This window comes from Oryctolagus cuniculus, chromosome 6 (genome assembly GCF_964237555.1).
Source record: "Oryctolagus cuniculus chromosome 6, mOryCun1.1, whole genome shotgun sequence".
Taxonomy (NCBI): domain Eukaryota; kingdom Metazoa; phylum Chordata; class Mammalia; order Lagomorpha; family Leporidae; genus Oryctolagus; species Oryctolagus cuniculus.
Window position 1 is genome coordinate 107,097,029 of NC_091437.1, and position 64,297 is coordinate 107,161,325.

At 42.3% G+C, this 64,297-nt stretch overlaps 2 protein-coding genes across 4 annotated transcripts; both read right to left on the reverse strand.

Annotated features, from left to right (window-relative positions):
• Positions 1-19,265: 19,265 nt before the first annotated feature.
• Positions 19,266-59,487, reverse strand: IMPA1 (inositol monophosphatase 1). Of its 3 annotated transcripts, XM_002710658.5 has the most exons (10): positions 59,349-59,487; positions 45,414-47,627; positions 43,032-43,097; positions 42,511-42,644; positions 40,802-40,906; positions 39,648-39,693; positions 37,310-37,418; positions 35,012-35,120; positions 22,202-22,353; positions 19,266-20,707 (listed from the first exon to the last, which is right to left on the reverse strand). In XM_002710658.5, the coding sequence occupies exons 3-10, from the start codon at positions 43,092-43,094 to the stop codon at positions 20,592-20,594; spliced, it is 834 nt and encodes a 277-aa protein (XP_002710704.2). In that variant the 5' UTR covers positions 43,095-43,097; positions 45,414-47,627; positions 59,349-59,487; the 3' UTR covers positions 19,266-20,591. The 3 variants fall into 3 exon arrangements, with proteins under 3 accessions (XP_002710704.2, XP_017196905.2, XP_017196904.2); XM_017341416.3 differs by lacking the exon at positions 35,012-35,120; XM_017341415.3 differs by lacking the exon at positions 59,349-59,487 and having other exon boundaries at positions 43,032-43,094; positions 45,414-45,509.
• SLC10A5 (solute carrier family 10 member 5) lies at positions 58,230-59,670 on the reverse strand. Its single transcript, XM_070075260.1, has one exon. It carries the CDS (start codon positions 59,668-59,670, stop codon positions 58,354-58,356), a length of 1,317 nt encoding a protein of 438 aa, XP_069931361.1. The 3' UTR covers positions 58,230-58,353.
• Between the last annotated feature and the right edge of the window lie 4,627 nt (positions 59,671-64,297).

Genomic DNA, 64,297 nt, shown 5'->3' on the forward strand with positions numbered 1-64,297 from the left:
AAGAGATTTGTGCGTGCATGTGTGTGTACACACACATACACATTCAGGATTCAGATGGGATTGAATTAAGCACCTTGAGATGGGGTCCAGGCGGGTGCTAAAGGCCATCATGAGTGTCATTGCAAGAGGGAGGCAGAGGGGGGCTTTCCTATAACAGAGAAGATTATCAGAATGATGGGGAAGGCAAGGAATGCTGACAGAAGCCAACAGACACAGAAAGAGGCAAGAAAGTAGTTTTCTGCTAGAGCCGCTGCAGAGAGTATGCCCCTATTGACATTGCGATTTGGGCCCACTGATGACTGATTTCAAATGTATGACCTAATGAACAGCAAGAGAGTGCATTTCTAATTTTTTTTTTTTTTTGACAGGCAGAGTTAGACAGTGAGAGAGAGACAGAGAGAAAGGTCTTCCTTCACCCCCCAAATGGCCGCTACGACCGGCGCGCTGTGCAGATCCAAAGCCAGGAGCCAGGTGCTTCCTCCTGGTCTCCGATGCGGGTGCAGGGCCCAAGCATTTGGGCCAACCTCCACTGCACTCCCTGGCCACAGCAGAGAGCTGGACTGGAAGAGGAGCAACCGGGACAGAATCCGGTGCCCCAACTGGAACCCAGTGTCGGCGCCGCAGGCGGAGGATTAGCCTAGTGAGCTTCGATGCCGGCCTAGAGAGCGCATTTCTGATAAGCCACCAGTTAGTGGCAATTTTCTATAACAGCTACAAGAAACCAAGATACATCATTGCCTGAGAAGATCTAAATACACATATGCCACCACATACACTCAGAATTTGTAAAGAAACTGAACCAATGCGCCATAGATGGGATTGGTCTAGTACAACTGGCAACAGGTGGATGAGGGTAGTCCTCAGAGTGGCACCTGGAAAACACATCCTTCACTGCCTGCAGTAAAGATGGACGTGGGTAAAGGAAAGAGGGTAAGTTAGCTGTGCCACAGAAGTTTTACCTAACAGCACTCTTACAATGCAGGAAGGCATTTTTGTTTACTGCTACATGATTAATCTTGTTCTTCCCACCCTCCAGAAAAATATCTTTTATATTTCTTACTAATAGTTTCTAAATAATCAGTGTCTAGTACAGCAGTTCAGTTTGTGTGTGCTTTCCATTTTGAATTATTTCTTCTCATGATGTGTACTGTGTTTAAGACTACCGGAAGTTTTGGGAAATGGAAACAAAGTTGAGAGTTTTGCTAAACTTAGCCTATCTGTGTTTACATCCCTGTCACTGGACATATGAGAGCACCTCACATAAGTCACGGGATGGTTCAATCAGAAGAAAAATTTATTTTGGGGCTGGCACCATAGCGCAGTAGGTTAATCCTCCACCTGTGGCGCCAGCATCCCATATGGGCGCCAGTTCTAGTCCCAGATGCTCCTCTTCCGAGCCAGCTCTCTGCTATGGCCTGGGAAAGCTCAAGTGCTTGGGCCCCTGCACCCGCATGGGAGACCAGGAAGAAGCTCCTGGCTCCTGGCTTCAGATCGGTGTAGCTCCGGTCGTTGTGGCATTTGGGGAGTGAACCAATGGAAGGAAGACCTTTCTCTCTGTCTCTTCCTCTCACTGTCTATATAACTCTACCTCTCAAACAAATAAATAAAGTCTTTAGAAAAAGTTTATTTTGGTGCAAAAGAAATTAAATCCATGCATAGTTTTCTTACCATATGCGTATTCCTTGAACTTTTTGAAGATGGCTAAAGTCTAAGTTTCTGAGCTCGGTCTTTTTGTTGTTGTTTTTTTTTTTTGTTTTTGTTTTTTTTTTTTGACAGGCAGAGTGGACAGTGAGAGAGAGAGACAGAGAGAAAGGTCTTCCTTTTGCCGTTGGTTCACCCTCCAATGGCCGCCGCAGCCGGCGCACCGCGCTGATCCGATGGCAGGAGCCAGGAGTCAGGTGCTTTTCCTGGTCTCCCATGGGGTGCAGGGCCCAAGCACCTGGGCCATCCTCCACTGCACTCCCTGGCCACAGCAGAGAGCTGGCCTGGAAGAGGGGCAACCGGGACAGAATCCAGCGCCCCAACCGGGACTAGAACCCGGTGTGCCGGTGCCACTAGGCGGAGGATTAGCCTAGTGAGCCGCGGCGCCGGCCCTGAGCTCGGTCTTTAACCTTAGCCTCTGACCTCTTACCTCATCACTATGCTTCTATCTCTGGTTGATTTGACCTCTGGGAGAGCAGTTTGAGGACGATTTGAGAATGATTGGGAATCCCTGCATTAACACAGACAAAGAAGTTTCTGTTATGCTGTAGGTGTCTTTAGGAGACCCGTACCCTGGAACAGCCCCCCTCTAATGTGAATTTTATCAGTGAAGTGAAGTTCTTCTTGTGTGCCCTGAACCATCCACCTCATTTTGCTCAGCTCCCCAAAATCATAAACTCTTGTTCTCTCCATCCTGAGCCTCCCTGCGTGCTTTCTTTTCTCAGACCCCAAAGGAATCATTTTCAAATGATGAAAGCTCAGGGGATAAAGCACTTTGCAACTGTCACTTAACTGCCTTCCTCCCCCTAACCTTTCTTTCATCCAACTGCATGTCCTGACACTTGCTTGTCTCCCACACCGAATGTTTGCGCGTGTTTCTCATCAGCATCTACTGTATCCTTTACTCTCCCATTTGTTAATTTTTTAGAAAAATACTCCTCCTTGAAGCCTTCCTGATTAGCCTCTCATAGGGCTCTTGAACACAGCAACTTCTGCATCCATTAGTACACAACCGACATGTGTCCTGCTGTAGTGAAAACTGGTCATCAGCACGCACTTGATGTCTACCCACGAGTTCCTATGGTGTACTGCCGTCTTCTTTTGCTCTCACAATAGTCTAACAGTCTAAAGAAGTTGCCAGTGATAATCAGACAAAAGCATAATCGATAACCAGCATTTGGGAACATGCAGTATGATGCTAGTATCGCCAAACATTATGGAAAACACAACAAAAATGCAAAAGGAGTATAAGTTGAAGCCTATGCCCTGAGGGGAATATCAGAAATAATGAAATATTGAATAATGAAAATAATGAAATATCAAGAAAACTTGAAATATTGTACTGGGGCCAGCACTGTGGCGTAGTGGATAAAGCCACTGCTTGCAGTACTGGCATACCATATGGGTGCCAGTTCCAGTCCCAGCTGCTCCACTTCTGATCCAGCTCCCTGCTAATGTGCCTGAGAAAGCAGTAGAAGATGGCCCAAGTCCTTGGGCCTTGTATCCACGAAGGAGATCCAGCAGAACTTTCTGGCTCCTAGCTTCAGAGTGGCCCAGCCCGGGCTCTTACAGCCATCTGGGAAGTGTACCAGTGGATGGAACATCTCTTTCTCTCTCTCTCCGACTCTGCTTTTCAAATAAATAAATAAATACATCTTTTAAAAATATATTGTACTTACTGGAGAGGGAAGTGATGTGATACAACCACATGGTGGCAAGAGAAACCCAAAGAGAGCTCAATTGTGGGCTAATCAGAGCACCTCACCATGCAAGAGCTGGGCCTGGAAAACCAGGAAAGCAGTCCCCCAGCCACACAGAAAAAGAGCAGCCACTGTTTTATTGGTGCTCTCGGCTTCCACTGACATAAGCCAGTTGGGGCTTTTTGGTCTTTTTTTAGGCACGTATCTCAAATGCAATCTCACATTTATGATTACGGAAAATATCTTCCTTGGTCCCAAATCCTTATGTCAGTTCTCAGTGGAGCCCGTTCTGTTCCACTTCGCTCCGGTAGCTAAGCAGTTCCCTAGGTGTACCGGCGCAGGCTCTCTTTGGGGGTGGAAAGGCTTATCAAAGTCGGCAGCTGCTGGGCAGGAAGCTGTGCAGGAGAGATGGCTCGAGGGAGGGGTTTCGACCCTAGCACATCTCAGCCTGCAATGCGAGTCTGTTCTGTTCTGTTCTCGGTTCTTCCCGTGGAAGATTCTCTATCTGCCCGATTGCCGCTTCCTCTCCTGCTCAGCTTCTCCCTCTCCCTTCCTAAGCCCCACCCCATCTAGTCCCCAGTGAGGAGGGAAGGCTCTGTCCTTTCTGTTTTACGTGGGGACCCGCATTTTCTTTGACTCTTGGCTTTGCCTCTGAGGTGAGCGGAGGTGAGCTCACTTCCGCGGCCGGTCCGCAGCTGGCACACTGACACGGCTTGTGCCTGGGCACTCTGCTTCCCCTGCTGTGGCGATCCCATAGTTCTGGATCCCAGCTCTCTCAGCGGCAGAGTCACCAGCTGGCAAGGACGCCTGGCACCCAGCAGTCTCACCTCTGGAAACCACAAAGAGCCCTGACCCCTCCTCACATGGCAGCCCTTGAGACGGCGGTTGAGCCAATTAGCTTTCCCCTGATGAAGGAGAAGGGGGCAGATCCACTACCCCTGCCCCAGCAGCCACCTCGGGGGAAAGGTCCCATTTCCCTTTCTTTCAGGCAGCACCAAACCATATAAGAATCCTCTTGGCGCCAGCTCTTTGGGCTGCTGAGTGCAAAGCACGTCTTTGTCCTTGCGACCTGCTGTCTCGGGTGCTTCCCTCCTCTCCGCAGGCAGACCTGTGGCCCCAGAGGAGAGCCAGCTGGGACTACCTTCGCTGGTTAGCTTTTCAGGGGCCGCTGGCCTGCAACCCAGGCGCCTTCTCCAATTTGCCACTTGAACCACAGCTCTGCGCCTCTGAAATGCCGGCCAACATGAAAAATTTCATATGGCATTTTCCTGTTTTCTACATATTGAATACATTTGGAAGGCATTTCTAAAATTATTTTCATATGATGCAGTAATCTGCATCGGAGCCATAGTCTGTCGTACCTGCGAATCCCAGGACGTCACGTGATAGTCGCCTGAGAAAGGAACCCGAGACTTTCAGCAGCACGCTTTCTGCAGAGGCAGCACTAACCGGCCAATCCCCGAGGCCAGAGGATTTGCAGCTCTGCCGGGGGATTACGGCTCTATTTATGCTTCCTGTCTCAGCATTTCAACATCTGTTCAACGCCGCCTGTGTAGTGATCATCTATTCTTTACAAACTGCGTTCAAGAATATGAGATAGAAAGAAAGAGGTTTTAATGGAAAGCAAAATATTATTATCACACATTATCTGGAACAAGCATGCAAGAAAATGCGAAAAAAAAATTAGTGTTGCCAAACTTTGATTTCTAAAATAATTATCACCTGAGGATACTTACAGCTTCATAGTTTGAGTGTCCAAAGATTTAAAAATGAGAAGATATTCACCTTTTATAGAAGAATATGTTCTTTCTGATGTTGATGAAATGAAATAATTTAATTCCATTAATTTTTATTATTCTGTTACAATGTTTGAAAGACTATAGAAATCATATTTTGATCATTATTTTTGGCTCCCACTTGATTGGATTTATTGATTTGAGAGGTACAATTACAGACAGTGACAAGGAGACAGAGAGAAAGGTCTTCCATCTGCTGGCTCACTCCCTAAATGGTTGCAACAGCTGTAGCTGGACCAGTCTGAAGCCAAGGGCCAGGAGCTTCTTCTGGATCTCCCACATGGGTGCAGGGGCCCATGCACTTGGGCCGTCTTCTACTGCTTTCCCAAGCCACAGCAGAGAGCTGGATCAGAAGAAGAACAGCCGGGACTAGAACCAGCATCTGTCTGGGATGCCTGTGCCCCAGTTGGAAAATTAACCTACTGTGCCACAACCGTGGCCCCTGTTTTAATTGTTTTTAAAGCATCTGCTTAGATCCACAGAGACAGGCCAGGTCACTACCTCCACTTGCTGTTGCAGTAACTCACTATCATCTCACAGGACTTCAGAGTCAGAAGTGCTTGGGAGAGGCTGACTTGTGTTAAGGGAGATACTCCCTCTGTTGGATAATAAACACGGAGAAGAAAGCGCTCGATTCCTTCATCGAGGATTAATCATAATTTCCTTTTTTTTTTTTTTTGACAGTCAGAATGGACAGTGAGAGAGAGAGAGAGACAGAGAGAAAGGTCTTCCTTTTGCTGTTGGTTCACCCCCAATGGCCGCTGAAGCTGGCACGCTGGGGCCGGCGCACCACACCAATCCGAAGCCAGGAGCCAGCTGCTTCTCCTGGTCTCCCAAGCAGGTGCAGGGCCCAAGCACTTGGGCCATCCTCCACTGCACTCCTGGGCCACAGCAGAGAGCTGGCCTGGAAGAGGGGCAACCAGGACAGAATCTGGCGCCCCGACCGGGACTAGAACCCAGTGTGCCAGCGCCTCAGGAGGAGGATTAGCCAAGTGAGCCGCGGCGCCAGCCCATAATTTCCTTTTCTGACCATTGTTGTTGTTTGTTTTTGTTTTGTGGTTTTTTTTTTTTTTTTTTTTTTTTTTTTTCTGCTTGGATACCCCATAAAAAGCTACACTTCCTGGGACAGGCATTTGACCTAGCAGTTAAGCTTGGACCCTTACATCTCATATTGGAATGCCTGGGTTTGAATTCTGACTCCTCTTGATTCAGCTTCCTGTGTATGCAGACCTAGGAGGCTGCAGGTGACAGCTCAAGTAGCTGGGCTCCCGCCCCCCACGTAGGAGTGCCCAGCCTCTCGCTTCAGCCTGGCCCTGACCCGGCTGCTGTGGGCATTTCGGGAGTGAACTAGTAGATGGGAGATTGGTCTCTCTCCCTTCCTCTCTCCTCCAGCTCAATGGGATCATTCTTACAGCTATGTGTCCTCTCCTCTTCCGAAAGAGCAAGTGAAGAAAAATGAGTCTAAAATGAACCAGTTATGCTTTTAAAAGATTCAAAATCTTCAAACAGCTTCTCATTTGCCACGCCTCCTAAATTTCACCACTAGGGGGCAGGAGGGCACAGTCTCAGCTGAAGGGACTCCCCTTAAAAGCTCCTTCATGCCTGCATCCATGGAGGTGACCCTCTATTTCCTGTACTTCTGACACGGTGGTGAGCCGAATCTAAGGCCAGTACCAAGGGACCAGTTTCCATGGCTTTCGCTTGTTATTTATTTTCTTGTAGTTATTTCCCCGATCTTTGAATGCCCTAGACCATTATTTTCATTAGCAAAGTAGCTTGAAAGCATGAGCGTTATCATTCAAATCTGTTAACCTTTCCTGTGAGTTTGGTAAACACTGCGAGAGTACTCCTGCCACTTACAGTGCTTCTGGCTGGAGCGAATGTTTCTTCAGGGGGAAGCACTGCCCCGGTAATTACTAGGGAATGAAGGTGGATCACCTTGCAGTGCTGGGACGAGCAGGAAAAATTACTGGGTACAGGAACAGCTTTTACAGGGGATCTCTCTCAACCTCCCCTTTAGATGTGTGCTTCAGAGGGGGATTGCCAGGGCGCTCCTATTAAGCAAGACTTAGGAAATCAAACCAAAAGGAGAAAACCGAAGAGGAAGTTATTCAGGCTAACAATTATTAAACACAATGCACACACACGCATGCATACAAATGCACACACATTCATACACATACACACAAATACCAGTGCACACATACAAATATTCATATACATGCACACATACACAGACATGCACACATGTGTATACACAACAGGGAGAGCCTGAGAACCACAGGCTAAGAGGGCTAACCTGTCATCCAAGCTTGACTGAACTCACAGAGGCAGTTCTCCCCTCCTTGTTAAGTCTTTCACATAGGAGTCCTGTAAGATGAGGTTGCCAATGGATTCTGCACAGTTCTTCATTTCAGCCCAGCTTTTTCTCTCCACCATCTGCTTGTGATTACAACCTTTCATCGATATCTTATTTTGAGAGGTTAAGATACCTGTCTCTGATGGAGTTAAAATGTTCTTGGACACTGTTTTCATTTTGTTCACTCTGACTCCCTTGATAAACCTAGCTCCAAGAGTATAAATACATTTTTATTTATTATTTCTATCTGATAGAGAGCTCTCACTTGCTGGTCCACTCCCCACCTCTGCAATGGTTGTGGCTGAGCATGGCAAAATTTGGGAGCCAGATACTCAACCACATGGGTGATAGGAACCTAATCACTTGACCCCTTGCCTATAAGGGTCTACAGAAAATACTCAGAATTCCAATTGATCTGAAAGAGCTTGTCTTTAGGTGGCCACCTTTGCTTAGCACACATCTCAGAACTCATTAGAAGTTGCACAAGCACTGGGTTGATGCACGGAGCACTGTAGACCATTTCCAGATAAGATTCACCAGGATTTTTGGCTGGACCCTCATGGCCTGGCTCCCACCCAGCTGTTACAGAGCTGCTCTAGGTATGGTGAAGCCTAGTGGTTACGTACATATCATATGGGTCCCTATGACAAACAGGCATCCCTAAAGCGAAAACCCAGAGTGCAGTGCTACCAGCAGCCTCCATCCTGCTTTCCTAGCCAGAAAGTAGTCTCAGGCTGTATTTCCCTAATGGCTCCCTGGGGTCCTTTAGCTGAGAAATTGCAAACTGTGGTCTCTGTAGAGTTCTTCATGGGAATGACTGGGGAGAGTAAAATAAGATGAGAAAAGCTGGTTCTCCCAGCTGCAGCACATGGCCAGTCTGCAGATGAAGTAAACAGTCACCACGTGGTATAATTCCCAGGCTTAAACCCATTTGTAGTGATTCTCATGGGCAGCGTGGTGTGGTATTGACCAAGGAGCAGAGAGTGAATTTCTCCCCATGAACAATGTAGGTGTCTGCTTTACTCCCCGTGGTTCTGAGAATCACTCTCAAAAGCTCTATAAATTAGTGCCTGCATGGGGATAAGCCAGCAAGTAACAGAAGACAAGAGGGATTAAGGTGGAAATGTTGGGTGCTGGCGCTGTGGTGTACTAAGTTAAACCTTTGGTTGCAGCACAGGCATCCCTTGTGGGTGCTGGTTCCAATCCCGGCTGCTCCTCTTCTGATCCAGCTCTCTGCTATGGCCTGGGAATGCAGTAGAAGGTGGCCCAAGACCTTGGCCCCCTGCACCCACATGGGAGACCCTAAAGAACTCCTGGCTCCTGGCTTCGGATTGCCCCAGCTCCGGCTATTGAGGTCATTTGGGGAGTGATCAGCAGATGAAAGACCTCTCTGAATCTCCCTCTCTCTGTCTGTAACTCTGCCTCTCAAATAAATACATAAATTGTTAAAAAAAAAAAAAGATGGAAATGTTTAGGGCCAAGCAAGAAAGAGCCAAAGGAGAGAACCGAGTATCCCATCAAATTCCCACGTCACTGAGTTTTCCAGCTCGTACGTGTGCTACGAGTATAATGAAGATAATGAAGAGCAACAGGAAGTACACCAGCATGTGGACAGAAGCAAAGTGATTCCCTGATAAATCAGTACAGTGATTCTAATTCACACGCACAAGAGCAAGAGCGAGTAAGTGCACGTGTGCGCGCACACACAGTAACACTGGCCTTCTCCAGGTCAGCCAAGGCTGCTTACTCACACCGGTTGCCAATAATGTTTTCCTCTGAGTAAATAGTTATTTACATAGTTGTCTGATTATGTGCCTGTTTTTTATTATATTGCAAAAAAAATTAAGATGGCTTCTGTGGATACGTAATATGGCAAGAATGTGTATCAGAACTGAGATTACAAACAAACCAAGGATGAAAGCACAAGAGACAGGAAGAGCAATAAGAGTGTGATGTTCTGCATATCTGCTACCCGTAAACTGCAAACTTGCCTCCAAGCTTTCTCATGGTTAAGTTTGAAGAGAAGCCCAGTTTATGGGTAATTCCCTTGTCTATGAGGGATTCCTGTCGGGGTGGGCAACATCCAACCCGTGGGCCACATCATGCCTGCACTCATTTGGTCCGGCCCTGTAGCAAATGAATCAGTAGCAGGTGAATTTTTTTGAGTGCTTTTTAAAAAAGATTTATTTATTTATTTATTTATTTGAAAAGCAGAGTTACAGGATGGTAGAGTCAGGAAGAGAAAGAGAGAGATAGGAAGAGAGAGAGAAGTCTTCCTTTCGCTGGTTCACTCCCCAAGTAGCTCCAATGACAGGAGCTGAGCTGATCTGAAGCTAGGAGCAAAGAGCTTGCCCTGGGTCTCCCATGTAGGTGCAGGGGCCCAAAGACTTGGGCCATCTTCTGCTGCTTTCCCAGGCACATTAGCAGGGAGCTGGATCTGTAGTGGAGCAGCTGGGACTCAAATCAGCACCAATACGGGCTGCTGACACCACAGGTGGCGGCTTTACCTGCAATACTGCAGCGCTGGCCTCTGTAGCAGGAACTTTTAAGTTGATTATTTTGTATGACCCGCGAGTGACGTTATAAATACCCAAATGGCCCTTGGCAGAAAAAAGGCCCCACTCCCGAATCATCTGAAGACCTCATAAAACTGGAGTCATTCATGCCTCATCTACCGAATTTCAAATTCCGTGATCTGAAATCTATCACGTTTAGAAGTTTCCCCTGGAGCTCTCAGATAAAGGCAGCAGAAGTAATGAGCACAAGACCCATTCTTTTTTATATTACAATCACAGAGGACTTTCCTCTAGAATGTGAGCAAAGAGAGCCTGGTTTAAACGTCCTTATAGACCCGCCAGTTGAGCTGCGCGGGTGGCTCCGGAGGTTGCTTGGGCATCCTTCACAGCTGACCACTACGGAGGCTCCTTGAAGTGATGACATGGAACATTTGGTCAAGGTGAGGGCAGGACCAAACACCGAAATACGTTCTCCAGGAGTTTGATTTAACCTAGGCTGGGAACTAAAAACGTCTTTATGTCTGCTCAATCTCATTGTTTTTGGACCAAGGCCAAAATTAAAAAACCCTGAGTAAATAGGCCAGCAAGACACACAAGCTGCCAGCCAGGCCTGGTCAGCGCTGGGATTTATCTACACACCCTGATGTGGCTTTGCAGGAATGTGATCTGGTTCATCTTATCTTTAAAGTGTCTTCCCCCTCTGGACCGGAACTGGTGTGGGGGAGGAGGCAGAGGGAGCTGTGGCGGAAGCAAGTTCATCCTCCCGGTGCAGATTGCTCTTTGTGAAGACCTAATTTGAAAGGGCCCCGATCTCAATATACAGGTGAGGTCTCAATATACAGGAAGTTTGCATGGTCACGTGATGCTTCATTCATCTCTATTGTACAGCAGAAAAGTCTTAAACTGTGTGTTTTTCACGTCTGCTATGTGTTGCTCTGACAAGAATCTGCAAGACTTTGGGTGCTTCATGGGGTTTTGTTGGCTATGACAACACAGTATGGTAGGTGGTCTGAATGCAGAAATGCAGAATATGTGGGAGAGGGAATAAACCCACTCTTGGGTGGTCAAGGAAGGCTTCTTGGAAGAGGTTACGTGTAATCTAAGACCTAACATGTAGGTTACATGTAAGTAGAAGGCAAACATGTAAAGGTAGCTTAAGAGTGAGTTGAGATGGGTTCAGAATGGAAGGTGAGAGTGTTATCAAAAGGAAACAAAAAAACCTCCTGGAGGGTCATTTGACAGATTGCTGAGGCTGAATGAAATCCATGTGTCCTCTAGCTGGTGCACGGGGGGGGGGGGGGGGGGGGGGGGGGGGGGGGGGGGCGGGGCGGCGGGGCTGACTCCTGGGAGACAGCAGAGGGGGACCAGATCTTGGATGGCTTTGTAATGCAATTTAGACTTTATCCCAAGAGAATTGAGGCCCAGCTCAGGTGGCCATCCTTTATTTGCATTTAGAAAGACTACTTGAACGTCTAATTACCTTGAATCAGGGGTTAAAGGTAGGACCTCAGGTTGAAAACCTAAGGAAGTGAAAGAAAAGTAGAGTGGAGGATGCAGGTGCTGCTTTGAAAAGCCCAACAGCTGCAGGTGCACTGCTCCACAGGTGTGCCCACTTGGAGGTGCCTGGACAAACTGCCACTCCGAGGTCAGGGATCTGGAGGGACCCAGCCAGCTTCGAGAGACCAGAACAATGATAATGTCACGGCATACACTGTCCCCATCGTCTCTTACTCAGGTGCTGACACACCCACCTCCATATCTCCAACATCTAAGCACGCAGTTTCTAATAAGGAAAGCAAGCCTGGCATGTAGTAGTGTCCAAGCGCCCCCTGCCGCCTCCTGCTGGGGTAGCACAAACTCCCTAGGAACAGCAAGCCTAGTATTTGTTAATGTTTCCATGAGAGCTCAGTTATCTAATTGAGACAGTGAAAAATACTGGGGAAGACATATGATAATAAAAGACAAATATTTCACTTTGTACGTGTTTGTGACAAATGAAGGCTTTTAAAAGCTAAAGTTGGAGGACAATTAAGGGCGAGGTCTTAGGACATACAGGGTACCCATGGCTCTGCCTAAAAGATTGTGAGTCAATTCAGCACAGAGTTATTCAAATCTATGGAGAAGTCCCTAGATTTCGACACTGTCCATGAAGTTATTTGAAAGGAAAGACTTCATCCATAAAAACGCTGAGCCTAAGATGATTCCCTGTGTGCAGTCTGCCATCTAGTGTTCACTTGTGGGACTAAAACTGTAAATTTTCAAGCAGGTTCATCAGGTGGCAACATTTCAGTTCAGACATCAAATAGTACCATAAACTCGGCTGAGGTTTGTAGAGGTGGGAGAGCAGGTGGGTGGGTTACAAGAAATCGGTTATTTCTAGGAAACACAATGGTTCTCAATTCTGGCCACCTGGTATTATTTGGGAAACTGTTTAAGAATGCAGATAGAAGGCCGGCGTTGCAGCTCAATAGGCTAATACTCCACCTAGCGGTGCCGGCACCCCGGGTTCTAGTCCCAGTCGGGACGCTGGATTCTTTGCTGGTTGCCCCTCTTCCAGGCCAGCTCTCTGCTGTGGCCCGGGAAGGCAATGGAGGATGGCCCAAGTGCTTGGGCCCTGCACCCCATGGGAGACCAGGAGAAGCACTTGGCTCCTGCCTTCGGATCAGCGCGGTGTTCTGGCCACAGCGCGCCAGCCGTGGCGGCCATTGGAGGGTGAACCAATGGCAAAAAGAAGACCTTCCTCTCTGTCTCTCTCTCTCACTATCCACTCTGCCTGTCAAAAAAAAAAAAAAAAAAAAAAAAAAAAAAAAAAAAGAATGCAGATAGAGGGGCACCTGCTGTGGCACAGTGGGTAAAGCCATCACCTGTGGTGCCCACATCCCATTAGGGCATCAGTTTGAGTCTCAGCTGCTCCACTTCTGAGCCAGTTCCCTGTTAATATGCCTGGGAAAGCAGTAGAAGATGGCCCAAGTGCTTAGGTCTCTGTACCCACACAGGAGATCCAAATGAAGCTCCTGGCTCCTGGCTTCAGTCTGACCCAGCCCTGGCTGTAGTGGCCATCTGGGGAGTGAAGCAGCAGATGGAAGATCTCTCTCTCTTTGTCTCTCTCTCAACTCTACCTTCCAAATAAAAATGAAAGAATACAGATGGCTTGGTAAGAAAATCAGATTCACAGGGCAGGGCTGTGGTGTAGCAGGTAAGGCTGCCTCCGGCAGTGCCCGCATCCCATGTGGATGCTGGTTCAAGTCCCAGCTGCTCCTCTTCCAATCCAGCTCTCTGCTATGGCCTGGGAAAGCAGTAGGAGATGGCCCAAGTCCTTGGGCCCCTGCACTCACATGGGAGACCCAGAAGCTCCTGGCTCCTGGCTTTGGATAGGCGCAGCTCTGACCATTGTGGCCAACTGGGGAGTGAACCAATGGATGGAAGTCCTCTCTCTCTCTCTCTGCCTGTCCTTCTCTCTCTGTGTAACTCTTACAAATAAATAAATAAATCTTAAAAAAAAAAGGTTAAGGAAAGAGAATTAAAAAAAGAAAAGAAAATCAGATTCACTCAGGTGGGATGCCCACAATGGCCTGTATAAAAGGCTCCCAGGTGGCTGTTACGTGCTGCCAGGGCAAGGAGCCCTGGCAGAGACTCAGGCCTGTGGACTCCACCTGTGTCGCTACAGGAGCCTCCCCACTCAGGGGTCTCATCTTAAGCAGGGCAATTCGAGGAATATCTAAGTGCCTCAGCAAAATAAGGATAATAATCTCCCCCAAGCTATTCTAAGTGTTAAATGTGGTCACGAATATTAAGTGCTTAGCCTAACACATGAGGCATTGTGCTCAACAAATGCTAAATATATAATACAGGTGAGATTTATCATAGGAAATATTTTACAAGCTACTTAAACAAGTAAATGACCTGTGTAATGTGAACACTTTAGAGACTACAAAATAGAACATTTAACACTTGACTTATTTCTATTTGTTCTGGACAAGCAGACATGTCAGACCAAGGGACTGACTGCTGATGCCCAGCTCAAAGCCAGCGATTTCTGAGAAGCACATTACTTTTTTTTTTTCCTAAGATTTATTTACTTACTTGAGAGGTGTAGTTACAGACCCAGAGAGGGAGAGACAGAGGTCCTTCATCTGCTGGTTCACTCCCCAAATGAGCTGCCATGGCTGGAGCTGTGCCGATCCGCAGCCCGGAGCCAGGAGCTTCTTCTGGGTCTCTTACATGGGTGCCGGGGCCCAAGGACTTGGGTCATCTTCCCCTGTTTCCCAGGCCATCAGTAGAGAGCTGGATTTGAAGTGGAGCAGCTGGGACTTGAACTGGTGCCCATAGAGCATGCCAGTAACACAGGCAGATACTTGATCTACTATGCCACAGCGCCAGTCCCCGCACATTACTTTTTATCCAGTGCTGACATAAAGCCGCTCATAACATGCAAAACTCTCCCTGATCCTTCCCAATCTCTGTCACTGGGTTCAAACTTCCCAGTTCTCTAGAAAACTCCACATGTTGTGCTTGGATCTGACGTCTCTCCTGAATTAAGCAGGAGCAAAGGCACACCATCTGCAGACATGGCGACAGGGGGCACAGCCCTGTGTCTTGGGGGAGAATCACTGTGATGAGAGGGATCTTTACAATCATTAAAGAAAAAAACATGCAAAACTGTTACTGTAGGCTGTTCTGGACAGAAGGACTATCCTCCGAAAGCACTCGGAGGCAGCCAATTTTCTGTTTAGCTGAAGAGTGAGAAGGTCAGGTGGGACCACGTGATAAAGAAAACTCAGCTGTAGGGGCCAGCGCTGTGGCGCAGTGGGTTAAAATCCTGGCCTGAAGTGCCGGCACCCCATATGAGTGCCGGTTCTAGTCCCGGTTTCTTCTCTTGCAGAAGATGGCCCAAGTCCTTGGGCCCCTGCACCCATGTGGGAGCCCAGGAAGAAGCTCCTGGCTCCTGGCTTCGGATTGGCGCAGCTCCAGCCATTGTGGCCAATTGGGGAGTGAACCATCGAATGGAAGACCTCTCTGTCTCTACCTCTCTCTTTAACTCCGTCTTGGAAAAAAAAAAAAAAAAAAAACACCTCAGCTGTTTAGGTTGGCTGGGAGGGCTGAGGGAAAGGTAAACATCAGCTGTACCAGGCTCTCACTTGCTGTGGGAAGATAGTGCACACCACCGAGCAGCAGCAAATTCTGAGCCACAAACTAACCAGTTGGGCTTGGGACACAGAGGACTCATGACGCAGAGGTCATTTAGGTGTGGCCAACCAGAAAGGATGCTGGAGATTCGGGGTGAGGATTCAGAAGGAAAATATGGGGTGTAGATCAAGACTCGGGAGTCATCAGAATGAGTGAAGGTCAAAGTCATGGGCAGGCACCAGTTTTCCTCACGGTGCGGATTGCACTTTGTGAAGACCTTCACAAATCTCGGTTTGGTAAGGTCTCAATGTGCAACAGGAAGTTTGCATGGTCACGTGATGCTTCATTCATCTCTGCTGTACAGCAGAAAAGTCTTAAATTGTGTGTTTCTTCACGTCTGCTATGTGTTGCTTTGACTCTGACAAGAATCTGCAAGACTTTGGGTGCTTCATGGGGTTTTGTTGGCTATGACAACACAGTATGGTAGGTGGTCTGAATGCAGAAATGCAGAATATGCGGGAGAGGGAATAAACCCACTCTTGGGTGGTCAGGGAAGGATCTGGGGGGGACCCAGCCAGACCAGAACAATGATAGTGTCACTGCATGCACTGTCCCAATCCTCTCTTACACACCCACCTCCATATCTCCATCATCTAAGCACGCAGTCTAAGAAGGGAAGCAAGCCTGGCATGTAGTAGTGTCCAAGCGCCCCCTGCCGCCTCCTGCTGAGATAGCACAAACTCCCTAGGAACGGCAAGCCTAGTATCTGTAAATGTTTCTGTTGGTGATGTTAGTTTTTTTTTTTTTAAAGATTTATTTTAATTTGAAAGGAAGAATTAGAGGGATGGAGGGAGAGACAGAGAGCTCTTCCACCAACTGGTTCACTCTCCAAGTGGCTTTAATGGCCGGGGCTGGGCCAGGTTTAAACCAAGAACCAGAGCTTCACTGAGGTCACCCATGTGGACGCAGGGGTCCAAGTACTTGGGCCATCTTCCGCTGCTTTCCTACTCACATTAGCAGAGAGCTGCATCTGAAGTGGAGCAGCCTGGATGGGAACTGGATCCATCTGGGATCCTGGTGCCACAGGGGGCTGTTAACCCGCTGCATCACAATGTGACCTCAGTAATGTTAGTTTTTCTATGAAGAACTCTTGTAATCTTTCATTATATTAATCTCCAGGCATCTGGTGGCTTTTTTCCTTGAAATTCCAGAGTTGTGTTTTTTTGTTTTTGTTTTGGGGAACAGAGAGAGAGCGCCCATCTTCTGTTTGCTCCCCAAATGCCTGCAACACCCAGGAAGACTGAAGCCAGAATCCAGGTATCCCAAGTGGGTGGGTGGGTAACGTGTCCCCAAGGCTTTGAGCTATCACCTGCTGCCTCCCAGGGTGTCCATCAGCAAGAAGCTGGAATCAGGAGAAAGAGCTGAGAGTAGAATGCAGGCACTCTGATATGGGATGTGGGTGCCCCAACTAGTGTCTTAACCACTAGACAAAACATCTATCCCTCTGATTTTGATTCTGCTTTTAAAAATGCTATTGTAGGGGCCAGCGCTGTGGCATAGTGGGCAAAGCTGCCGCTTACAGTGCCAGCATCCCATATGGGTGCTGGTTATAGTCCCAGCTGCTCCACTTCCGATCCAGCTCTCTGCTATGGCCTGGGAAAGCAGTGGAAGATGGCCCAAGTGCTTGGGTCCCTGAACCTGTTTGGGAGACATGGTAGAAGATTCTGGCTTCAGATCGGTGCAGCTCCAGCTGTTGCAACCAATTGGTGAGTGAACCATCGGATAGAAGACCTCTCTCTCTGCCTCTCCTTCACCCTCTGTGTAACACTGACTTTCAAATAATAAATCTTTTTTAAAAATGCTATGGTAAGTAGTTTTCTTATTTAAATGTTATCTTATGTGTTACTAGCTTACAAAAACAGTTGATTTTTGTACATTGATTTTATCCTCAATGATGACACTAAAGATATTATACACTGGGGCCAGTGTTGTGGTGCAGTGGGTTAAAGCCCTGGCCTGAAGTGCCAGCATCCCATATGCGTGCCTGTTCTAGTCCCAGCTGCTCCTCTTCTGATCCAGCTCTCTGCTAATGTGCCTGGTTCCTGGCTTTGGATTGGCTCAGCTCCAGCCATTGCAGCCATTTGGGGAGTGAACCAGAGAATGAACGACCTCTCTCTCTCTGTATCTACCTCTGTCTATAACTCTGTCTTTCAGATAAATAAAAATAAATCTTAAAAAAAGAGGATATTATACACTAATGGTTTGACTGCAGATGCTTAAAGATTTTTCAAGTAGATGATCACAGAATATGAATTAGTTTTAGTTCAGCCAGTCAATCCTTATATTTGTTTCCTTGTTATGCATTTAAGGTTAAATATTTCCATACAAGCATTGTTTTATCTGCACTCCACAAATGTTAATATATGTTAAAAATAAAGGATCCTCACATAGTTCAGGATGTTCAAAACAGTGAAAGAGCACACACACAAAAAAATGAGAAACCTGAAAGAGACAATGCAGGGGATAGAATAACATTTAGAAATCTAAAAATGGGGGCTGCTGTTGTGACACAGTGGCTTAAACCACAGCCTGCAACACTGGCATCCCATAGAGGCATTTGTTTGAGTCCCAGCTGCTCCACTTCTGATCCAGCTCCCTACTGATGGCCTGGGAACGCAGTGGAAGATGGCCCAAGTGTTTGAACCCCTGTACCTACACTGGAGGCCCAGATGAAGCTCCTAGCTCCCAGCTTCAGCCTGGCCCAGCCCCCGGCTATTGTGGCCATTTGGACAGTGAACCATTGAATGTAAGATCTCTCCCTCCCTCTCTCTCTCCCTTCTATATCTATAACTCTGGCTTTCAAATATTAAAAAATAAAAAATTGAAAAGAAACAAAAGGAAGCCCCGGAGGCACAGGCAGCATCGCTGGTGAGCAGCCGGTTGAGACAGAAGGGAAAAGGGCTCCAAAAGATCTACCTCCAGGACAAAAAGCAAATAGTATTAACAGACAAAATGACTGCGGTAAACACACAGAAATTCATAATGTTTTGGACCAATGTTGTGGCATAGCGGGTGAAGCCGCCGGCTGCAATGCTGGCAAGCCAAATGGGCACTGGGTCACGTCCCAGCTGCTCCATTTCTAATCCAGCTCCCTGCTAATAGCTTTGGAAAAGCAGCAGAAGATGGCCCAAGTGCTTGGGGCCCTTACACCACATAAGAGACCTGGAAGAAGCTCCTGGCTTCACCTGGCTCAGCCCTGGGTGTTACAGCCACTTGGGAAGTGAACGGTAGACAGAAGATTGATCTATCTCTCTCTCTCTCTAAGTCTGACTTTCAAATAAATGAACTAATACGTGTTAGTTGCATAATAATAGAAAGTAAGTTTTCTTCTCCTAAATGAGGCAAAGCAAAGATACTGCTATGGACCACAGTGAAAACAATTTTAAGGGATTATTATTTTCTTTCTTGAAACATTTTAGGCTTGAGAGTAAATATTGAAATTCAGGCCAGTAAGTCACAATGACCTATAACACAGGTAAGGTGCTGACCCAGACACTGTAAACCATCTCTCAAAATCAGTAATAAGGCCAAAGGAAGCCAAAGGATTCTTCAGAAAAAAAGGACATAATAGGGAGAGCTTATTTTTGCTTAAAAAAGGGGGAAGGATGTTCAAATGTTTATATTTTATGGTAGGCATCTCTGTGTGTATATACACATATAAAAAGATAACATGCCCGCTGCATAACATATGCTAAGTCTAAGAAGTCTCGTTACTTACAAGAAATACATTCAAGTTATTGTTGGATAATTTACTTTTCAAACAACTTTTTTCAATATCTAAAGAAATTTCAGCCACAAAACACCCAAGTGCATTTAGAATAAAGATGTAAAGCTACCTATAGGAAAAAAAAAATTTAACGCCTTTGGAAAAGTTGGACAAAATACAAGCAAAAAAATCAGAATATATATATGCAATCACAACTGCAAGTTCCAAATGGGTAATTCAACTCAAAACCCCCAACAGAAGTCTGAATTATAAATTTAATCATGTGGATACCAACGACACTTTTTATTTAAACTTTTATTCATGATAGACTTAACTAAAATAAATTTAATTGCAAAAACAACTGGTCTTAGAATACAGTATGAGATGTTTAAAGTAAAAGTGACCAATAGTGTAAGTACAGAAATTATTATAATACCTAAATCTTGGTATCATAAATATTTAGTGTACTAGGCGTACACAACAATAAAATAACCCCCTACCTTGAGTACTATAAAGAAGCATTTTTCATCTTATCAAATGCAAGGCTCATACAACCGTATAACAGAATTTAACAATCTGTTCACAAGCCAAGAGACAAAGCTAAACAATAAATTAATGCTTTAGAAATGTCTATGAACCAGTAAAATTTTCTTCTTGCATTTTCTAGGCCAAAGGCTATTAAGAAATACTTAAAGGCTTCCTACAGTACAGCAGCAGTGAAGTTAACTAAGGAGTTTGGGAAGAAACCAAATGGTTCAGTGTTAACCACACAGTGCATTGCCAGCACCACCGCAGCGGTGTGAGCCTCCTTCAGACAGGGTAGACTGGATCTGATTAGAACAGACACTGAGAAGAGTGCTTTCGGGAAACAGTTTCTCCTCTGGCCCCTGGTTGTGAACACTGAAGGGAAGCACCCTGTGATGAGGTGCTTTGGAAAACATTAATCACAGAAATGTCTACTCTGCAATGCTACCTGGCAGTACGGTGATGTGAAATATAAAAAAGGAAAACTACGTAATGTTAACTTTACAACCTGAAGCAAACACACGAAATGGTGCGTTCCTGACTTCATGTATCATTCTTAAAATGCTCATAATGCATGTTTTTGAACTGTCTACTGTCTGGCAGTCACTGTGCGAAGCACTGTGGGTACACTGATGAATACAAGAAAATGGGGCTCTCTGCAAAGAAAAAAATGTCTGGCTAGGGTGTCCCTGTTATATCCTTACAAACTTAAAGATGGCTTTTAGAACCAAAGAGAAAATTGTTTCCAAAAAGGTAACTTTCTGATTGAGGGTTACACTTCTGAGGGTCGTATATTCCTGAGGACTATATATATTTAGAAACACACACCTTCTAATGGACCGTTTTGGCTGGTGTAATACATATCTCGCGAACAGCTTACTTCCTGTAAAGTACATTCTTACATGCAAATTTTTTACAACAGTGAAACAAACATTATGGCTATTCTTACATACCTAGTCTTAGTCTATGGAACAATTTCCAATTTTTTCATCTAGACATCAAAGACAATTGAAATCAGTATCCTACATCGGAAACAGATGTCCATCAGTGCATCAGTGCATCTGGGGAAAAGTGGCTGTCACTGAAGGTGAGCTGCAGTCATTAATCTTCATCATCCCTCTGAAAAGGTACTATCTGTATTTCTTTGGCAATCCTTTCTGCTAGTGCTCTAGTACTTGCAGCAATTATTCTTCGTGACATCAAATCAAATGGCCCTCCTAAAATCAAATCAAATATGGAAAATGGTTATATACCGCACAAAAATAATCCATATACTAGAATCAATCCTAACATTTTGGGAGGGAGAGGTCATGGTAGGGGAACAGAGAAAAAGAGAGACAGTTTTCCCTCCATTGGTTCATTCCCCAATTGTCAGCAACACTTGGGCTGGGCCATGCTGAAGCCAGGAGCCAAGAACTCAAGTCAGATCTCCCTCTTGGGTGGCAGGGACCCTAGTAATGAGCTTTTACCACCTCACAGGTAAGCATTAGCAGAAAGCTGGTTCAAAAATGGGAGTATCTTGGTCTCAGACCATGCACTCCAATATAGAATGTGGGTGTCCCAAGTGGTGCCTTAACTGTTGCACCCAACCCTCATCCTAACATTTTAATATTTTCAGTTCTCTTATAAAAAAATCTACTCTGTCACATGGTTACAATGTTTAAGCCCTGGCTGTACATACTGAATTTCTAAGCATCTTTTCTTAAAGAATTTGATTTATTTGAGAAGCAGAGAGAAATAGGGACCAAGGCAGTCAGGGATCTCCCATTTGCTGGTTCACTTCCCAAATGCCCACAACAGCCAGGCAGAAGCTAGAAGCCAGGACCTCAATTCAAGTCTCCCACTTGGGTGGCAGGAAGCTAATTACTTGAGCCATCACTGCTGCTTCCCAGAGTGCACATCAGCAAGAAGATGGGGCTGGAGCGAGAAATCAAATCCAGGCACTCCAGTGTAATTTGCAGGCACTATTAGCTGCCAGGTCATGGGACTGGCACTGTGGCATAGCAGGTAAAGTCACTGCCTGCTGTGCCGGCATCCCACATGGGTGCCGGTATGAGTCCCAGCTGCTCCACTTCCGATCCAGCTCTCTGCTATGACCTGGGAAAGGAGCAGAATATGGTCCAAGTCCTTGGGCCCCTGATCCCACGTGGGAGACCTGGAAGAGATTCCTGGCTCCTGGCTTCGGATGGGCACAGCTCTGGCTGTTGCGGCTGATTGGGGATGAACCAGCAGATGGAAGACTTCTCTCTCTCTTTGCCTCTCCTCTCTCTGTGTAACTCTGACTTTCAAATAAATAAATAAATCTTTAAAAAAACAAAAAATGGAGGGGCCAGCGCTGTGGCACAGTAGGTTAATCCTCCGCCTGCAGTGCCAGCATCCTATATGGGTAGCAGTTCTAGTCTTGGCTGCTTCTCTTCTGATCCAGCTCTCTGCTATGGTCTGGGAAGCAGTAGGAGATGCCAAGTGCTTGGGCCCCTGCACCCATGTGGGATACCCAGAGGAGGCTCCCAGCTCCTGGCTCCCGGCTTCAGATCGGCTCAGCTCTGGCCATTGCAGCCATTTGGGGAGTGAATCAGTGGATGAAAGATATTTTTCTCTGTCTGTAACTCTACCTCTCAAATAAATAAATAAATAAAATATTTTAAAAACAAAAGGAAAAGCTCAACAGATGTGGAAACAAAAAACGATGCTTTACTGCCCTGTGATTTTACCTGTTACATCCATTAGCACACCACCAGCTTCGGTGACAATGATGCCGGCTCCTGCCATATCCCAGCAGTGAATTCCCATTTCATAATACGCATCTGCTCCTCCAGTTGCCACGAGGCACATATTAACAGCTGCCGTGCCAACACCTCGGATCCTAACAAATAGAATTCCAAAACAAGATTTAAAAAATAATCCTTTCAAACAAGGCATTCCTTCTCAACTTCAGTTTATGTGAAGTGTTGACTGAGATAACTTCAATGAATCTAAAGAACACGTACAAAAAGGGGTAAGGGGAGTATCTAATCTTAAAATAAAAAATGTGTAAAATCTAATTAACCTGATATATTATACAAATCACAAAATGAATCCTCACAAAGAATGATTTAAAAAGATAAGCACTGAAATAATCGTTTTTGGGAGAAAAAAAAACTGAGGAAAATGCTATAATTTCAGCAAAATGGCATGTATGTATATTTGTATTTGTTTAAACCCAAGCACTAGAGCCCATATTGTTTTATACACACACACACACACAGAACACAGTCATTAGAAGGTGTAACATATCATGCTACTGGTCACTGCCAACTCGGTGTGTACCAGACATGTGCCTGAAAGGACGCCAGCACGCCTGGGCTCTGTATCAATTCAGGCTTGCCATGGCAGATCACTTTAGGTTTGCCTTCTCACGGCACCTCTCTCTTAGAAATAGACCAACTTAAGATAAATATGGATACTACTTGACAGCTACCACAATAATAACTGACTCAGGAAATAATCATCAATAAATGCTAAAATTAGTGGGTGAGAGTTTGACATTCGAGCACCATGAAAGTATCACACTATAACCAATATAATTAAAATGGAAAAATAGCATCTTTGCAATAGTCTACCATTACCAACCATTACCACTATGACAATGCATAGTGGGTTATCTGCCACCTGTAACATGGGCAACCCATATGGATGCCAGTTCAAGTTTCCGCTGCTCCACTTCTGATCCAGCTCCCTGCTAATGCACCTGGAAAAGCAGTGGAAGGTGGCCCAAGTGCATGGGCCCCTGCACCCATGTGGGAGACCTGAACGAAGTTCCTGGCTTTGGCTTTGGCCCAGCCCTGGCCATTTGGGGAGTAAACCAGTGGGTGGAAGATCTTAATCTCTCCCTCTCTCTCTCTCTGTAACTCCTTCAAATAAATAAATAAAATCTTTAAAGCAAAACAAGTAATATCACTCACAATAGGAAAAAAGGGTACCATGTGCTTCCTGTTTGAAACACTGAGGACAGAACCTGTGAAAAATGCATAATCTAGGCATAATCAAGAGGAAATAAAACAAACACAAATGAGGAGACACACTACAAAATAATTGGCCTGTACTTTTCAAGACTGTCAAGTCCTAAAGACAACTGAGGAGAAATGACAGTGAAATGTAGCATGTAATCCTGGAATGGAACTTGGATTATAATTTTTTCAAAATTTGAAAAGTTTGTGCATTCAAATACTTAACAATGTTAATTCCTGGTTTTAAAAATAATGTTTGGAATATTCTGTTAATTAAAGAAAAATTACACTTGGGGCCGGCACTGTGGGTTAAGCTGGTGCCTACAATGCTGACATCCCATATGGGCGCTGCTACTCTACAATCAATCTAGCTCCCTGCTAATGTGCCTCGGAAAGCAGTGGAGGATGGCTTAAGTGCTTAGGCTCCTGCACCCACGTGGGAAACCCAGATGGAGTTCTAGACTCCTGGCTTAAGCCTGGCCCAGCCTTGGCCATTATGGCCACTTGGGGATCGAACCAGTGGATGGAAGATATCTCTCTCTCTCTCTCTCCCCCCCCCCTTCTGTCTGTAACTCTGCCTTTCAAATAAATAAATCTTTTTTTAAAAAAAGACATATATTGGAGTATGTTTAACAGAAAGGGGTCACATGTCTACAAATCACTTTTTTTTTGAAGATTTATTTTATTTATTTGAAAGACAGAGTTACACAGAGAGGTAGAGACAGAGAGAGGTCTTCCATCTGCTGGTTCACTCCTCAGATGGCATAAACAGCTGGAGCTGCACTGATCCAAAGCCAGGAGCCAGGAGCTTCTTCTGGGTCTCCCACGTGGGTTCAGGGGCCCAAGGACTTGGGTCATCTTCTACTGCTTTCCCAGGCCATAGCAGAGAGCTGAATCAGAAGTGGAGCAGCCGGGACTAGAACTGGCACCCATATGGGATGCTGGCACTTCAGGCCAGGGCATTAACCCGCTGCGCCACAGTGCTGGCCCCTGTAAATCACTTTCAAATGGGTTTTACTCATTAGCAGGAAGCTGGATTGGAAGTGGAGCAGCCAGGACACAAAGCTGTGTCCGCCTGGAATGCTGGTGCCGCAGGCAGAGGCTTAACCTACTATGCCAGAGTGTCGGCCCTTCTCTCCCAAAGCAAATTTTAGAAAGGGGGAGGAGAATGGGCATTATGGCACAGGGGGTTAAATCACAGCTTGAGATTCCACATGGTATATCAGAGTGCCTGGTTTAAGTCCCCACTATACGATGCTTCTGATCCAGCTTCCTGCCAACGCACCTGGAAGGCAGCAGATGATGGCCCAAGTACTTGTCTTCCTGCCACTCATGTAGGAGATCCCAATGGAGATCTGGCTTCTGGCTTTAGTCTGGCCCAGCCAAGGGCTTTGCAGGCATTTCAGGAGTGAGCTAGCAAATGGAAGATCTTGAAATCTCTCTCTCTCTCTCTCCAAAAATGATTAAGGGAAAAGAGTTGGCTCAGTGGTTAAGCAGTGCTTGGGACACCAGCATCCTATATTGAAGTGCCTGATTCCAGTACCAGCTCCTCTACTTGCAATCCAGATTCCTGCTCATGTGCACCGTGGGAGGCAGCAGATGATGTCTCAAGTACTTGGGTCCCTGCCCATGTGACAACTGGATGGAGTTTCAGGTTCCTGGCTTTGGCCTGTCCCAGCCGCTGCTGTTGAGGACTGAACCTGTCTTTCTAGAATCCTGGTCTGGAAGGACAACAGTGATAGATACCAGCAGTGCTTCTGCCTCCTTTTAAAAGAAGATTCTATTTTGTTTATTTATTTGAAAGGGAGAGCTGTTTGGGGCGAGGGAGGGCAGACAGAGAGGGAAGGAGGTAGAGGAAGAAAGGAGGAGACCTTCCATCTGTTGGTTTACTCCAAGATGGCCACATCAGATTTGGGCCAGGTCAAAGTCTCCTACATGGGTGGTAGGGCCCCAGGCTCTCAAGCCATCAGCTGGAAGCTGGCTGGGAAGCAGAGTAGCTGGGACTTGAACTGGCGCTCTGATATGGGATTTCTGTGTCACAAGCAACAGCTTAATTCACAGCACAATGCTGGCCCCATGTCTACTACTAATGAATACTGGGCTCTCTGCAAGTGGCCTCACAGTCAGCAAGAACATATTCTTTTATGGATACATGTTACCAAAGAATTACCACACAGCTTACTTAGCAGGTAATTAAGACTGTGGTCTAGATTCTGCACCACATGTTGTGAATTCTACTGTAGTCTGATCCTCCTATAGTGCTAGCATGGGATAGAGAGAAAAGGTCTGTCTTCAGTGTCATGGAGATTTGGGATTCTTCCCCTGTTAAGCTGTTAAAAACCATGACCTTGAAGAAGTTACTTCTTTGGGTTTTAGCTTTCTTGTCATCAAAATGGTACTACCAACTTACCTTAGACCACTTTTGTAATGACTACAAATTATTTATGTAGTACCTAGTAGACTTCCTAGCATATAAAAAGTCCTTAATATTTTTAAAAAAGTTATGATTATGATAGAATTATTCAAAAAGCCATGATGCCAACACACTTGGTATTACAAGGTGAAGTGCATCTAACTGAATACCAAAATTAAACATAGACAATGGATCTACAATAGCTTACTTTGTCTCCTAAATGCTATTTCTTACTTAAGAACTATTAGATGCTTCTTCTTATTTAAGGCATTTATTTTGATCAAGACTCTTTAGTTTCATTTTATTTTTTATAAGTAATTCTGAAGTCACACTGAAAAACTAAAGAATCGGTTGAATGCAAAATATCATAGAAAGAAATCAAACCAACATTACTCCTTGGTAACATTTCCTGGTTATATTTTTGAAAAGAAATCCTAATTAAAAAAAAAACTCGTTTTATGTCAGCCAATGGCAAAATAAAAGGTTAACATTATAAACCCCTTGCCACTCTTTTATGGCTAACATAACCATTTTATTGCCCATGGTTAAAGTCCTTGCTTTAAGACACTCACTGCAGCTGTAGGCTTTTTAAGTTATACTGCTCTTTCATCATGGACATCATCCAGAAACGTTCTACTTCTACATGACACAGACTTGACGCTTTCACCTAACTCAGTGGTACAACAGACCACACATTTACCCCATAATTACAGCTGGGACAACGGTCAGACTAGACTTTGAATGCTGCAACTCCTGGAAGAGAATTCTAATACTGGAGAAAGAAAAATTATGTGGAAGCCAGGACTCTAGTCATATCCCTGTGCAGCTGTGTGAAATTAGCTCTCTGAACTTCAGTCAACTTGTCTGCAAATAGGCCAGATTAATAGCTGATTCTGATCAGTTCCTAAGAGTCTTATAAGTCAGAGAGGAGATTCTCAGAGGGGAGAAGGTTAAAAGAATTGGTGGTGAAATAAAACCATAAAAATGTATTAATATCCCACAGCTGTATAAAAATGCAGTGATTTAAAAGGCTAAAAATAGAAGGGTGTACAAAGATTTATATGGCAATTAGTAACAGCAAGAAAGCAAGGATTACAATTCTGGTGGAAAAGTAGACTTCAAGATCCCAAACAAGAAACAAAAAAAGAATATTTTATTGTGTTAAAATTATACAATGAAGGTGTAATGATTATGAAAAGGTACCTAATAACAGAACTTCAACCTACATGAAATAGAAGCTGTACAAACTGAAAGAAATACAAAGAAACATACTCATTAAAGCAGACTTTGACACATCATTCTCAACATGAGACAGAGCAAGTATACAAAATAAAATAAAACTAAAACTATGAAAAGGTAAGATCTTTTAGCTATGTATTGAACATTATATCCTGAAAGCAGAGAATACATTTTTTCAGTGCATATGAAATTTTCACACAATTGATCACAGTCTAGGGCAAAAAGAAAACATCCAGTAGGTCCCATAAAGTAAAAGTTTTACAATGCAATAAACTGCAGATTAAAAATCAAACAAATAAAAAACCAAAAAGGCCTCTCCATGTGGAAATTTTTAAATATTACTTTTGGGTATATTTTATATAATAAAAACAAGTTATACAATTTATGAAAAATAATTGTAATTATATCAGCACATGTCAGAATCTATGGGATACACTGAAAGCAGTGATCAGATGAAAATGCACAGCCTGGGGTTGGCATCTGGCACAGTAGTTAAGTCACTACTTAGGATGCCTGAAACTCATATCAGAGTGCCTGGGTTCAAGTCCCTGCTACTCTGCTTCTGATATAGCTTTCTGCTAATGGGCACTCTGGGAGGCTGCTGGTGGTGGTTCAAGGGCTTGGGTCCCTGACACCAATGTGGGAAATCCAGATTGAGATCCCAGCTCCTGGCTTCATCCTGGCCTAGCTCAAGCTGTTGTTGGCATCTGGGAAGTGAACCAGTGGACAGAAGACCTCTCTGTCTTTGTCTCTGTCTCTCTGCCTTTTAAAAATAAAAATAAATAAGCTCTAAAAAGAGAATTCATAGCCTAAATAGTTTTATCAATAGAAACCAAAGAATTAAAATAGATTTCCCACTTCAAAAGGAAAGAAAAAAAGAAACAACAAAGTAAACCAAAAGAAACTGTAAGAATGAAAATAATAAAGCAAAAAAGAAAAAAAAAAAAAAAAACAGAAGAAATTAAAAGATTAGCCTGGTTCTTTGAAAAAGTAAAATAATACATTACTAATCTATGTAACAACACAAAACAAAAACAACAAAGGAAAAGGCACAAATACACAAAATAAGAAGTGACAAGAGGGAAATAACTCATGATAAAGCCAGAAATTATTTTTGAGTCTACCTAGCATATCTAGGTTATGGAAATGCTCTACACTAAAGGATGCTAAAGAAACACATGGCAAAACCCCAAGATGGCGGAATACGGAGGGAGCTTACTACTCCAAACTAGGAGGAGATAGTTTAAAAAAGTTGAAAGAGTGCAAACTCAGGGAAGAGTTAGGGAGAAAACTGCAGTGGAAACTCCACGGAAGGAAGAACACTGTGGTTCTATGTGGAGGGTGTGGATACACAGCATGAGCACAGCCACAACACAGGACCCCAGTAGCCGAGAGCCTCAGCACTAGTTTTCGAGAGTGAGGTGAGACCAGACTGCAGTAGCCCAAGCCACTGGAAATGCAATTGTGGAGAGAGCCTGGCATGAGTCCGGCCCGGAGCCCTGTAGGGGACAGGGTAATTGCCAACCTCAAAGAAAAAATGGGGCATATTTCTATCTCTCCCTCAAAAATGGTTCCCTGCAACTAGCTATAGGCAGGCAACATTTTGGACATATATAACAGCTGTGCCAGCTTGTGTGGCCATGCCTAACCAACCAGCCAAGAGAAGACAAAACAATCTGGCCAGGAGGATTGCCAGGGGGTTGGGCACCCAGGACTGTGAGGTGCCCCCAGGCTCCCAACACATTACAAGCTCTGGGGCTCAAACTGCCTAGGCAGAGCACCCACAGGCAGCTGGCTCTGGGAGCATCTCTGCCTCTCTATGGACAGGACGGACTATGGCAAGGTAGGGTAGATCCTTGGTGTCCTGTGACTGTGAGAGCCTTGAGTGCAGGGACTGTGGAAACACTATGGCTGTGTGGGAGGGCGCAGGGTATGGTTGGGTCTCTGGGCAGTCACTGTGGGCAAGACCACAACCTCAGGGATCCCTGATTGCCTGGGGTGCGTCATTGTGGTGGGATCCTTTTTCACAATGAGGACTGCATGGATCCTTTGTGTGGTTCTTTTGGCAGCGCAGGTAAGTACTGCACCCACTGGGACTAGCACCAGGGCACTGCTCAACTTGGAAGAGAGGAGGTGAGGGTGAGACTAGGCTAACAGAGCTGATGAAAATCTTCCCTCTGATTAAATAAAAAAAAAAAAAGAGGATATCTACCACGCCCAACTTGGGTGTTACCCTGAATATTCCCTGCACCCTCAAGCCCTGAACACAGCTCCCTGGCCACACCAAGCACAAGCCTCTGGGTATTCACTGAAAGAGCAGACAGGCCACTAAGCCAAAGAAGCACAGTCCAAAGATAAAAACCACCAAAAGAAAAACAAAAACAAAAACAAGTATCTCCACAAATGCCTAAAAATAAATGCAGAAATTCAAAAAACAAGAATAAGACAATGTGACACCTTCAAAGGAACACAACGACATTTCAAATACAGAATGTGAAGATGAAGATTGAAGAAATGCCATAAACGGAATTCAAAGATTAATCATAGGATTACTCAGAAGCAGAAAATCTGCAAATCAAAGAGATCCATATATGACATGAGTGAACATTTTTCCCATGAAATTGAGATTTTAAAGAGAAATAAAAATGAAATATTATAAATGAAGAATTTGATAGATTAAATAAAAAATGTGATGGAAAGCAGAAAAAAGAATATCTAAGTTAGAAGAAAAATATCTGAAAATTTTATGGTCAATCCAAAAACAACAAGAAGAAATTAGAAAAATTAAAAACAATGTTGAGAATTTATGGGATACTATCAATGACTCAACATACAGGTCTTAGGAGCTCCTGAAGGTGCAGAAAAGGAGAATGGATCAGAAGGACAATTCAGTGAAATGATTACAGAAAACTTCCCTAATTTGGAGAAAGAAAGGGATTTCTAAGTACAAGAACTCCTAATACACATGACCACAAAAGATCTTCACCACAACACACTGTAGTCAAACTCTCCACAGTAAAACACAAAGACTCCAAAATCTGCACCAGAGAAATGCCAGATTACTTTCAGAGGCTCTCCAATCAGACTCACAACTGATTTATCATCAGAAACCCTACACGCGAGGAGAGAATGGTGAGACATATTCTAAATCTTAAGAGAAAAAAACTGTCAGCCCAGAATACTGTAGTCTTCAAAACTGTCAGTTATGAACAAAGGTGAAATAAAGACCTTCCATAAAAAACAGAAACTGAAAGAATTTATCACCACCCATGTAGCCTTGCAAAAGATGCTTAAGGATGTGCTTCACACAGAAACATAGAAACATAGTCATCACTATGAAAGAAGGTAAAGGAAGAAAATCTCCCAGTAAAAGTACAAAGGAAATCCAAAGTAAATAAGAATATTTATGGAAAAATGGCAGGGCCAAGTCGTTGCTTGTCAATAGCCACCTTGAATGTAAATGGCCTCAACTCTCCAGTTAAATGATATAGACTGGCTGAATGGATTAAAAAACAAGACTCATCTCACAGGCATGGAAAGCCATGACACGGTGGCAAAAAACAATCTAAATGAAAGATCCTGGTGAACAACACCCCAGCAGAAGGATCAGGCCATCAAGGAGAGAGGTGCCTTTCTCTGAAGGGAGGAAGGAATCTCCACTGTGATACGGCCTTGACTAAACAAGTTCAGAGTCGGTGAACTCAAGGGGCTTCCATAGCCTAGACAGCTCATAGCAAGAGTCTCGGGTGATTGCTGATGTCATAAATAAGAGTGCCAATTGTTAAATCAACAACGGGAGTCACTGGGTACATGCTCCCCACGTAGGATCTCTGTCCTTAATGTGTTCTACTATGAAACTTAAAAACAACACTACTAGTCGAACAATACCCTATACCTTGTGTGGTTGTGTGAGTGCAGCCTGTTGAAATCCTTGCTTAGTATATACTAAGTTGGTCTTCTGTATATGGAGGTAATTGAAAATGAAACTTGATGAAGGGCGGGATGGGAGAGGGAGCAGGAGAGGGGAGGGCCACGGGAGGGAGGGAGGTGGGGGGGCCACAACAATACAAAAGCTGCACTTTGTAAATTCACATTTATTAAATAAAAAAAAAACTATATAACAAACAAACAAACAAAAAAAGAAACAGAAAAAAAAGAACTTAATACTTTACCCTTTTAGTATTTTTTATATTCTACTTAAAACTATTGGTTGAACTCTGTAATTAATACACAATTACTCTTAGGTGTTTAATTAATGCTATAACTAGTACTCAAATAGTATTTTATACTTTGTGTTTCTGTGTGGGTGCAAACTGTTGAAACCTTTACTTAATATATGGTAAATTGATCTTCTGTATATAAAGATAATTGAAAATTAATCTTGATGTGAATGGAAGGGGAGAGGGAGTGGGAGATGGAGTGGGAGAGGGGAGTGTTGTGGATGGGAGGGAAGTTATGGGGGGGGAAGCTATTGTAATCCATAAGCTGTACTTTGGAAATTTATGTTCATTAAATAAAATAAAATATAAATATAAAAAAATAAGACTCATTTATTTGCTGCCTACAAGAAACACATCTCACCCACAAAGATACATGCAGACTGTGCAGACTGAAAATGAAAGGATAGAAAAAGATATTCCACACTAACAGAAACCAAAAAGAGATGGTGTAGCCATCATAATATCAGACAAAATAGATTTTAACATCAAAACTGTTACAAGAGACAAAGAAGGGCACTCTGTAATGATCAACTCAACAGGATAATGTGACTATAATAAACATATATGCAACCCAATTACTGGGCATCTGGCTATTTAAAAGAAATGTTAATGGATCTAATGGGGAGATAGAGACTCCAATACAATAGTAATGGGGGATTCCAATACTCCACTTTCAGCAATGGACAGCTCAACCAGACAGAAAATCAGCAAGGAAACAACAGGGTTAATTGACATTATACACCAAATAAACCTAACAGATATCTACAGAACCTTTCACTCCACAGTGGCAGAATACACATTCTTCTCACCAGTACATGGAACTTTCTTTAGGATAGACCACATGCTAGGCTGTAAAGCAAGTCTCAGCAAATTCAAAAAATTCAAAATCATACCATGTATCTTCTGGAACCACAATGGAATAAAGCTGGGAATCAACAACTCAGCAATCTCTAGAACGTATGCAAACACATGGACACTGAACAACATATCCCTGAATGAATAGTGGGTCATAGAAGAAATCAAAAGAGAAATAAAAAATATCTGGAAACGAATGAAGATGACAATACAACATATCAAAACTTATGGGATACAGCAAAAGCATTATTAAGAGGAAAGTTTATAGCAATTGCTGCCTACATCAAGAAATTGGAAAAACACCAAATAAATGAGCGATCAATGCATTTAAAGGACCCAGAAAAACAACAACAAACCAAATCCAAAATTAGGTAGGAGAAAAAAAATAATTAAAATTAGAGAAGAAATAAACAAAATTGGAACCAAAAAATAATACATAATATCAGTGAAACAAAGAGCTGGCTTCTTGAAAAAATAAACAAAAAAAGAAATAGAAGAAGACACAAAAAAATGGAAAAATCTTCCATCTTCATGGATTGGAAGAATCAGTATCATCAAAATTTTCATACTACCAAAAGCAATTTACAGATTAAATCAAAATACCATGGACATTCTTCTCAGATCTAGTAAAACTGATGCTGAAATCCATATGGAAACACAAGAGACTCTGAATAGCTAAAACAATCTTATACAACAACAAAAGAGCCACAGGCATCATAATACCTGGTTTAAAGAAATAACTACAGGTCAGTTATAATAAAAAATCCTGGTACTGGCAAAAAAACAGATGGGTAGACCAATGGAACAGAATAGAAACTCTAGATATCACTCTACACATATACAACCAACTTACCTTTGACAAAGGAACTAAAATCAAATCCTGGAGCAAGGATACTCTCTTCAACAAATGGTGCTGGGAAAACTGGATCTCCATGTTCAGAAGTTTGAAATAAGACCCCTAGTTTACATCTTACACAAAAATCCACTTAAAATGGATCAAAGACCTAAATCTATGACCCACTACCATCAAATTATTAGAGAACATTGGGGGAGTCCAGCAAGACATTGGCATAGGCAAAGAGTTTGTGGAAAAGATCCCAGAAGCAGAGGCAATCAAAGCCAAATTGACAAGTGGGAGAAAATATTTTTATGCAACTGATAGAGGATTAATAACCAGATTCTACAAAAAGCTCAAGAAGCTCAACATCAACAAAACAAACAATCCAGTTAAGAAATGTACAAATGACTTGAACAGGCATTTTTCAAAAGAGGAAATTCAAATGGCCAACAGACACATGAAAAAAATGCTCACGATCACTAACCATCAGGAAAATACATATCAAAACCACAATGAAGTTTCATCACACCCCAGTTAGAATGGCTTTCATACAGAAATCAACAAACAAGAAATACTGGCAATGATCTGGGGGAAAAGATACCCTAATCCACTGTTGGTGGGAATGTAAACTGGTACAGCCACTGTGGAAGACAGTATGGAGATACTTCAGAAATCTGAATATAGACCTACCATATGACCCAGCCATCCCACTCCTTGGAATTTACCCAAAGGAAATGAAATCAGTATATGAAAGAGTTATCTGTACCCCCATGTTTATTGCAGCTCAATTCACAATAGTTAAGATATGGAATCAACCCAGATACCCGTCAACTGATGACTGGATAAAGAAATTATAGGCTATGTACATTACGGAATACGACATAGCAGCAAAAAAAAAAAAAAAAAAAAAAGAAAGAAAGAAATCCTGTCATTTGCAACAAAATGGATACAACTAGAAACCATTATATTTAGTGAAATAAGCCAGTCCCAAAAAGGCAAGTACCATATGTTTTTCATGATTTGTGTTAAGTAATAGAGTACCTAACAGGAAATCTATAGAAGTGAAATTGACACTTTGAGATGTGATGATTCTGAACAACCCTTGTCTCAACTGTTGAGGAACAGTTTTGTGGTTTTTTTTTTTTTATATTATTTGTTGAACTTTTTACTTAGTGTAGGGTTAATCTTATGTGTATAAAATTGAAAATAGATCTTTGTAAAAAATGATAATGGGAATAGCAAAGGGAGAAGGAAGCATGGTGGGAGTATAAGCAGGAGGGATGGTACAGTAGGAAGAATCACTGTGTTCTTAAATTTGTATATATGAAATACATGAAGTTTATAAACCCTAAATAAAAGGTTTCTAAGTAAAAATAAATAAATAAGAAACAAAAAAATAGAAACATAGCAACTTAATGTAATGCCAAACATAGACTGAATCTTGCATTAAAGACAGGAAAATGCTAGAAAGCACATGATTGGGTTCATTAACAAAACTGACTATGGATGGCAGATTAGAGAAAAGTATATTTATGAAGTCAATAATCGTATCATGGTTATAGAAGACAATATTCTTATTCTTATGAAATAAATAAAGTACTTAGGTGTGTACAAGTCATAATAAACATAGCTTACTCTAAAAATGTTCAGGAGAAAAATTGTGTATCTATGCAGAAGAACACACATGCATCCATACAGAATGGTAAAGTGGTCACACAAATGAGGTAAAATGTTAACAAAAGGTCATTCTGGATAAACAATACCACTGTTCTTTGTACTACTTTATTTCTATGATTTTACTGGGAATTTAAAATTATTTTCAAAAGAAGTGTTTAAAATTACATTACAAAATTATAATTATGGTGCTGATCCGATGCCTGTTAACAAATATTTTCTATCTAAAGCAAACCTCATTCCTTTACAATGTTAAATTATCTGGGATTTTAAGATGGGAAATGAAAAGAGCTTACCCATGAACAGGAATGCAAAGAAGTTTCTCCATATTAGAAAGAATAATTTTTACAGTCTCTGGTGTTCTAGAAGAGCCCAGCTCAGTCACCAAGAGTGATTTGGTAATATCTGAAGATAAAATGTTTAAAATAATCACTCGATTTTAATAATCACAATTCTTTTTTTTTTTATTTATTTTTTTTTTATTTGACAGGTAGAGTTATAGACAGTGAGAGAGGGACAGAGAGAAAGGTCTTCCTTCCATTGGTTCACTCCCCTAATGGCCGCTATGGCCGGCGTTGCGCCGATCCAAAGCCAGGAGCCAGGTGCTTCCTCCTGGTCTCCCATGCGGGTGCAGGGACCCAAGCACTTGGGCCATCCTCCACTGCCCTCCCGGGCCACAGCAGAGAGCTGGACTGGAAGAGGAGCAACCAGGACTAGTACCCGGCACCCCAACCAGGACTAGAACCCGGGGTGCCGATGCTGCAGGTGGAGGATTAGCCAAGTGAGCCATGGCGCCAGCCAATAATCATAATTCTTTAAAAAAAAATCACTTTAGGTGTCGGCACTGTGGCATAGTGGGTAAAGCCACCTCCTGTGGCAACAGCATCACATATGGATGCCGGTTTGTGTCCTGGCTGCTCCACTTCTAATCCAACTCCCTGCTAATGCACCTGAGAAAGCAGCAGCAGATGATCAAGTGCTTGGGGCCCTACACCCACGTGAAAGACCTGGAAGAAGCTCCTGACTCCAGGGTTCAGGTCAATTCAGCTCCAGCTATTGTGGCCATCTCTCTCTCTGTTATTCTACCTTCCAAATAAATAAATAAAAATCTAAAAAAAAAATCACTTTGGGGCCAGACTTTATTTTGAAAATGTATTGATTTGTTTAAAACTCAGGGTTACAGAAAGAAAGGGAGACACAGAGAGAATTTCCGTTGCTAGTTCACTAACCAGATGGCAGTAATGGCCAGCACTGGGCCAGTCCAAAGCCAGAAGCCAGTAGTTTCTTCCAGGTTTGCCACGAGGGTAGCAGAGACCCAAACACTTGGGCCATCTTCCGCTTCTACTGCTTTTCCCAGGTCATTAGCAAGGAGCTGGATTGGAAGTGGAGCAGCCAGGATAGACACTGGCACGCATATGGGATGCTGGCACTGAAAGTGGTGGCTTTACCCCCTATGTCACAGCACTGGCCCCATTAGAATTATAATAAAGATTGACACTTGTAATTCAGAATAAAATAGGAAATTTATATTCTTCTTTCTGATTTTATCAAATGTTTCTAAGCCTTTAAATATTAACTGATAATTTTATTATCCTTGTCAGTGTCTTTTAAGTATCAAAAAAATCTAGTTTCTTAGATAATTACCCAAAAAGTGAAGAATTAAATCAATTTTCCTGGTTCGTGGGAAACAAGCAAAATATTTTAAATATAAACCAAAGAGAAGTTAGAAATTAAATTCAATAAGGAATTTATATACAGATCTGCAATAAAGCCATAGTTAAAATTAAGTGGTAACTCTGTCATCTGACCTCCAGTCACTAAGTTGACTCATTATCCAATGTCTTTCAATCCCATCTGAAACACTGTGACTTAAGCTCACAATACTCTTAACAGTCCCCACACTTCAGCTCTTCCCACCAGCGGAGACAGCTGTGTTTGTTCCTAGCATGTTCGTAACTGTTGTACTACTTACAGTCACTTAATTAAGTTACAGATCATGTAAAGTTTAATGTAATTATAAAAATGCAGTTACTTCTATGAAAGCTATCACACTCCTGCAGTTCTACCATGTACCTTTATTCATCTGTTACATCTTGAAAATCAAGACGCACTGTTCAATTTTTGGGGTCTGAAGAGTTAAATAAATGGAAATGAACTAAAAATCTGCTCTCAATTCACATGTTTGATTGTGGCAGAATATTATAAAAGTCTAGAAGAATTCTGAAGTTAAACTGTTTTGAAGTATTTTTGTATTCCTGTTACACATAAAGAACCCTCTGAAAGTACAAACTAGAAAATACTGGATGTAGTTTGAGGAAGAAAGGACTCAAAATGTCAATCAGATGTCATATAACAAAAAGACTTCAAATGCCACTCATCTAGCTCATTAAAAAAAGTATTTGTCTAATTTTTAATGATTCCCAGTTTTAATTTATTTTTCAGATTTATTGTCTAATTATTGGTCCAATGGCATCAGATCAGAGGAAAACAAAACCCACAATCTATGAAGCAGTTCTCAGCTGGAGAACTCCATAGGTTAACATGAAAATAAAGCGCACGGTATCAACTGCACAAAAACTGGAGGATACACTTACCTTCTTGTTGTGAAACCTGAAGTTTTTGGCCATTACAAAAGGCCCCTTTTCCTTTTCTGCCAGTATACATCTTATCCTCTATACAACTGTATACAACTCCAAATTCCATCTGCAAAAGGAAAACAAGTTTCCCTTAATGAATCTGTTTTCTTCATAAACTCAATACATTCAGAAAGCAACATGAAATCAGATGTACTGACTATAATACTGTATTGAAATGGCTAGATTTACAGTGTTAATTTCTAGCATGAACAAAGAGGTCATAGGTCATCTGACCTGAAATCTTTCTCTCCTTCAATTCACGCCTAAACTTTAGTAGGAGCACCCCCATACCTACCTTCAGCCTCAGATGAAGAAGGATGTTTCTATTCTCTAAGGTGAACATTGCCCTCTGTGTTATGATTCCTATCCTAATTTCTCTTCTAGTACCTTTCCATCAAGTTTCTGTCTCCCTTGCTACTATAGTTTGAGTATTTGTGCCCTCTAAAGGTGATGCTGAAATTTAATTGCAAGTGCAATGGTAAGGGAAGTAATTAGGCCATGAGGGCTCCACCCTCCTAAGAAGATTTAATGCCTTACTAAAGGTCTGATCTTAGAAGAAGAAAAAGACCTCACCTCACATGGGACCCCATGGAACCTGCCAGGACCTTGGCCTAAATTTCCCAGCTTCCAGAACTGTGTGCCAATAAAAACAGCACAAATGCATTAAGATGCTTACAAAACCTAGTTTTCCCTTCACTGCCAGAGTAGTCTACACTTTGCATTTTCTAATCTCCCCTTAATATATTACAACAATTTGGCTTCTGTCCTGATCAACCATCCTCTGAAACTGCCACCCAGGGATCACTAGAACTCTTACTGTCCAACTGCCTTACCTGAAGAACTGGAGACTGCTGGCTATAATCCATACTTCTTTAGTACTTAATTTAGAACCTCCATAATTCTAGCAGTACTGTCTTAGTCCTCTTACCTCACTCAATCAATGTCACCCACTCAGTGCCATTTTGAACCTTCTTCTCTTAGCCCTTAAAAGTTGCAGACCTCAGGGCCAGCGCTGTGGCACAGCGGGTTAATGCCCTGGCCTGAAGTGCCAGTATCCCATATGGGTGCCGGTTCGAGACCCGGCTGCTCCACTTCCTGTCCCACTCCCTGCTATGGCCTACGAAAGCCAGCAGAAGATGGCCCAAATCCTTGGGCCCCTGCACCCACGTGGGAGACCCAGAGCAAGCTTCTGGCTCCTGGCTTTGGATCTGGACAGCTCCAACTGTTGTGGCCAGTTGGGGAGGGAACCATCGGATGAAGGACCTCTCTCTCTCTCTCTCTTTCTCTGCCCCTCCTCTCTCTGTGTAAATCTGAATTTCAAGTAAAAATAAATAAATCTTTAAAAAAAAAAGTTGCAGACCTCAATTTTTTTTTTTCCTCCTCTTCCACTGTTTCCATTCCCCTTTTAGCTCTCCATATTGAGATTGGTCCTTCCTTGTTACACAAATTCAACTACCATCTACAATTTTGCTTGCCATGAACTCCATTACCAGAGGTAAGAATCCTTGCTTCAGAACCAAATCTTGCAGAAACCTCATGCAGAGTTCAAAATTACTCAGTGCCTGATCATATCTCAAACCCAGGTGCTCCAATGTGGGAAGTGGGTGTCTTAATCACTAGGCTAAACACCTACTCCCTATGAAGCATTTTAGATCAAACATGAATTCCTCTTATTTGACTCTATCATGTTTCTTTTTCTTGATAACATTATCTTTTAATTATGTTTTCCATGAACTGTTAAATATTTATTTATTCATTTATTTATTTATTCTTACTTAATTGAAAGGTACAGAGACAAAGACAGAGACCTTCCCTCTGCTAGTTCACTCCCAAATGCTCACAAAATACAGAGATAGGCCAGGCCGAAGCCAGGAGCTAGAAACTCAGTCCAGTTCTGCCATGGGGGTGACAGGGCCCAGGTACTTGTGGCCTCCCTGAGTGCCCATTAGCAGGGAACTGGAATCAAAGCATAGCCTAACCTTGAACCCAATGTCCCAAGCAGCATGTTAACCATCTTAAATGCTGCACCCAGAACCCACCCCTACACTGGTGTTTAAATGCTGTATTTCAGTTCTTTGTGTCAGTTTTCTCCTTACAACTCCTGCTTCTGAGAAAACATATTTTCTTCAGTGGAAATGTGTCATGAAACTTATACCAGGCCCATAGCTTATATTTCAAATAATGCAGCTATAAAATTGAATAGAGACAAATCTGAATTTATTACAGGGATATATTTACTCTTTCTCAGAAAATAAGAGAAATGTATTTTATCAACCATATATTTAAAACAACATACCTTTTTATTTACAACAAAGCCAATTGAAACAGCTACAAAAGGAAATCTTAAAAAAAAGAAAAAATATACAAGTTTACTAAGATAGAACTGTTCAATAAAATTCATCTATTCAAATGTAGGTGCTTACAAAATTTTTCATTTAAATAGCACAATCCCTCCTCCTCTACCAAAATACATTAGGTACAAAACAGAGTATATAGTATAAAACATTTTGTGTAAATGGGAGAGTAGAGGGAATCAGTACCTACATGAGGCCTTCAAGAAGTTCATGGAAAATGCATATTATCTTTGAGTTCCATTTTTTCCATGAACTTTCTGAAGTACCCTCCTATACAAACAGACACATTAAAAAAGATGCTTCTACAGGCAAAAAACATAACTGAAAAAAAATACCTAAGAAACTGACAACAGTGATCCCCTCCAGAGATGGGTCCTGGGAAGCTAGGGGACAGAAGTGGGATGGACTCTTTGCACTGCGGTCCATTTCATATCTTCTGAATATCACCATGAACACAGTAACCACATTATATATATGTTATAATTTTCTTTCAAAAAAATGAAACTAAATCTCAACATTTTTAAATTGATTGTGGTTAAAAAGAAGGCCCCTTTCTTCAGTACTTTTTCCCACAGCCTGGTCCCATAATAAACTGGTCCCAGATACTAAACTATGCAAAATGAAGGGTTATTTGTCTCTGCTACAACGTGAAATCTGGAACTTCCTATTCGAAAAGGTTAAATATTGAATACTGCATTTTTAACAAAAGATATTATCATACTGTGTTATAATCTTATTTTGAGGAATTTTCTACATTTAAAATAGCCAACAGTCAATACATATATACATATTGTAGACCTTGACTTCATAGACTTGAATAATTCTATTTGTAGTAGAAATATGTCCAGCTACATGGCAACTTCAAATATAACATCTACGTGTAATCTTACCAAACTGGGCTACTCATTTTAACTCTCACAGGCCTCTCTTCAGGGAGAGTACATTGAGTTATAAAATATTGACTCTGTGTCAGGCTCTATACTAAGAACTTACATATTACACAATTCTCCAAGGTGTATATAATCCTGAATAGAAGAGTCTAAAAGACAATTCAGTGACTATACAAACTGATAATATTAAAAATGTAAAACCATACCTATGTACAAAGTTGGTAGTTCCATCAATCGGGTCAATGATCCACGTGGGGTTGTTGGTTAATGTACTTTTTTCCCCAGCTGCCACAGATTCCTCACCAATAAAACTAAAAACAAAAATGACAAACCTCCTGATGTTCACACTGCTTTCAACAATTTTTAAACTAGCACATCTCCTTAACTAAACAAAGTTTAACATAAAACATGACATATTCCTTTTCTACTATAAAGAATAATAAAAATGGGGAACCTTTATGTCCCCCAAAGTCAAGTCATGTGAAAAGTTAGAGAAGTCCCAATTCTAAAATGTAATACCAGTATAAGTAAGGGTACACGAATGAGCACACATGCACACCTGGAATGGCATTTGTTGCACATGAGAAATTAAGGGAATGTGGTGGTTTTAAAACTATGTCCACAAATTCTCTCACATTCCTCTCTTGGAGATGTACAGCCTAATATCCCTTGCCGTGACTGTAAGCCAGACTTAGCAACTCATTTCTAACCAATAGAGTGAAGCAGAAATAACAGTGTGAAAGTTGGACCCTAGTTCACCACACAACCCCGTGGTTTCCATCGTGTTCACTGTTTCTTCCTCTGACACCTCAGGAGAACACAGCTACTGGGCAGTGAGATGCTCTATGAAGAGGCCCACATGCAAAGAACTGAGGTAAGATGCCAGTACACAACCCCAAGGAACTCAAGTCTGCCAACAATCACACGGGGGAGGGGAAGCTTCGGCCCCAGTTGAGCCTTGAGATGACCGTAGCCCTGGCCAACAATTTGACATAACTTCAAGAGGTGTCTTAGGAAGAATCAGGCAGCTAAGCAACCCTAGGAAACTGGGGGATAATAAATGTTTATCATCTATACCTCCAAGTTTTTAGGATAATCCACTTTGTAGTAATAGACAACTAGTGTCAGTCAATGGGAAAGCAAATCACCCACAAAAATTACTATGTGTACATGCCTCCCTAAAACATGCTATGTAATATATCTAAGGTAAATTCCATAAATGGAGTCCAAGCTCACTGGTTTTCTTCTTTCCCTTCCTATTTTCTTTTTTATTTATGCTCCTTCATTCAACACTGAATTGTCCTAATAATCATTACTATTACGTTCCTTTATCTTTTCTTCTTTTAGCTACAAGCCTTTTTTTTGAGAATTTTGTCACAGCTTTAACCACTTCTTTTCCTTTCAGTGGCTAAAAAGGCCAGGAGTGACCAACAGCATGACTAGGAAGTACAGAAATATTCTGCCATGTCTTTAAAATGGTTACTTCTGTGTATATAAAAAAAAGCCCGATTTTAGGATTTTGCCTGAAACTCTCTAAAGCTCCTGTCACTCTACCATTTAAAGAAGTCTGCAACATGGGGAATAAAGCTGAACTTCTACATCATAACTATTTCAAACATGTGCCACATTAGTTTCCCAATATCCCAAACATTCCTCTTATCAAAAAGAAACCCAATATTGCCTCCTTCCTATTCCCTGGCAGCTTAGCATGGGAAAAAACCCCTAAACTCAGCAACCTCATGTTCCTGCACAAGATTTGTAATCACAAATTCTAGTAAGGCTAAAAGGTCAGAGTCTGGATTGAGGCCACCGACAACACCCTACAGGCTATGTCTCTCTTGTCCCTGGTTCTTGCCTGAACTTCCTGATACAACCTGTTTCTCATCTTATCATTTGAAATTGAAATAAGAAATACCTGTGAGATGGATACTTTTCCTTTATGGAAGCAATAAGCATTTTCTCAACTTTTTGGTCAGTAGCAGTTACTAAATCAGCTGGAGAACTTTTAATCATAACATTCATTTCATTTTTGAGAGCTTCACGAACCACCTAAAAAGATTTTTTTTTTGTTAAACAAGCAGAAGAGGCCTAAATAATTTTAAATCAAATGAAAAGATGAAGCACAGAAATGGCTTAGAACAGTCAACTGTGTCTTATTGATATTCTAAAATATTTTCTTAACAAAATATGTACAAAGTAAGCCTTTATTGGTTGTAGTCTTCATAGTACAATATTCTATAATCTTACATTCTATTTTACATTCAGAACTGTCACCACAAAAAGTTTAATGATTTAAAAATGGAGTTATCATTCTCCTTAAAATGTTTAGTCAAATGAAAAAAAAAGTAGATTAACCAAAATACAAGTTTTATTGAACAGGCAACCACATACTGTCCACACCCGTCACATTACGGCTGACAAAATTTTAGTTCTTACCTCTCCAGCTTGTCTTGCGAGGGTCACTGCATAATCCATGCACTCCTGCCAAGGATCACCCATCTTCTGAACACATGTAACACATATAAGTACAAAGCAGTGAGGAATCTCTGAAGTCTTAGTTGTAGAACAGTTAATTCATAAAAGCACCTCAAGCGGCAACAGGCTTTCATTTCAGCATTCACCCTCTTACCCATTCTAGAGTTCAATTATTTAAACTTTATTCATAGGCCAAGTAAAATTAATTTTTACATAAATTACTTCTATGGTAGAAATATTTTCATCATAAAAAAATTCTATGAAACTGTCTACCAAAGCGTGCATACCCTATGACATTAAAAACAAATACCACCGGTTTGAAAAATGAGAAAGAAGGGACACAAGAGATATTTTAAAAGATAGGTACATGTCTGTGTGGAGAATAAAATGAAAATAAGAGAAACAATGCTGGAAATGCAGAAATAAAAGTAGCCTTGAAGGCAAGAAGCACAACACACAAGTACTGACTGAGTACCAGTTACCTGTTCCACACAGGGATGTTTTCGAAAAAAATAAGGTTGTAGATACAAGTTAAGACTCAGAGGGGAGAAGTAATTTGCCCAAAGTAACACAGACAATTTGAGCTCAGTTCTGATTTTGAAGTCCACTGCTCTATTAGATGGAGTATTCCTAATCTGAAAATCTGAGTACTGCAAAATCTAAAACTCTGTGAGCACTGACATGACGCCACAAGTGGAAAATTCCACACTTGACCTCAACATAATGGGTCACAGTCAGTAGGCAGTGCCCAAAAACTGTATAAAACTACCTTTAGGCTATGTGTACAAGGTGTATAGGAAACATAAATGAATTCTGTGTTTAAACTTTGTCTCGTTCTCAGGACATCTCCTTATATATGTGCAAATATTCCAAAATGCTAAAAATGAAACGCTTCTGGTCCCAAGGGGTAGGACTTGTTTCCATTCTGATGGAAGAAAATTCCAGGACTAAAAATAAATTAATTAAATTAAAAAGCCAAAATGAAATTTATTTCCCTGAGTTTCAGAGAGGCAGGTAAACAAACACTTTAGTGTTCCCAATTTTCCTAGCTTTCCACAGACTCCTGGCGACTGAAATAACTCACCATTAGCTCGACCACACTCTGAAATCTGTACTGAACACACTGACACTTTTAAACGTGGCATCATCTATGAAGTAACCTTGATTTTGTCATCTTTACAATGGAGAAAAACTGACCAAGTTTTACCTTGAAGACTACTCAGAAATCTCTATTATGCTCACATTCCAGGAGAGGAAGGCAGGAGGAACGACAGATACTGTGAGTTTCTGCCAGGTGGTTTATCTTCCTGATGTAAGCATTTTAAAAAGTTTAAAACGGAGGCCATGTTTTGAGTTAGAAGTAACTCCTAAGAATTCTTCAAGAACTGTTCTGAATTTTTTTCTTTTTTCTTTTCATTCTTATCCCAGGAGTGGGGGAAGGATTTTTAGACAGAGAAGTTGAATGTCAAGAAATACCTGCTTTGGGAAAGCTAAGCAGCTAAGACAGAGAGTAAGAGTTAAGGATGCCCAAATTTTCCACCCTGGCAATGATTGAAATCAAAAAGAAACGTCCATTAGGCACCTGGATACATGGGTGCAGAGCTCAGAGGAGAGGTACGGTCTGCGGATATTAACTAACATCGTTGTAACTGGAGGCTACAGCAACAGAGCTCCTGAGCCTGAATGACATTCCTTGGGAAGGGAGGCAGTGGTCGGGGAGGAGCTCCTAGGGAACCTTGGCCTGGGAGGCACCTACAACTCTGTACATCACTCTCAGGGCGCCCAGCACTGCCTCCCTTCCATTTGGTTCATGTGTGCACGCCCTGTCTTCCCAGTTTTGGGTACATTTCTTGAGGGAAAAGGAGGCTGTGCTTTATTAACTTCCATTTTCCCGAAGCCATCAACACTTGAGACGTTTCCAGCGGTTCCCGTCCAGGGCGCCACCCTGCTGTCACCTGTCCCCAGTGGGCCCTGAGTCGCTGCCCCATCACAGACGCTGCAAATGTGCCAGGTCTCCTTGAGCTTCTTCAGGGACGGTAAAATGAAAAGGGGGAGGTTGTTCTACAGAAGCTGCCGCAGGGGTGAGTGCGATCGCGTGGGTGAAACCGCTACTCAAACATCGGGACAGTGCCCGGTGTCCCTTGGCGGCTCTGGGTAACACCGCCAGGAAGGGTCGCCCCAGAGGTGCTCTCCGCCCGAGGACGCTGACCCTCCACACCGCCCACCGCGCCCACCGTGCCGGCCGCCGGCGAAGAGGGGCAGCCCCGCACCGCCCAGGCCCGCAGTGCATGCCGAATCCGCCACAGGGTGGCGAGGCAGCGAGCGAAAAAAATCAGGTCTCACCTCTGATTATAAGAAGTCCAGCAGGTTCTACAGCCGATGGTATCCAGGGCTCAGCTCTTCCGGAGGCAGTGGGGCTACCCGGGACAGGAAGTCCCGCCTCCGCGAGGCCCGCCCACTGGGGGGTGTGGTCTCCTCAGTATCCGGCCGAAGCTAGAGTTGGGCTCGGAACCGCTCCCCTGAAGGCTGCTATCTCGTCCCAAGCCGCATCTTTCTTTCTCATTTCTGGTCCTTCTAACTTAATTTTCTCTTGCTTGCCCTTTCTTGTCTAAATATTTTAAAATTTCCTTTCCTTTATGTTTTGCCCATCTCTCCCTGTCATTCACTTGTCCACGTCCTCCCATTTCCCTGTTTTGCTCCCTGTCATGTTACCATACTAATATTCTGGCACAACACAAGATTGCACGTGTGCCTTCGCTTGTGCAACTCTATTCGATAAGCCTATGCTAAGGAGACCTATGCTTGCCTTTGTTATATGTATAATCGATAACCAGATCCAATTGCTTCTATTCTTGATCATTCACTTGAATGCTATTTACTGAGGATTTACCGTGCTTCGGGCAATTGCATTTCCATATGCATTACTTAACTTAAATGGTGCCACAGTTCCATGAAGAAGATATGGTTAGCTTTATGGTACAGATGAGGAAACTGGTGCTCAGAGACGTGAAGCAGCTTGTACTCAGGTCAGGCAGCAAGAGGAGGGTGGAATACCCTAACTCCGAGGTCCACATGTAAGGAATATGTACAGTGCAATGAGGTCGCATCGTATGATGTACAAGGGATAGTCGATAGTCCTTAAAATGTTTCCTCTTCCTGCAATAGCAACCCTGACATCACAGAATATTCTAGTGTATCACCGTAAGGCAAAAAGCATTGCACAGATGTCTAGCCATAGCAGGACTAGAGAAGTAGGTCATTTGCTTCCTTGCTGGTGAAGAGGTTGTTTGCTTTAGTTTAATCAAAAGTCAAGATATTGTCACCAACGCAAAACACGTCTCATAGATGAATGATGAGTGCTGTGGACGCAATTCTTAAATCACACAAAGAGCCAGAAACTGTCTTCATTCTTCTAAAGAATGATTGATACCTTAAGAATCTGACTTGGATTCTTCTGTTTGTATATCAGACGATATTTTTGTTGTCTTTGTTTGAAAAAAAAAAAAAAAAAAACTCCAGAAACTAATTTATTGGCTTTTCATTGTCATGATAAAATAAAAATCTTGTCAACTACATGCTGACTAATGTTAATTTATAACAAAATAAAATTTTCCAGGTATTTGCAGAAATATCAGTATCATCTATAAAGATTTCATTTGTAAACTTTTTAAAAATTAAAATGTTCCTACTGATTTGGCAAAGCTGCTAAAATCAGTGTCATTTCAAGTAAGATAAGAAAAGGTCAAATATCTTATTTCTTCTAATTAAAACCATTTCAAGCACACTATGTCACTTAAGCAGGAAGTCCAGCTTTTTCTAGAGGCCTCAGCAGTTATTTCACAATTGTCCTCAGGTAACTTAGTTTTTTCAGCTGAAAATGAAATAGTAGTCTCTGCCAGTGCACAAGGAGTCGAGTGTTCAGATTCAGTTGTGGCAGTGTTGCACAATAGTCCCACACAATCCAAAAGATCCTTACTGGGTGCTGTGAAAGTAGTTCAGATGGCTGCAGACAGCTTACTACTTGTATGTGATGATAAAAGAAAGATTCTGAGCTCTCATAAATTTAGGGGAGGATGGAGGAAAGCAGTGATTGAGAAGCTAGCTAACAGCTTCAGGTCAAACCAAAGGGGGGGGGCGGGGGAGAAGTTCCATATTCCTAAACATGTTGAAACCCTTGAGATTGACCATTAGGCCCCACTGCATTCAGCTTAAAATCACAGCCAATGAAGAAGCAACAAGTAATTATAAGCTATCTTCCCATCCCAAAACTTTGCCCATTTAGCCTCATCCTGTTCTCTTATCTATAGCCAATACAAGTTCAACATAGCAACTTACGTTTTCTTTTCCCCAGATTTCATTATAAAATACTCTGGCTTTTTAGATCCAGCAAACATGCTTTTCCAACTGCCACCTAGAGTTTCTGGTTGTGACTCAGGAAACTTCTAGGACCAACCCCTTCTCCTTGGCTCACATCTATAAAGGTTCAGCAAATGCTTTTATTTCAGAGCTCCTTGGTCTTAAGAATTTGATTTCACAATGATGCACTGCTTTTGGGTTCTGAAAAGGAGAAGTTTTTAAAGCTATAATCACATCTGCAGCCATTGTCTCCAATCCCAAAGAACATTCGCTGTGCCAAGCTGGTTTCTGGGGAAGGAGACAGGTTCCAGTCCCAGCTGCACATTTGTGTCCTGTACTAGGACAAAATCTACTACTTGGCATGGTATCCATCCATGTTTCCAACAATCCCTAATGGTGAGTTCCTGTCTGAAGGCCTTCCATGTTCTTTCCTTCCACCCGACTCCCAGCTGAGGTTCTAATTATGATAAAGTTCAAAAGGTAAGAGATGTGGGATCCCTGCTCTGGACACCTGACTATACACAAACGGCCACCCTTCCCCATGACATGGGGTACTCAACTGCCCAGTGTTTGCATTATAAAGAAGATCCTTCACTGAGATTCTTTCCCCAGAAATTGTAGGCCTCTTGCTAGCTTTCCTTAGTCTCTGGAGCTGATTTCTTTTAAATGACAATTCCTTTCACTAAAAAACAATTTAGGTTCCACACTCCAAGCCTTTTTAATTATTGTTAAGTGGACTTTGATTTAAAATGATCAAACTAACATACAGACAGCACAGCTGCTCAAGGGAGGAATCTCCATGTTACATGATAAGATTTCATGCTTTGATATAATATAGGTGGAGCTGTAGGTCTAGATTAAAACCTTGGCAATGCCCCTGTGATTCTAGTGTCTTTCCAATATTTAAGAATATATTCATATATTATAGAATTGTTATTCTTAGAACAGTATATCACAGCATTATACTCCTTAAGGACTGGAAAGAAACTTAAAAAAAAAAAACTGTCATAACCTGTCCCCCTTGTATATTTTGCCCATCATAGCTATATAAGATAGTTGGTATAGACTCAACTGATTAGAGAGCCTGCTTTATGCCTCTCATTCTGAAAAAAAGAAAAAAAAATAACTAGGATGACTTCAGTCCCATCCAAAATTTCAAAGAAGTCTTACTATGATCACATCTGTCTTCCATGAAGCATATATAAAAGAAATAAAATATATGACAAGTTCCATCTATGCATGTTCAGTTATTTTATATGGTATGATTTTATTCAACTATGCCTACAGTAGCAATAATATTTTATATTATTATGTCTTAGATGTTATTCTGAGGGCCTTGCTCATAGTAACTCAGTTAACCCTAACAGCAACACTATGAGGTAGGTACTATCATTATCCCTATTTTCTATATGATTTAAATATAAAGGGTAAATCATGTGACTAATGTCAGTTAGCTGGTAAATTGACAAGAACTGGAATCATAGACAGACTTGTATAGATATACTGATTGATTTCAATAAATATTTAATGATTATCTACTCTGTTTAGTGCATTGTGCAAACTTTAGGGATTTTTTTTTTTAATGATTTTACTTATTTATTTCAGAGACAGAGTTACAGACAGTGAGAAGGAGAGCCAGAGAGAAAAGTCTTCCATCCACTGGTTTACTCCCCGAATGGCCACAATGGCCAAAGCTGAGCTGATCAGAAGCCAGGAGCCAGGAGCTTCCTCCGCGTGCCCCATGTGGGTGTAAAGGTCCAAGGAATCGGGCCATCCTCCACCACCCTACCAGGCCACAGCAGAGAACTGGATCAGAAGAGGAGCAAGGGGCCAGCGCTGTGGCGTAAAGGGTAAAGCCACCGACTGCAGTGCTGGCTTCCCCAGCGGCTCCACTTCCAATCGAGCTCTCTGCTGTGGCTTGGGAAAAGAGTAGTTGAAAATGAATCTTAGGCAGATGCCACGGCTCACTAGGCTAATCCTCCGCCTTGTGGCGCCGGCACACCGGGTTCTAGTCTTGGTCGGGGCGCCAGATTCTGTCCCGGTTGCCCCTCTTCCAGGCCAGCTCTCTGCTGTGGCCAGGGAGTGCAGTGGAGGATGGCCCAAGTGCTTGGGCCCTGCACCCCATGGGAGACCAGGAGAAGCACCTGGCTCCTGCCATCGGATCAGTGCGGTGTGCCGGCCGCGGCAGCCATTGGAGGGTGAAATAACGGCAAAGGAAGACCTTTCTCTCTGTCTCTCTCTCTCACTGTCCACTCTGCCTGTCAAAAAAAAAAAAAAAATCAAATGAAAATGAATCTTGATGAAGAATGGGATGAGAGAGGAAGTGGGAGATGGGATGGTTGTGGATGGGAGGGAGGTTATGGGGGGAAAAGCTGCTATAATCCAAAAGTTGTGCTTTGAAAATTTATATTTATTAAATAAAAGTTAAAAAAGAAAAAAGATGGCCCAAGTCCTTGGGCCCCTGCACCCACATGGGAGACCCAGAGGAAGCTCCTGGCTCCTGGCTGCTTCAGATCAACACTGCTCTGCCTGTTATGGCCAACTGGGGAGTGACCCAATGGATGGAAGATCTCTCTCTCTCTCTCTCTCTCTCTCTCTCTCTGCCTTTCCTTCTCTCTCTGTGCAACTCTTTCAAAGAAATAAATAAATTAAAAAAAGAAAAAGAAAAAGAGCAGCTGCAACTATAACCAGCACCCACATAGGATGCCAGCAACACAGGCAAAGGATTAACCCACAGTGCCACAGCACCAGCCCCAGGAATTTTTTTTAAAAATTATTTACTTATTTGAAACAGAGTTATAAAGAGCCAGAGAGAGAGAGAGAGAGAGAGAGAGAGAGAGAGAGGTCTTCCATCTGCTGGTTTACTCTGCAGATGCCTGCAATAGTCAGAACTGCACTGATCTGAAGCCAGGAGCCAGGAGCTTCTTCTGGATCTCCCACACGGGAGCAGGGTCCAAAGGACTTGGGTCATCTTCCACTGCTTTTCCAGCAGAGAGCTGGATCAGAAGTGGAGCAGCCAAGTCTCCAACCAGTGCCATATGGGATGCCAACACCGCAGGTGGTGGCTTTACCCACTATACCACAGCACCACTCTGGGAATTTTAAAAATGAATAAATTCGTGGACACATAAAACCTACCTAAATTGAGCCATGAAGACATAGAAAACCTAAACAGACCCATAACCAAGACAGAAATTGAATCAGTAATAAAGGCCCTCCCAACAAAGAAAAGCCAAGGAGCAGATGGATTCACTGCTGAATTCTACCAGAATTTAAAGAACTAACTGCAATTTTTCTCAAGCTATTCAAAATAATTGAAAGGGAGGGAATCCTCCCAAATTCTTTCTATGATGCCAGAATCACCTTAATTCCTAAACCTGAAAAAGATGCAACAGAGAAAGAGAATTACAGACCAATTTCCCGATGAACATAGATGCAAAAATCCTCAACAGAATTCTAGTCAATAGAATCCAACAACACATCAGAAAGATCATCCACACAGACCAAGTGGGATTTATCAATGGTATGCAGAGATGGTTCAATGTTTGCAAATCAATCAATGTAACACCACGTTAACAACCTGCAGGAGAAAAAACATATGATTGTCTCAATAGATGCTGAGAAAGCATTTGATAAAACACAACATGCTTTCATGATGAAAACTAAGCATATTGGGTACAGAAGGAACATTCCTCAACACAATCAAGGTGATTTACGACAAACCCACAGCCAGCATCCTTTTGAATGGGGAAAGTTGGAAGCATTTTCACTGAGATCTGATACCAGACAGGGATGCCCACTCTCACCATTCCTAGTCAATATAGTCCTGAAGTTTTAGCCAGAGACATTAGGCAAGAAAAAGAAATCAAAGGGATACAATTGGGAAGGAGGAAGACAAACTATCCCTATTTGCAGATGACCTGATTCTATATAAAGGGAATCCAAAAGACTCCACTAAGAGACTACTGGAACTCATAGAAGAGTTTGGTAATGTAGCAGGATATAAAGTCAATACACAGCGGCCGGCGCTGTAGCTCAGCACTGGTTCGAGACCTGGCTGCTCCATTTCCAATCCAGCTGTCTGTTGTGGCCTGGGAAAGCAGTAGAAGATATCCCAGGTCCTTGGGTCCCTGCACCCACGTGGGAGACACAGAAGAAGCTCCTGGCTCCTGGCTTCAGATTGGCACAGCTCTGGCTGTTGCGGCCAATTGGGGAGTGGACCATCGGATGGAAGACCTTTCTCTCTCTCTCTCTCTCTCTGTCTCTCCTCTCTCTGTGTAACTCTGACTTGCAAATAAATAAATTAATTAAAAAAAATAAAGTCAATACACAAAAATCAACAGCCATTGTATACCCAAACAATGCCATGGCTGAGAAAGAACTTCTAAGACCAATCCCATTCACAATAGCTACAAAAAAATCAAATAACTTGGAATAAATTTAACCAAGGAAGTCAAAGATCTCTACAATGAAAATTACAAAACATCAAAGAAAGAAATGGAAGAAGATACAAAAAATGGAAAAATCTTCCATGTTCATAGATTGAAAAAATCAATATCATCAAAATGTCCATTCTTCTGAAAGCAATTTACAGATTCAATGCAATTCCAATCAAAACACCAAAGACATACTTCTCAGATCTAGAAAAAATGATGCTGAAATTTGTATGGAGGCAAAGGAGAAGACCTTAAATAGCTAAAGAAATCTTATACAACAAAAACAAAGCCAGAGGCATCACAATACCATATTTTAAGACACACTACAAGGCAGTCATAATCAAAACAGCCTGGTACCGGTACAAAAATAGATGGATAGACCAATGGAAAAGAGTAGTAACACCAGAAATCAATCCAAACACCTACAACCAACTTATTTTTAACCAAGGAGCTAAAACCAATCCCTGGAGCAAGTACAGTCTCTTCAACAAGTGGTTCTGGGAAAACTGGATTTCCACATGCAGAATTATGAATCAAGACCCTACTTTACACCTTACACAAAAATCCACTCAACATAGATTAAAGATCTAAATCTATGACCCGACACCATCAAATTATTAGAGAACTTTGGGGAAACCCTGCAAGACATTGGCACAGGCAAAGAGTTCTTGGAAAAGACCCTAGAGGCATAGGCAGTAAAAGTCAAAATTAACAAATGGGATTACTTCAAAATGAGAAGTTTCTGTATGACAAAACAAACAGGAAAGTGAAGAGGCAACCAACAGAATGGGAGAAATTATTTGCAAACTATGCAACAGATAAAGGATTAATAACCAGATTCTACAAAGAGATTAAGAAACACCACAATAACAAAACAAACAACCCACTTAAGAGATGGGCCAAGGACTTAAATAGACATATTACAAAAGAAGAAATCCAAATGAGCCGGCGCCGTGGCTCAATAGGCTAATCCTCCACCTTGCGGCGCCGGCACACCGGGTTCTAGTCCCGGTTGGGGCGCCGGATTCTGTCCCGGTTGCCCCTCTTCCAGGCCAGCTCTCTGCTATGGCCAGGGAGTGCAGTGGAGGATGGCCCAGGTGCTTGGGCCCTGCACCCCATGGGAGACCAGGAAAAGCACCTGGCTCCTGGCTCCTGCCAGGATCAGCGCGGTGCGCCGGCTGCAGCGGCGGCCATTGGAGGGTGAACCAACGGCAAAGGAAGACCTTTCTCTCTCTGTCTCTCTCTCACTGTCCACTCTGCCTGTAAAAAAAAAAAAAAAAAAAAAAAAAAAAAAAAAAAAAAAAAAAAAAAAAAAAAGAAATCCAAATGGCCATCAGACACAAGAAAAAATTTTCAGGATCACTAGCTGTCAGGGAAATGCAAATCAAAACCACAATGAGGTTTCACCTCACTCCAGTTAGAATGGCTTTCATACAGAAATCAACAAACAACAAATGTTGGTGAGGATATGGGGAAAAGGTACTCTAATCCACTGTTGGTGGTAATGTAAACTGGTAAAGCCAGTATGGAAGTCAGCATGGAGATACCTCAGAAATCTGAATATAGACCTATCATCTGACCCAGCCACCCCACTCCTCAGAATTACCCAAGGGAAATGAAAGCAGTAAATAAAAGAGCTATCCGCACCTACTGGTTTACTGCAGCTCAATTCACAATAACTAAGACATGGAATCAACCTAAGTGCCCATCAACTGAAGACTGAATAAAGAAATTATGGGACACATATACTATGGAGTACTACACAATTTACACAATTGTAAAAAAAAAAAAAAATAAAATAAAATCTGGGGCCAGCGCTGTGGTGCAGTGGGTTAACGCCCTGGCCTGAAGCGCTGGCATCCCAAATGGGTGCCCGTTCGAGACCCAGCTGCTCCACTTCCTGTCCAGCTCTCTGCTATGGCCCGGGAAAGCAGTAGAAGATGACCAAGTCCTTGGGCCCCTGCACCCATGTGGGAGACCTTGAAGAAGCTCCTGGCTGCTGGCTTCGGATTGGTGCAGCTCCAGCCATTGCGGCCAACTGGGGAGTGAACCATTGGATGGAAGGCCTCTCTCTCTTTCTCTCTCTCTCTGCCTCTCCTCTCTCTGTGTAACTCTGACTTTCAAATTAAAAAATAAATAAATCTTTAAAAAAAATGAAATCTGGTCATTTGCAAAAAAATGGATCTGGAAAACATCATACTTAGTGAAATAAGCTAGTCCCAAAGGGACAAATACCATATGTTCTCCCTGATCTGTGAGAACTAATAGAGCACCTAAAACAAAATCTGGCAAAAAATATTCTACATGAAAGATCTCTGTGAGTGAGACCCCAGCAGAAAGAAGTGGCCATTAAAGAAGGATGTACTTTACTCTAAAGTGAGCAGAAAACTTCCACATTGCTTATGGCTTTGTCCAAATACTGACAGAGTTTGTGGACTCGAAAGGCTTCCATAGCCTAGGCAGCTCATTTCAAGAGCCTTGGGTGGTCACTGACATCATACATAACAGGGTTAATTGTTAAATTAACAACAGGAGTCACTGTGCACTAACTTCCCATGTAGGACCTCTGTCCTCAATGAGTTGTATTGAGAGTTAACTGTAAAACCAGTTCTCAAACAGTTGTGTGTGTGTGTGTGTGTGTGTGCAAATTGTTGAAATCTTTACTTATTATAGAGTTGGTCTTCTGTGTACAAAATTAATTTAAAATGAATATTAATGGAGAATGGGACTGGCAAGGGGAGAGAGAGGAGAAGGAAGGGTGGGAATGTGGTTGGGAGGGCTGATATGGTGGGAAGAATAACTATATTCCTAAAGTTGTACTTATGAAATCTGTATTCATTAAAAAATAAATTAAAAAAAATAGTATAGAGTCCTTGCCCTCAGGAAGCTTGTATTTTGGGTGGCTGTCCTAGTTAGAAAGCAACACCAGGAGCCAATGCTGTGGTGTAGTTGGTTAAGCCTCCACCTGCTATGACAGCATCCCATATGGGTACCAGTTCATGTCCCAGCTGCTCATCTTCTGATCCAGCTCTCTGCTTATAGCCTGAGAAAGCAATGGAAGATGGCCCATATGCTCTGGGCCCTGTAGCCATGTGGGAGACCAGAAGAAGCTCCTTGCTTCTGTCTTCAGATTAGCCTAGCTCCAGACATTGTGGCCATCTTGGGAGTGAACCAGAGACAGAAGACCTTTCTCTCTGTCTTTCCCTTCGTCTGTAACTCTGTCTCTCAAATAAATATATAAAATATTTAAAAAGAAAAAAGAAACAGAAAAAGAAAGCAACAGCAATGTATAGTTATTCTCATCACTGTGAATCCTCATTTTGTTCTACTGACTACTCTGCCCTTGGTGTTAAGTACTAGAGTGCTATCCCTGAATCATGGATTGTTACAGAATTGAGCAGGATCTTAAACCCAGTTGAACTTTCTTTTTTTAAAGATTTATTTTATTTGTTTGAAAAAGAGTTACAGAGAAAGGTAGAGACAGAGAAGTCTTCCATCTGCTCTTCACTCCCCAAATGGTTGCAACAGCTGGAGCTGAGCCAGTCTGAAGCCAGGAGCCAGGAGCTTCTTCCAGGTCTCTCATATGGGTGCAAGGGCATAGGGACTTGAACCATCCTCAGTTGTTTTCCCAGGTGCATTAGATGGGAGCTGGATTGGAAGTGGAGCATTCAGGACTTGAACAGGCACCCATACGGGATGCTTGGGATGCAGGCCGGGGCTTTAACCCACTGTACCACAGCACCAGTCCTGAACCCTTCTATTTTACAGATTTGAAAACTGCAATATAGAGAAGTAATTGTTCAAGGTCACAATGTTACTGATGAAAGTACAGCTAGAAAGGTAGATCTCCTGTCTCCCAATTATGCTCATGAAAATGTATGTACGTAGGGGCCAGTGCTGTGGCATAGCGGGTAAAGCCGCCACCTGCAGTCCTGGCATCCCCTATGGGCACCGGTTCATGTCCCGGCTGCTCCACTTCTGATCCAACTCTCTGCTATGGCCTGGGGAAGTAGTGGAGGATGGCCCAAGTCCTTGGGCCCCTGTACCCACATGGGAGACACCAAAGAAGCTCCTGGCTCCTGGCTTCAGATTGGCGCAGCTCTGGCTGTTGCGGCCATCTGGGGAGTGAATCAGCAGATGGAAGACCCCTCTTCCTCTCCCTCTCCCTCTCTCTGACTCTCCTTCTCTCTCTGTGTAACTCTTTCAAATAAATAAATGAATCTATCTTTAAAAAAGTAAAAAATAAATGTATTTAAATTAAATTTGTATAGATGTAATTATATTTTACAACCCTAAGAATAGATCTATATAAATGAGTAATATACTCCATGTGGGCAAATATTTTATCAGATATTATAAAATTACATACCTTTAGGTCTTTTATAAATCTTGGTATTCACATACTGGTTTTGGTGATACCCAAATAAGAAACATTGGTTGTCTTATTAGTTGGCAAAGCAAACAAAAATTTCTAAATACTATGAGCAAAATGGTGAATAAAACTAAGAAAAAAATGTTAAAAGTTTAGGCTCATACACAGTTATCAGACTGATATCCCAAATCAGAAGGAGCTATTTCAGGGCCAAAAGCACTGAGAAAATAATGATAATAACTAACACCGAACACTTACTATGTGCCAGGAACTCTTCTAAGCCCATTATGTGCTTGAGCTCATTTAATTCCCAGGATAATCTGATAGAGCTGACATTATTATCCCCATTTTTAGTTGAGGTAACTGGACTAACTATAGGAAAATTAAATGATGTGCATACAACCAAAGCTATGAAACAGGGAAAGAAGGATTATTTAGAATAATATTTTCTATTCTTGATACCTATTTTTTTCTCTTGGAGAGGGTACAAACTGGGTCTAGATAATGAAATTTTCATTGAAAATTCCAAAGTGGTATTTAAAAAAGTCAGATTGTTCGGCTGGCGCCACGGCTCACTAGGCTAATCCTCCGCCTTGCGGCGCCGGCACACCAGGTTCTGGTCCCGGTCGGGGCGTCGGATTCTGTCCCGGTTGCCCCTCTTCCAGGCCAGCTCTCTGCTATGGCCTGGGAGTGCAGTGGAGGATGGCCCAAGTGCTTGGGCCCTGCACCCCATGGGAGACCAGGAGAAGCACCTGGCTCCTGCCTTTGGATCAGCGGGGTGTGCCAGCCGCAGCGTGCCAGCCGCGGCGGCCATTGGAGGGTGAACCAATGGCAAAGGAAGACCTTTCTCTCTGTCTCTCTCTCTCACTGTCCACTCTGCCTGTCAAAAAAAAAAAAAAAAAAAAATTAAAAAAAAAAAATAGTAAAAAAAAAATTTCAGATTGTTCATCTGGGCCCTAGTCCGTACTTCAATACTTTATTTGAATCAACACATAGAGAATACTGTGCTAGACATTATGGGGAGTATAAAATGAATAATGTAATTCTCACATTCAAGAATTGTGCCACACCCTATGGGAAGTAAAAATAAAAAAATGTAATTCTCATGCTCATGGGTGTGTAGCAAAAGAGGAAGAACAAAACAGGAACACAAATAGCTACAAAACAAGCCAGGTTGGCTCACATGAACAAAGGCATTTTCTTGAGAGACCGTGTCAATTAGTAGGACTGGAGCAAATGCTGAATATAAAGAAGCAGGAGAAAAGATAAAACTAGATTAAAGTCAGACAGTAGAATTAACGTATACCTTACTGAGGAATAAAGACTATTTAAAAGGGAAAAAGCCTTCATAACAAGGAAATTACATGATCAAAGTTAGATTTCTAGGAAGATAAATCTGACAGTGATAGGAGGGTGGACAGAGAAGCCAAAAGCCAGCTTAGAAAGGTTTAGGAAAGAAGTAATAGAAGGCAGAATGAAAGTGACAACACTGGGAAAGGAGGAGACTGATGAAAAGATATTACAGAAAATTTTCTGTAGGAAATAGATTGAGTATAAAGATGAAAAGAGGGAAGAATAAAGAAGAGGGAGAAGAGATGACCCTGTGTTTTAGGATAAATTGTAATAATACCTTTGGTACAAGATGTGGAAGACAGGAAGAAGCACAGCTATGAAAGCAGAGTTGCTACATTTAGTTAAAGACATGCTGACCCTGATGAACCAAGGAGAGCTCCAAACAGGAATTCACATATTTATTCGCTGAGTGAGTTTCTGAATGTCTGCTATGTGGTCATCCCTTCCTCAATATTTGGGATGTATTGTCATCATTATAGGAGGAGTTATCTAATTTTTCTCATTTAAGGGAATATAGTAAGGTATGATTTCACATCCTACTTTATAAAACATTCCCATACAAACTTCGTTGTAAAACTGTACCTTCCTCTGAATTCCTGAATGTTTTACTGTCTGTGCCACTCATTGGGTGCTTAGCACATATGGTTTCATGTATTTATCCCCTCCCCCTATATCAAATTTTTAACCAGATCATATGTGGGTTTGAGAGCAGCGTCATTTTAGCTAGTCTTTGAATCTCCCACAGTAGGAATTTAGTAGTGCTTTGTTAGACTAGAGGAATTCTTTTTCTTTTAACTTCCGCTATAAGGACCAATCTTTTCTTAGCCTTGTAGATCAGAAGGATCAGCAGCATTTCACAAGCAGAACACAAGGCTACTGTGAAAGGAGCCACAGAAGCTAAGTCTGCCCTGGACTGTGAAAAAGAAAGCTGAATAATGACAAGGGCTAAGAAACTATTTAGCATCCCACTCTCAATAGCAACAGTTTTGCAAAAAGGAAGAGGCAGCATACAGACTTTAGCAAAAGAATACCCAAACAATAAACCCAAAGCAGGAACTAAGAGACCCAACAGAAGCACTTCTAGATTAACTGTTTTTAGAAACATAAATCCCATTCTGAAAGTCAAATAAATCCCTGCAAACATTAAACCAAAACTCAGAGGTCTAATTATTCTCTCTAAAAAGTTTGCTTTTTCAGGTATTCTATGCTTGATGACTATTCCAACTGATATTGGTATTAGTATGAAAAGGAGTGTTGACACAATTTTAGAAACAGGAACATGAAATATTCCTGATAGTCCTAATAGCCTGCTATAAACATAAGAATTGATAGGCATCATTATCAGGGCTAATAAAGTTGATACGCATGTCATCAAAATAGCCAACGTGACATCTCCTTCCAGAAGCAGAGCAAAGAGATAGCCCCCACCTCCTCCTGGGCATGTGCAGGTCATTATGAATCCAAAAGCTTGTGCCAAGGGCAATGCCAAAATCTGAGACAAAAGAAATCCACAGAATGGCATAAGAAAAAACTGTGTTACTATTCCAAGAATTATTGGTAAAGGTCTCTTCCATACTGTTTGAAACACCTGGAGTTCAATCTTGCAGCCAAAAGCACACTTATTTAACAGTATCATTGGTAAAATAAGCATTAAGATATTTCTGTCAATAAACATTGATGCTTGCAAAAGACTGCCTTCTCTTTGTTTGAGCACTTTGATTTTGACATTCTTTATCTCTTTAATGAGTCTTTCTTGCCTACCTTCAGAATCCCAAAGTTGAATGGTTAAATTTGTCTCTCCTTCTTCACCTGTCACCAGGTTTATGGAAAAGTCTGCGGCATCTGATGAAGTCTTGGTCACATTCACCACTTGCAGCATTTTAGGATCTTCTAATTGCACAACAAGGTAGCTGGAGTCAGGCCGTTTATCTGTGTAAGCTGACTTTACAAGAACGGTTTCTTCAGTCTTCGTGAAAAGTAGTGTTTCAGCCTTTTCTATATTCAGAAAACTGAGAAATGATTTCCTTGCCTCTCCGAGGATCACAAACAACAAAAGTAGAATCATAAAAAGTTTTCTAATCATTCTTGAAAACTTAAATAAATCATATATATAAAACCAACTTTAAAAAAGATTTTTCATAAAGGTGTTCTAATAACTACGAGAGGTTGAGTTAGGTAACAGTTGTTTTTGCTGGATCAAAGTCCAGTGGGTGGGACCGTTCTTTTCAAACTAATAAGAGTTATCTAGTGAATGACACAACCTGCTTAACTTGTAGGCAAGAAAATTTATTACAACAGAAACCTAATCTCTTTCCTCCAGATTTCCTCATTTCTGTTAATGAGAAATAAAAAAAAAGAAAACCCTCTTCCTTGCCTGATTTTAAAACCTTAGTGTCATCAGTTTTTAGTTTTCTTCCTTGCTAAGAAAAATTCATACTAGATGATGTCAAGATCAAAAAAAGACCTGTAATAGTGTTACTATTTTAATCATTCAAGTAAAAAATCAAATATTTATTTAACATCTGCTTGTTGGAGGCACTAAGCTAGGAGCTAGGAGCTTATACATAGGGATCAAATCAGATGGAGTCTCTGCTCTTTGGCAGCTTAGTCAAGCCTGTTATATTACCTAGAAAGTCACAGAGCCCATAAGCTGGCCTTGGCAGCATCTTCAGGCTGTGAAGTTTCCAATAAATTTCAAGAGTGACTGACCCCATCAGGCAAAAATCTGAAACTGTTTTTGGTGACTTTAAGTAGGATAATAACATCCTGAATTATTTCCAGTTAACTTGGGAACATAGGCAACGAAGGTGGCTGGTACCATGGCCAAAGACATTGCCTGGTTAAGGGCTCCAGCTCCTGGACACTTGGATCCTGACACAACAGAGCAATGGAAAGACACTGGTGTTAAATCTCATCTCTCTTTTAAAACATTTATTTATTTATTTTTGTTTGAAAGGTAGACCAACAAAGAGGGAGAGGGGGGAGGAGTAGAGACAGAGATTACCTCCCATTTCCTCTTATAATCACCAGATGCCCACAATAGCTAAGGCTGGGCCAAGCCAAAGCCAGGGGCCAGGAATTCTATCTGGGTTACCCCCTTGGGTAACAGGACGTCAAGTACTTGAGCACCTGCTGCTTCCCAGGGACATTAGCAAGAAGTTGGATTGGAAAGGGAGGGGGAGTAGATTCCAGGTATTACAATGAAGAGATGTGAGCATCCCAAATGGAGGCTTAATCTGCTACAGCATAAAGCCTGCCCCTGATTCTAATCTCTTATTCCTTCTTTGTAACACTTCTACTGATTCACAGTTAAAGGCAAGGGCACTTAATTGGTCCAAATTAGGTCATTTGCTTGTTGTCACGGCAAAAGAAAAACATCAGGCTTTTTGGACTTCAATTCACACACACACAATTGTATATTTCCCAAACAGGGGAGGCAATTCTGATGCCAAAGCATCAAAAAAAAAAAAAAAAAGAAAAGAAAGAGAAAAGAATTGAAAGAACATTTTAAAATACAAGTGACCACTTAAGCAGATCTTTCATGTACACACAATGAAGTCTGTGTTAAATATGAGGATATTTTGTGTCAAATACTTTAGGTCATATTTGCTTCTCAAAAACTATTAAAGTCATTAAAATTTATTATAATTATTATTACTTATTTGAAAGGCAGAGTGAGATACAGAGACAGACTGAGATCTTTCATCCACTGCTTCACTCCTTAGATGCCTGCAACAGCCAGGGCATGGCCAAGCTGAAGCCAAGAGTTCAAGACTCATTCTGAGTCTCCCTTATTGGTGGGAAAGATGAAGTATTTGAGCCATTACCTGCTGCCTCCCTGCATGCACATTAGTAGGAAACTGGGTCTGGAAGCAAAGCCAGCACTTGAACCCAGGCATTTGAATATGGGGTGAAGGCATCATAAGCAGTGTTGTAACTGCTGCACCAAATATCTGCCCTTATCAAAACTATTTTTTTTTAAAGATTTATTTATTTGAAAGGCAGAGTTACAGAGAGGCAGAGGCAGAGGCAGAGGCAGAGGCAGAGAGAGAGAGAAGTCTTCTACTTGCTGGTTCAGTTCTCAGATGGCCACAACAGCCAGAGCAGACCCCATCTGAAGCCAGGAGCTTCTTCCAGGTCTCCCACGTGGGCACAAGGACTCTTCTTCTACTGCTTTCCCAGGCCATCAGCAGGGAGCTGGATGGGAAGTGGAGCAGCTGGGACTCAAACCAGCACCCATATGGGATGTCGGCACCGCAGGTGGTGGTTTTACCCACTAAGCCACAGTGCCCATCCCTATCAAAACTATTTTTACTGTGCATCTTTGACAATTAAAAAAAAAAATTGGTTGTTCATGGGGCTGGTGTTGAGGTGCAGCATGTTAAGCCGCTATTTGCAACACTGACATCCCATATTGGAGAGCCAATTTAAGTTCCTGCTGTTCCGCTTCAGGTCCAGCTTGTTGTCAGTATACCCAGGGAGGCAGCAAAAGATGGCCCAAGGACTTGGGCCCCTCCCACTCACGTGGGAGATCAGGACGGAGTTCCTGGCTCTTGGATTCATCCTGGCCATTTGTGAACCAGTGATTGGAAGACCTCTCTGTCTCTCCTTCCACCTCTGAAACTCTTAAATAAAATAGCATATACATGAAATAGCACAGGAAATAAATTTCATTGTTTATGTAAGTTAATATTTCAAATACAATAGACTTTAGATTTTGAATTTTATTTCCATGTATCCGATTAAGGAAAACAAGACATACTGTACCAAAGGTGAGATTAGGAAATGAAACTAATAGGTTCTAACAATACTTCAGTTAAATTGCCAGGGAGCTACACTAGTTTAAAATGACAAAAAGAAAACAAAACAAACACTTTTTATGAAACAAAGTTATCTTTACACTAATGTGACCAAGTATCTTTAAGTATCAATGATGTAATGTGAAATTATTTTCCTCTCAGATTATTCTATCTGCAACCTTCTCCCTTCTTCAGTTTCTCCAAGCCTTTTCCTTACCAGAAAACTGCAGGGAATAAAATCTGATAGAGCTGGGAACAAACTGATTATTACTCACTTGTATTCACTGCCCGATTATTTAAACCAAAGCTCTTTGAATCGGTATTATTTCAACTATTTTCTGAATTTAAAACTTTTTTCCCTTTGTAGGTTTTTTACTCAGAATTTAGCTGTCTGCAATTGGCGAGATGATCCTAGGAAGGGTTAGTGTTAGTGAAATCCTAATATTTCATTTAGCATACTTAACAAAGTCCTAAAAGACAATCTGAGAAAATCAGCTGATTTCAGAGTAATTTGGAATGGAGAGCTAGAGGGACTGACAATCTCTATCATACCTTGTTCTTTTAGCAGACTCTTCAGGTTGGAACCACCAGGCCTTAGAACCTCTGGGGAAGGCCGGTGCCGCGGCTCACTAGGCTAATCCTCCGCCTGCGGCACCGGCACACCAGGTTCTAGTCCCGGTCGGGGCGCCGGATTCTGTCCTGGTCCCTCCTCTTCCTGTCCAGCTCTCTGCTGTGGCCAGGGAGTGCAGTGGAGGATGGCCCAAGTGCTTGGGCCCTGCACCCGCATGGGAGACAAGGAGTAGCACCTGGCTCCTGGCTTTGGATCAGCGCAGTGCGCCGGCCATGGCGGCCATTGCGGGGTGAACCAACAAAAAAGGAAGACCTTTCTCTCTGTCTGTACCTCTCTCACTGTCCACTCTGCCTGTCAAAAAAAAATAAATAAATAAAATAACAATAATAATAATAACCTCTGGGGATGCAAGTACTTGTTTCTCCCAGGTTAGTTTCCATCTATTAGTTAGCTTTTCATTACTGAGAAATATCTGAGGCCAACTACTTGATAATGGAGAGAGATTTATTTTGGCTCTTTTTTGGTGGTGGGTTCCAACAGCTTAACCTCTGGTGATGGTGTTCTTTACTGCAAAATCCTGAGGCATCACAGAGAATCACAATCCAACAAATAAGATGTTTGTGTGACTGAATATACCTCATTATAAAACCTTTGGGATTGCTGGCGCCACGGCTCAATAGGCTAATCCTCCGCCTGCGGCGCTGGCACACGGGGTTCTAGTCCCAGTTGGGGCACTGGATTCTGTCCTGGTCCCTCCTCTTCCTGTCCAGCTCTCTGCTGTGGCCAGGGAGTGCGGTGGAGGATGGCCCAAGTGCTTGGGCCCTGCACCCACATGGGAGACCAGGAGGAAGCACCTGGCTCTTAGCTTCAGATCAGCGCACCGAACGCAGAGGCCATTGCGGGGTGAACCAACAGAAAAGGAAGACCTTTCTCTCTGTCTCTTTCTCACTGTCCACTCTGCCTGTCAAAAAACAAATAAACAAAAAAACCACTGGGATCAATCATAGTGACCTAATATAATCTTATCACTCTCTAAAGGCCTCATCTCTAAACATCATAATTGGATTAGGTTTCTACCCTCTTAATAGCATTAACAAGAATTTTGAGTTTTAAGCCCTTGCATGAGTTTGTGGGTCCAATCATACTCAAACTATGGCACTCCATTCTCTGGGACCTAATCTAACTTATTACTATTAGTATACCTATTAAGCCCTTCCCTCCATGTTACTTGCTTGGTTTCCTAATTATTATCAGGACCACTTCTTCATCCTCCCTAAGTTTAACCCCCATAGCAATTGTTTTTCTGGCATATTTAGTTTTACTTCAATGCATGAAACATA

Bases quoted from the DNA above. Each gene is read 5' to 3' on its own strand.
- IMPA1 (XM_002710658.5), bottom strand. From the start codon at position 43,094: ATGGGTGATCCTTGGCAGGAGTGCATGGATTATGCAGTGACCCTCGCA. The intron at 40,907-42,510 runs GTATTTCTTATT...TTTTGTTTTTAG, and splicing joins GAAAAGTATCCATCTCACAG to TTTTATTGGTGAGGAATCTG. The intron at 22,354-35,011 runs GTAAGCTCTTTT...TCTATTTGTTAG, and splicing joins CTTTGCATTCCTGTTCATGG to GATCCGAGGTGTTGGCACGG.
- SLC10A5 (XM_070075260.1), bottom strand. From the start codon at position 59,670: ATGATTAGAAAACTTTTTATGATTCTACTTTTGTTGTTTGTGATCCTC.